Genomic DNA, 72,089 nt, shown 5'->3' with positions numbered 1-72,089 from the left:
AAAAAAAGCGGTGTATTCATATAATCCTGGTGAATTTATTCAATAAGTATGAATACATTGAATACATGATAAATACAAACACTGTAAAAATTATAGATATAAATCAGGCAACAAAGCAGCAGTCCTTTCACAGTGTGATTTCTGCTGTGCCTTTTCATTATTTGGATGCAGAAGACATTACTGTACTTCATCTTTTTGAATCTACAGATTTTTTATTTGTTTATTTTCGACATTTGTTATTTTCGACATTTTACTACAAATAAGTAGTAGCAAAGTGAAACAGAATGACATAATCCAAAAAATGGAGAAAAAAGGTTTAGAAAAATTCAGAGAAAATGTAATTTATAGAATAATAAAATCTAAATATAGTCTTACAAGAAAGTCATCATGTTCTTGAAAGTTTGAATATGATGATTTTGAGAGGTCAGAATATGACACGTGCAAATGGGTACCTTGAGAGAAACAAAAACTGCTGCTTTCAGATACATTTGAATTTTGACTTTATTTTCAAAATGTTTTTAGTTCATCTTTGTAACTTTCCCTCTTTATTCCCCTTGTCATTCTTATCATTCTAGTTTTCTATGTGACAATAGCATTCCTTTTGTAAACCTCTGTGTCCTCAAAGCTTTGAAAACATAATTCGTCTTTATCAAGTAATATCAACACGAATGATCATTACGTCTGTAATGATGTCCGGTAATGATGTCCTGTTTGATAACACATCCTTCTCGTTTTACGTCAGTGGGATTGCAAAATAGAAAAAAAAAAAATATCTAGTTCTACATCGCTGATAAATAGAAATTATTTTCATGGCGTCCTTCATAATTGGACTTTCTTGAAGTATTTATTTATTGTTTAGCATGTTTAAGGTACCTGTAGCCAGATTTCACTGCCTTGTAGATGGAACCTTTATCACGAGTTCAGTTTGTATCAGAGTCTGGCTTGAAAAAGAAAAAAAAAAAAAAGGGGGTCACGGCCCTGAGGCTCTGAAATAACCTACATCAGGGAATAATCGTCAGTTCAGGTTTACGAAAACAAAGTCTTCCGATTTTACCTCATCTTTCCAGTTGGTGTATTTACTTTACTGTTGCTTTTTTTTTTTTTTTTTTTTTTTAAATACATTTACTTTCCTTTTCTATTTGTGTTTAACGGGCCTCTAAAAACAGCTGCATTGGATGTGTCAACGAATCCTCAGTCTGGTCCACTGAGAGTAAAAGCAAGACACAGTTCAGATGGACAACAAAGGAAGCAAGACGCTCTCTTGTTTCTGACGCAATATTTCTTAAGTCTTACATTGCTGAATTAATGATATTTTGATTGTAACAATATCATTCTTAAAAGCACTAAAAACTTTCTGTGCTATCTTGATGCTTACTTATGAGTGAAATGTGCACCAAACCAACCTGCACTGTCTCCTCTCTTCTCAGACTCTGTCCTTCATAAATAATTCTTCAACTCCACCAGTCTCAATGTCACAAAGTGAAAAGATGAGCGTATGAAAGTCAATGAGGTATGTGGTGTGTTGCACTGGGGAAAATGGGCAATGATCCAATATTTAACAAGCTATAAAAAAAAATAGATGATAAATAAAAAAAAAAAAGAAAAAAAAAAAAAGATGAATTGAAAACATATGTGGTCTTACTAGCAATAATAAACAGATGCGCGATTGTGTTTATACGACGCTACGATGATGACACCCAATGATGTAGAATGCCAACACGCAGAGGTTATTTAGATAGATAACGTGCCGGCGTCCCTTGCTAAGAATGTAAAACACTACATTGCAAACATGGCGCCAATGAATAAGATCTGTTGTTTTAACAGATTGTTATTTTATTTCCCACTGAGCTCCAAGTGTCATTGTGCAATCTTCAATCAAAATGTTTTCAGCATGTTAATGAGTTTTTCTTTGCATGGAAATTGACAGAAAACAACACAGCGAACGAATGGATGTGTCTTCTCGCAGACTGTCAAATATGTTCTTAAATATTCTGTGTCGAAGGCTGGTGGTGCAGCAACATTTCAGAAGAAGCAAAATACATACATAGCATTAGTGGTTATTTTTAAATGGCGCAACTTAATCATTTACACAGAACCCCGGACGTGACGTGAATGAAAAAAAATACAAAAAGATACAAAAATAGGTAAATAATCATTTGCATGTATAAAATACGTATAAAGTGCGAACACAAACACAGATCATGACACAAATACGCATTTTGTGCGAAACACTTATGTCCATTTTTTTTTTTTGGTTTTCAATTTTCCTATTTTTGTGTGAATGGTGTTTCCACATTACAGACATCGCATTAACGTGAAAATTACAAATGTTCCCAAAATTGGACATATGTGTTTTTCACGGGACAGCGACGATAGGTTATAAATTAGGGCTGTCAAAAGATTAATCTCGATTAATCGTAAATACAGACTTTTACGTAGTTTTACTTAAAAAGTTACTTGATGGCTCATTGGAGAAATCCAAAATAATTTGCACACTTCGCACAGCCAAATTCAAATTCCATATTTGTTGTACATCTTTGGTGTATCGTTCAACTCTTGTATTTTACAGGAAAAGAATCGTATTCAAGGATCAGAAAGTTATTAGAACAGTCTTTGAATTGAAATATACTTTTTTCCACATTCATTTCTTGATTTTACTCAAGTAAATAACGGTTCAAATCTTTGTAAAAAATGTAGTTAAAAAATGCGATTAATCGCGATTAATCTTTTGACAGCACTAGTTATAATGCACATATATTGCGGCCACAGTTGATTTCTTTCCCATGTTTCATGTCTGGGTCCCTCCGTAGATTGAATTAATACAGAATTTATACGGAATCCTCATCAATGAGCAATTGACGTATATTCTATGCTGTGTCATTGGTGCACTCGCAACTCAATTGTCCCAGTCCGGCTAACAGCACATATCCCAAGAGTTTCCTCTTACCAAGACACACAAAGCGAAGAAGTGTCCGTCACTGAAACGATGACGTCAGAATGACTCAAAGCGAAGCAAAACAAGTCGGTTGTTTCTGTTGGTGGTGAGACGTGTTTCACTTTGAGATTGCTTTGACCTTAAAATGCACCGCGTCTAGTCAAGAGAGGACGGCGCTTGTAGGCTTAAATATTTTTAATCCACTCGGGTTCAGGTTTGCGTCTGGTCTCTGCGCTATGATTTTCACTGCGCGGACCCAGCAGCTAATCAAAGCGTGCCTTTCGGCTTAGCAGTCATGCACACAAATTCCCAACAGCGCATCCTTATTAGCCTCCAGTTCCAAGTCGACTGATGGGACCTCCAGCCAAGAGCTATTCATAAAACGTGTTTGCTTGTGTCTGCCCTTCTGAACATCGGAGGAGTCAGCTCCTCCCACATCAACCTCACTTCACTTGAGATGTGATGATCACATTGGAGGCACACTTGGCAGCAGGAGCAATGACCATCTACTGAGGCTATATTTGAATTTATCCGGAGATTACACTTTCCTCATTGATATTATTTGACACCGATGTGAAAAGACAACGTCAGTGACATGAATTTGCAAAATGGCCTCAACTATCTTCACAAATATCCTCACTTGCTCCTGATTGGACTTGCAAATGCTCCACCTTGGACCTCGCAATTAGCATTCCTTTGTTGCTGCCTTTTTGTTGGTAATTGTGGAAAGAAGAAATATGAATACAAGAATGCCCCTATTAGCCACAAAACATATTGTACTCCTGTCATCCTAGCTTTTTACAGACATATCGTAAGGACATAATTAGATAGAACGTCAAGAATTAAACTGTTTTCTTCTGGTGTGCTCTGCAGTCATGTACGTCATTTTTTGCAGAGGATAAAGAATATATGCTTGTGAGTATTGTCTGTGAAAAGCGAGTTTCTGTGGTGAGGGGTGTTTGATAAGTCTGCCGGGTTTGCGAAGAAGTCCGTCAGTGTAAGTGTCTCTGGGTGGGCGTAGTAAAGCTTCAATCACCCACTCTGCTGGTTTCACCACCTGCTGCAGTACAGCTGCTGATCCAACGTGTACGGCAGTAGGTCAGGAAACTCTCCGTGGTGGATCTGAAGAAGTTAATCAGCGGGTGTTGGGCTAGCTGGGCTTGGTTACCGGAGGAAGTACGGTCTTTGACGTGCCCCCCTCATAGTGTAGTATCTCGCTCAGCTGAATTCCGTGTAGGTAGCCTTTGTTCGGTTCCCACTCAGTGATAGTTGGTACCATTTAATTGATTAAAATAGATGTATGGGTGGATCCCTTTCTGGCGATTTTCTCAACATTTCAATAGACGAAAATTTGGTATGACGTCCCTCAGAGGTCAGTCGTTTAGTTGTATGTGTGTATGTAGATGAGCGTCAGTAGTGTTTTTCTTTGGAACCAAACTGATTCTACTGTGCTCTTGTCTTGACCCCGTAAATCCTCTTTAGCTAAACTTAAACATCCGGGTAGTGGCTCGGAGAATATCATCAAACAAGTACAGCCATTAATGAGTTATGTGCCCGAAATAATGCGCTGTATGATTCGTAATTTTGGTTATTTGTAATTTTAGCAACATATTGATCGTTGTGTGCAGAAATGAGACGATCCTAGAGCCACATTGATACCACATTGTCAGTAAGTGCCGCACTTGTCCCCGCAATCTCAAATCACGTTGGAGTGTTTTTACCGCCACTAATGTTTATAGATTTTTTTCCTCACCCTGGGCATCAGCGAACTGATGTTGCTGTCACAAGATAAACACCAAAAACGAACACGCTTTCTTCAATGCAAAACACTCCAAACTTTTCTGCACGATCTGACTGCCGCGAGCACTGACAGGTGACTCAAATGATGCTCAGACACTGAATATTCCTTTTAAAACTTGAAAGTGCCAGAGGAAAGGGCAACTTTGGTCCTTAACTAAGTTATATTGTTAAATTGTTAAATACGAGAAGCGGCGGCCGACATCATTTGCCCATACAAGGCCATGTCTTTGGCTCATCTGACCTCAGCCGAGGCCAAACTATTCGAATACACACCCAACCTAAATGAGTTCTGTCCAATGTAAAACAAAGCGAAATAAAAGCAAATACAAATAGTCATGATCTGGTTTTTTGGTGGAATTTGTTTTATTTCATGTTTTGTCAAATTTTCCCTTTTTTTCCCATGTCATGTCTTCTCGTTAGGTTTGCCTTTTTTTCCGGGGGGGAAAAAAAATGGTACCCGTCTATAGCCCGGTCCGCCTCTAATTTTAAACGGGCTTCCGTCAGCGATTCCGACTAAACTTTCGCTTGCTCACACTTTTGAATGTTCTGACTATATGTGCCCTGTGAATGGCTGCGCCCCCTGCCACAGAAAAATGAAATTTTCTACACACAACATCTATCTTATTCTATACCAGAATTTACAGTAATTGTTTTGTTTTTTTCTGGCAGCATGCCCCGACCCATCAAAATCAGTCATATAGGTTTTGTGTAATCTTATTAACCGGCAATGGCAATGACAGCATAATCGTCCTTGGTTGAATTAGCTAATCATTTCAAATGTACACCAGGGACACAGAATAACATTGTTAGGACAATTGTGAAAAGCTGAATAAAGAAAATAGATGAAAACATTTTCCTTGATATACACACACATACACACACACACATACATATATATATATATATATATATATATATATATATATATATATTGCTGTCAAAATTAAAGCATTAACTATGGAGATTAATTTAAATTTCAAAACATACCAAAAAGAAAGTTAACTCAGTTAACTCCGTTTTATTTACTTCCTGTAGCAGCTGACCTCTGCTCACCGCAGCCAAACTTAGAGGAGCGTCACTGTTGCAAAGATGGACTTTTACGTAGTTTTACTTTAAAAAGTTGCTTGACGGCTCATTGGAGAAATCCAAAATAATTTGCACACTTTGCAGAGCCAGATTCAAATACCGTATTAGTTGTACGTCTTTGGTGTATCGTTCAGCTGTTGTATTTTACAGGATCAAAAGAAATCTATTAGAACAGACTTTGAATCGAAATCTACTTTTATTTTTTTCCCCACATTAATTCCAAGATTTTGATCAGGTAAATAACGGTTCCAAGCTTCGTAAAAAAATTGTAGTTGAAAAATACGATTAATCGTGACTAATTATGGAAAATTTTGCGATTAATTTGTTAAAAAATTGTAATCGTTTGACAGCACTAATACTTATATTATATCACTTACATATTCATATTTATATTTAGATTTATTTAGTGTATGTGAAAAAGTTACCCAAAAAACAGTGAGAAATCCTGGAGACCTTTCCCCATACCTTTTTATCTGCAGTCCCTCTCCAAATCAGTCATCTGATCAAGTCAGCAAGCAAACAAACAAACGGTGATGAAAACGCCGTCCTCGGTGATGGTAAACATAACGGGTGCGTATGAATTGACCTCCTAAATGAAAACGTGTGATGTGACACTTGACTCTGACACCGCCGAGACTGTGTTTACTTTCAAGCCTCCCTGCGGATCCGTCACTATAGTCTTTGTGTGTTTTGTTTACGCCAAGCAAATGTATAAAGCCCTGTGTGGGTCTTCCTGTAGCGCGCAGCCGCCTGCACACGTATTTGCATCACAGCTTACTGTGTCCCTCTGCTCTTGTGTGGCTGTGACAGATGGATTATTCAATAGTGTAATGAACGAGGTGCCAGAAACATTCAGCTCGGCTTTTGGGCACAATGATTTCTCTCTTTCTACCTCTGCATAGTGCCATGCATTGCTCATATTGATTATGATGAGGCTTTCTCCTCTCCAGTTATTACAATATTGATTTCACTGTGATACAGAAGAGTAGAGAGTATATAGAGCGGCTGAATGAATTTTGGATGCAGGTAAACAAAGACCACAGTAGTTGAATGCCAGGCTGGCTTGGCACTGCTGTGACACGTTTTTTTTTTTTTTTTTTATCAATTGGTGGCTTGGAGATTCGCGTCCCCACACAGGAGGGAATGTGGCTTCGTTTTGTAGTTTGGACTTGTCACTAAACATTCTTATTCAAAACTAAATGGTGAGGTTACACCAAGCGATTGTCGTCAATTTATTCACTCACCGACCACAATATTAGATACTATAATCCTGCACAGCCTAATGAGATTCAATGCAAGAGGTGTATCAAATATTCTCTCTGAAGATTCTACTGTCGCACAACTACAAATATACAGTCTACATTATTTATTATCTTCTAAAGTGGACTTGTGGAACTCCAGCACAAATTGTTCCACTACCATTGTTTTACTCACATTTAAAATGCATTTGTATTTAATTTAAGGATTGAAGTTTTTCATCTTTTTGTGTTGCCACCGCAGACGTGCACAAGTTGTGGCACGATGATAACCATTAAAGCGGAAATAGAGCATCGGGAAGGGTCGCTCAGCACATTACGAGTAATTCAATCCACGAAATAGCAAAGACATTAGAAAGACTAACGAATTTTAGCCATCAGACGCTAACGAGAATGCATCATATTTATTACAAAACAGTCATGGTGATATTGCATTGCTAAAAAAAAAAGGGGGAGTAGTTGAAATTTAGTTATAGTGAATACATGATTTCAATTTGTATTATAAACGTACAGTACAGTATATATAAATGTTACCTAAAGACCCTGTAAAGTGAATTCAGAGATTTGTTTCTAAAGGAAGGCTTGTGTTTAACTTCCAAGGTTTCACTGTAGCACATTTGTATCTAATTCCACCAGACTCAGACATGTTGGGTATTTGCTGAGGTCCTCATCAGTGAGTGCGGTCTGTCTCTCGTTGTCTGGGAGCAACTCACTGTGCAGTCCGAGGGTGCAGCAAGGAACACTCCGGTGTTTGTTTTGCTCATTCTTGCAGCTCCGCAAAGTAGCGCGAGACAGTCCAAACTGCTGCTGCCTCCCCCGGCAGACGACCTCAATTACAGAAACGGAGATTATGGGTCAGCATTAACACTACTCTTAATCTGTATACACTCGGTTCCAACTCTCCTCTATCTGCTCTCCCCCACCTGCCTCGCTGTCTAGATCCATTGCCTGTTTGGTTTCATGCACACGAGATATCCCTGCTATTTATTCTTCCTTTTCTGCTTCCTGTCCTATCACCCCGGCGCACTCCTCCGAGCTCTTCACTCCGCCTCGGCACCGAGAGATTTTCGCCCCCCCCCCCCCCCCCCCCCCAAATGTCATTAATATCTGGATGCTAAATGATTTTTGTCACGTCCCACTGACGTTTTAGAATATGTACCAGAAATCCTTTTTTTGCAGCTGAATTAACAGAAATGCGCACCCATGCACTACTTTTTTATACCCGTTTTGTGCATCATTAAAGTTATTCATTCGTTTGATTAAAGGTGTTTTGTAGAAATATTTCTGCTATGTAACAGAGACAGTTATTCTCTTCTCAGGCTACTCTTGAGCAGAGCACCAAACCGCTCAGGGGTTTGATGCTGTTGAATGATTTAGACCTCAACTGTGTTGATTTAAAACCACTGGAAATTAAAAAATACATGAACTGTACAAGTGATGTTACACACATGTAAAGAGCAGTAAACCCCAGCAATATTAATATGCTCGAACGATAAAACACACTCTGCTAACTTTAATGAAGAATGAGAAGGGCTTAATAAAAGTGGCATTGCAGATGAGACCAGCAGTTAGGCACCAAAGTAGGATTTTTAAACTAGCTACCATACCTAGCATAGCAGCTAGCAAGTCAGCAAGCGTTAATTGTATAAAAAAAAAAACATAAACATTGATAAATGGAGTAGTGTGGAGGGAATAAAAATCCCCTAATGGAAAATAGGATTATATTTCAAAACGAAAACTGAAAATTAAGGGAAAAAACAAGCTGTAATACAAACAATGATATAAGAAGACATTGTAACATACACATGCTAGATAAAACTGCGCACTGTCTAAGAAAATGTACATTTGTGTTTTATGTATATATTTTTGTATGTAACCCTAACCAAAGTAAACAAAGAGCTCTCAGTGTGATGTCATGCCGTTTTACATCAATACAAACCACAACAATAAACGGTTGAGTAAATAACATTTGAAGTGCGTCATTGCTGCGTTTTTAAGCTAGCATAGATTTCAACACAGCGTTTGCGTTAGCTCTCTTTTCAGCCAGTGAGATGACCCGGAAGTATTCAACTTGTTACGTTCTCGATGTTGCATTGTTGAATCCGTTACGATTCCTCTTGAGCTGACCGTCATTCATGAACAGCACCCACAATTAATTCTTGCTTTGAACAAAAAAAGATCTGCCCACTTAGTTGTTACTGTCGCCAACCTGAATGCGCACGCGGAGCCCGGCTGTGTGTTAGTGTGAGAATGGCTCCACTTTGTGAGAGGTGTTGTGTTACAATTCAGTGTGTTTGTGCATTTATGTAAGTGTTATGTGCGTGAATTTGGGGAGGGTGGAAAAAGAGGACTGTAAGAAGATGAGGGGGGGGAAAAGTGATCTTTTAAAGAAAGGAGGATTTACAGCTTTAAAGCCCGTGGCTGCATCTTAACCTTTGAGATATCCCATCTGCACTTCTCCTTCCTCTCTTTGGCGCTCTCCCTCCCATTCTTGCATTGCTTCATCCCGCCGTATTTCTCCACATTCCTGCAGATTTGGCAGTGTACTCTCCATCCTATCTGTGGCGGCAGAAGGGAGCAGAGATGAATCCATTAAGTGGAATAATTTACCCGCAAAGCAAAAGTCCCAAAAAGCGCCTCTGCCATTGTGCGTCTTTCAATAGAGAGGACAGCTTTGTGTAAAGCACATCCTGCTAGGACTGTTTACTCACAAACATTTGGAAACTCTTCCTGTTGGAATCAAAGGGACAAAAAAATCAGCCCGCGGGTGGCCTCGGCTGACCCCTGAAAAGAAAAAGCCAGAATGTGCATAGCGGTTTGCTTTTATAGGTGAGTGTGTAACAAATGGCCGCCGTGTTAATCCAACAGGAAGAAAAACTCGCGGTGACATCATCGTATACTACTCACTCTGACCGGCATTTATGGCATTGTAACATTTACACTGCGCGCGTGTGTAATTCATGTCGCGGGGACGTGTAGTATATCAGCATGCAGGGCCTTTTGGGGCTAACAAGCAAGTCCCCATAACGTAAATCAGCAAACTCTGGGGTATAGAGTCCTTTCCGAAGGTGAAGTTAAGGCCAGGGTAAAGGTCAGGTTAGACGAGATGATGACAAGGGGTTCCCGGCGAACTAATGTGACTCCGGGGAAGCGTGTGTGTATATGTGTGTGCAGTGTGAAATACTAATGTGCAAATAGAGGCACCTTAAAACTCAAGGTGGATTATAAAAAAAAAAAATAAAAAAAAAAACTTCATCCAGGGAACACGCTCGGCTCGGCTCAGCTCAGCCGCCATGTGCTTGACAGGCATGAGAATATATACAAGCCCCGGAAGTGCGCCTTCTATTCTTCTTCTTCCAAGAGCAGATGGATTAGAAAAAGAAAAAAAAAGCACAATGCATGGAACCACGCATGCTATTTTCATCACATCCATTCAGACAGGCTATTAGGCCTTTATTTTTATGTGTTTAATGCAGTGAGAAGATTCTTTTCTGGAACTGTAAACTTCCATTGATGCAGTTTACCTTTAAAAGCTTTCATGTATTATTCATCTTTATTTTGGACGATAACCAATGCAAGGTTCAAGATCCAATCAGGATGTTCGTTTCCAGCATTTGCAAGAGGAGTGATACTCTTCAAACATTCTTGGATCGCTCTAGATAGAATAAGAATGTTACATTTTTGGTCGGTATGGAAATGTACGACATAATGTCTTCTGTGACAGTTGTCCCGTTATGTCCTTTAATTTTTGGTCCATTAAATTGTATTCATTTAATTTGCCAACAGTCCATTCTGCTCATTTTGCCTTATCTCACTTGGCTGCACTGCTTCCATTATGTTGATGTTCGATTTTTTTTTTTTTTTTTTCTTATCCAATCAGATATCAACCTCTCCATGTTGCTATGTCAATCTAATCTTCCCAGAGCCTTCAGAATCAATAGTGCCGGCCGATGTAATATGAACGAGATTAGCAACGAGAGTGTTTCTCGAACAAATCCAAATTTCAAATTCATCTTCCCCAGGGCCCTCGATGACATCAGAATTTTTCCGTCCCCTGATTGGTTGATCAGTGCAAACCAAATCTGACTAGCAAAACACTTCTGTGTAGCAATCTGCACACATGAATACATTTAGTAATCAGCATCTGTGATGGGTATGATGATATTTTATGCACCAACTCGCACTGAATTTTTTTTGTTTTTTTTTGTATAGCTGTTTCTGACGGGAGGCCGTGAAAAGTGAATCGTGAACATTTTGCTCAGGGCCAATCCATTTTGTTTTCAGTTTCCAGGGAAACACCTGCGAATGAACAGCTAGCGGAGCGCGAGCGGATATTTGCTGACTTTGACGAAAAACAATCACAGAGTGCACCTTTAATTACAACTATGTTTTATCTTCTCGACCCTCATCTGTGTCTTTGGAGCTGTTCATCGTGGCGCGTGAAGGTTTAACAGTGCAACGCTCTCACCCATCACAGTTTTATGCTTACGCTGACAGGCTCGCTATGTCCACTGCCAAACTTATTCATTGCTTGTGTTTTATCATTAAGGCCACGCTTGTTCTCAAGACATACATCAAACACTTCATCATCACCTCCTCCGTCGCCTTCCTCGCGCTTTCTATCCGTCCTCCTTTTTGCGCACGTCTACAGCCATTTTGTCTGCACATGGAGGCTGAAATAATAGCCGAGCAGATGACAAGACATTTTGATCGGCACATTTAAATGCAACATTTTTTTTTTTTACACTGAATTAAATGGTTGTTTTCTAGTCGCAGTAAAATCCACCACCTCATTCATAGTCGGCTCATACAGCCGTGGCCAACAGTATTGGCACCTGTGATCTTTGCCAAAGAGTGCCTGGACAAACCAGAGTCCATCTGGGAAAACATTCTGTGCACAGACAAAACCTGCGATTGGCTGGCAACCAGTCCAGGGTGCACCCCTCCCCTCCTCTCGCCCCCAAACGTCAGCTGGGATAGGCTCCAGCTCACCGGAGACCTCAATGAGGACAAGAGCTATAGAAAATGGACAAAATGAAAATAATGATGTTTTTGGGGGCAATGCACACACCAGTGTTTGTTTACATCGACAAAATGAAGCCACATCAAAGGAAATATGAATTTACGAAGTAAGGAGAATCCTGATTTTAACCACATTGAAAATCATACTTGAACTCTAACCGACAAAGAATGGGCAAAACCACCATTGATCAGGTGCACGAACCTTCGAGACTAACCCGTTAAAGCACAGGTGTCAAACTCAAGACCTGCGGGCCACATCCGGCCCGCGACATCATTTGATGTGGCCCGCGAAGACAAATCATGTGTTGACTTGACATGTTTTTTTTAAATTGTCTTCATTGTTAACACAACATATTCGATATTTCAAGCATTTTTTTTTTTTACCAATCCTTCCTTTAAAATGCATTGAAAAATAGTTGAACAAACGATTTACTGGCTTCTGGTTTCAAAACTAGTGATCCATCAATTAGTTGCGTATGAGGCGATCATACGTTTACACGGGTTAACAGTCGTAACGGCCCTCCGAGTGAAATCGGAACTACGATGCGGCCCGCGACAAAAATGACTTGGACACCCCCGCTCTAAAGGGTGATAGCAAAATATTAGTTATGGTGACTTTACGGCTATTTGTTCTTTGAAACGTCAGCTTTTATTAGTTTAGAAATCCTTTTTGATTAGTTTAGAAATCCTATTTATGTATGTATATATATATATATATATATATATATATATATATATATATATATATATATATATAAATAGTACTGTACAGTACAGAGAGTACAGAAAAACATTCTTGGTACTGACAACATGTTGTCTCTGGGCTCATTTTAAAGTCATATGTTGCATCATTGTTGATGTTGTTACACGATCCCTTATGTTCATACTCGAAGTCCCCTGGAATTATTATGATATTGCATTGTCTCCTCTGCGCGATATTCATATCTGCCAAGGCAAACTCAACAAGCGGCTTGACTTTCAGCATTTACTTTGTGGCACGGGGACTGTCTAATACACCTGAAATGAATCGGAGGATAGTAGGAGGCATGACTCAATACCTTTGTCAATAGTAGTGCAGGTGTATGGAGCGTATATTTGACTGAGTCAAAGAGAATTTCATCTGTTTTCCTCAATCGATGTCCTTGCCTTGCTTCGGGTTGCATGTGTCTTTTCTGTGTTGTTCCGACGGATGATGTTTGGCATCGGGAATTTCAAAGCTTTGAGGATCATGTATAAACCTGTTAGAAAACGTATGCCTTTGCACTTAGAAAATTGCGGATTATTTATGTTAATTTTTAACTTCATATAATGCTTTGTTTTAGAACTGGGATATGAAAGTGGACCTTGGTCCTCTTCCTCTCTGAATTGTATAATCCCTTTGATGTGAGACAAGAGGAGGGGGGGTGGGGGGGTGGGGGGGTTGCGCCAGTTCCATGAGGCAGATGATGTTCATGTGTGTATACTGTTGTATGACCTCGCCTCAGGAGAAGTAGGCAGACACTTAACAGAAGCAGCTATCAGGCTGGATCTGAGCCGTCTCCTTCCTTATTAAATTGCATCCCTCATTATACCTTGAGCTTGTCCTGCCTTTTATCTGCTAAAGGGACAATCTGGATAAAGGTGCATTATTTTCACCATTTGGACGATGAAAGTCGTCATTTGTATTCCGCTGCATATTATTACATTAACTCTACGATGTGAATAATGCAGGAACAATCTCAGGTTGCTTTTTTTTTTTTGGGACACCGGTCAAAAATAAAACGGATAAACCGAGTCACTCGAAGCAATCTGCCAACCAACAGACGGAACAACAAACACAAATACGACACCCCGCAAATGTTTTTACGTTTGTTGTTGGTTTGGCCCAAGCATAGGTCGGCGCTCCACTAATGAGCATTTGCGTCACTATACCATAATTTGAACAACAACTCCGACTGTACCTTGATGTTTGCACAGCAAGGTTGACTATTAACAGGTTATTGATCTTAAATGTACAATATATCTATAAATACAGGTAGTTAAGGTCTTGTTTGGGCACACAAACGCTTCATCCGGGAAGCAGTTTCAAAAAAAAAAAAAAAAAAAAAAAACTAAGTTAGGTCAACATGCCGCTCATCTGTAGATGGACATCTGCCTCCCATAATGAGTACAACAACTGGAGGGCATAGTCTAGTCTCATGCAGAATATAAGGACAGATGTGCTGTCATAACACAGCAATGTGCGATAAAAGTTGGTGCTCCCAAACAATTAGGAAAAACGTATGCAGCTGTTTTAGCCAATACTTTTGATAACCTGACATGTTTCTGTGTTGTAAAGTGTAACTTTGGTCAAATGTATGTTTAAGCGTCCAAGCAAAATAAATAGCTTAGGTGTTTCTAGTTGATTGGATTTTGTTACCGCATGATCTCTTTGTGTTGTCTGGGGAAATAAACTTATTCCAAAGTAATTGAAAAGTTCAAAGTTTGACAGTTTGGGCTCATACGGTATATCGAGGCTGTAATTTTCACTGAGTGGGAACACACAGCTGCCTTCCCGCAGAGCTGTAGAAGGAGATTAAGGTGATGCTGTGGCACACAATTTGGGGCACTCTCTTTTTCAGAATAGCAGCTTGGAAGACAGAAAGAACAACAGCGCTTAAGAACGGCGATTGTGAATACAGTGGAGCCTCTGAGCCCAAACACAAATTGATTTGGAATATTTACGGAATATATTTTCAGAGGCGGGGCTGAGGGAACGTCCGTTTAGCTGACGAATGACGGGAAACTTTGAAAAACTGACGGACTGGGTTATCACCTGTCACTGGAATCGTCACTAACCAGGTCTGCTAGCTCCTCTGTTTACATGCTAGCATGAGGGCGGAGGTGGAAATGTTTTACGTTAATGAGACAATTGGCACTTTATTATTATTACTCTCGTCACAAATGTCCACTTTATGTTTCAAGAGATGATTGGAAATACAATGTAGGGTCTCAACGCCGATTGGCTGTTGCCGATATGCCGCCGCCGAAGAAGATGATGCGACGGTCCTAAAATAGTGGTGACAAGCTGTCATTTAGCCATGATGGAAGAAATAACGATAACAGAGTGACGGACCAACATGACAGTTTCAGTTCGGCTCGAATTAATGCCGGACTGACAATGATGAATGACGGACAGGAGAAATTTACTGACGCGCCCACCTCTGTGTGTTATATATATTATATAAAGCCAATGATTTTCGAGGCACATTATTCAGAAAGACCGCCGCCATGCCGAGGTGCAATCTAAGTGAAGTGAAAGGTGCAGAGTTGCATCTAAACTGAAGGCCAGAATGGGAATTTGTTGTCAGCCACATCATGTTTTATGGGTTGTAAATCCCTTCCTGGAAAGGGTCTTTAAATGAAAGTGTTCCACATCATCACTTACTATCTTTTGTTGTCTGTTCCAAATAACAACGCTGCAAGCTACTTTATCATCTTTTTTTTTTTTTTTTTTTTTGCTCTCCAGAGATGAAATTCCAAATTTCTCCTCGAAAAAGAGCCAACTTTGTTCTGAGTGAAAATCTACGCCGCCACTTGCTCAATGACCCATGTCATTGCAGCTCCTGCCTATATGGTCAATAAAATCAGATTGCCTTCAGCTTATAAATGTACTATTGTCAAACTGTCCAATTTATGGCATTATCATATAATACTTTCACGGTGAGATGAGCACAAATGTTCACATAAATCTGTGTCCCCCAAAACAAAATCTGCATTTTACCAAATGTGCAGACGTTGGCAGCAGTGTAATTCAGCCTGGCAGGCGTAGCGCACACTCCTTCAATACCGCATCACTCTTGTGTGAGCGGTGCCTAGGTAGCACTGCAGGGCATTGTTTATATGCACAATTGCTGCAGTGGGGGCTGCTAGTGTCCGTATGGGGGAAATTGTGCAAATTGCCATTTTTGTCAGATGCAGTCTGGCAGGCCTTTTATGACAGCTTTGCAAGACGAGTCAAATTGGAGCAAATAGGAAGCGGCGACTTTGGGCATTATCAGTAATGTTATTCATTGTGACAATTAAGCGAGGTGGGAGGAGGGCAGATAAATGTCAGAACAGGTGGAAGTAAAGCTCAGTGACATTTGAACAGTGAAAACACGAAAACACAGGCGTATTGACTTGCTGTGATATTGTATCGACTTCAAACACAAACGTTTTTTTTTTCAAGAATATGTTCTATGCAGGCCCACTAGTTGAAACAAGGCGTTATGATTAGTATAAAATATGAGTTAAGCAGCAAAATCCACCCGTTTTTCGCCATCTCAGGGGGCGGCCATTTTGTCACTTCTGTCCACTGAAAATGACATCACAGACCCTCAGCTCAGATGACGACCAATCACGACTCACCTGTTTTCTGAGACCTGAGGGTGTGTGTGATGTCATTTTCAGTGGACAGAAGTGACAAAATGGCCGCCCCCTGAGACGGCTAAAAACGGGTGGATTAACGCAATATTTATCAGAATGCCCTGTTTCAACTAGTGGGCCTGCATAGAACATAATCTTAAAAATACATACGTTTTGGTTGACTTCCACTTTAAGATTAATTCCCTTTTTTTTTTTTTTTTACACCCACAACCTTTTTGTCAAGGCAAATTTAACCATTTGTCAATTCGAAAAAAGAAGGCCAGCAGCCGATTCTAGCCGAGTAATAACAATCACGTCGAATTAAAGCAGTTTGTGCGCGGCCTGTCAACCAAGACAAACTCGTGTTGCTTCTCTTCGTCTCCTTCTATAGCTTCAAGACAACAGAACGCAAGTAGCAATTTGTCAGTGCCAAACAACAAATAGTATTAAACTGTACTCATCAGCTGGAAAACCAAACTCTCTTCGAGGTCAAGATTGATGACTTTGAATTGATAAAACTATCATAAAGGTCTGTACCACTAAGGCCTGGGGGGGGGGCTTTATTCAAAGTGACGCATGTGTGGGAGTTGCGTGCACATAATGAAAGCAGAGATGAAAAGAGCGCATTTGAATGGAACTAGTGGAACATATAGACCACATCATTCAGGTTGAAATGAGATGTTAAGAAAATGTCTTGAATAGTTAAACATTCACATTTCAAATAGTGAATACTGTAGGAAAAAAAAATATGGCAAAGACATTTGTAAAAATGAATCCAAATACAGTAGTTGATTCTTGATGAGGGTAAAAAAGGCACAAAAAAAAAAAAACAAATAGCGACTGTAGGCTATTTCTCAATTTTACTAAAGTGCAGAAAGTTCCTGGCATTTATTTGAACGAGGTGTCTTTGAGAGGAAGACTTTATCGGTACAATTTCTATTGGAGGTGAAGCTAAACACTGTTGTCTGTGTGAGAATTGGGTTTTAATGTGTTAATGATCATTTGACAGGCTCGACTGCGACATTGGGGACACACCATCAATTATTTCATCAATACCTTCGATATCCATTGATACGTATTTATATCAAGATAGACTTTAATTGAGTCCAACAAATAATTAAGTTGCATTTCCCTTTGTTTACATTTGCAAATATGACTCTTAAGAACTGGAAATTTGCCTTGGGGACATACAGTAGTTAGTTTCAAAGTATGGTTTTAAAATAGGGTGAAGGTTTCAAAGGGATGGTTTGGCTTTCCAAGTAAGTGTCAAAATTTAGTGGGTGGACGCAAAGAGCACTGACGAGGCAAATTACCGAAATAATGAGTCATGAGGAAGCCGTGATGGGCAAATGATGCCTACCTTTGCTTACATTTGCATTCCTGCAATGTAATTACCCTTGAGAGTATTTTCCAAAGAAATTTAGGGGAAGTGAAAGTACACCTTCAGAATGTAATGAGATCCATTATCGCTAAGAGTCTTTGACTGACACGGTCAACAATATGTTTATTATTGCTGCGCTAGCATTGTTTGCCTCCAGCTTTGACCCCCTGAAGCCAAACAAACTTGTTAAAGGAAATATCGGAAAAACAAAACAGTGCTTTAGTATCCTTTAAAAGGCAGCGATACACATTTCATGAGCTGGATTTCATTCGACGGTGCAAGTGAAGGCAATGAAGTCGACATCGATCAAAAGCGAGTCGCGTATTGGTCAATGTCTTGGACGTGAACCCGCTGCATTTGGGTTTGGTGTTTGCGTTCAGTCGCAATTTTCTGTCACTCATACCAAAGCCATTAAGAAAACCCAAAAGCTGGCGCATAAAAAGAAAAGAAATTAAAACACAAATGAAAGACACACAATCACGCGTAACAAGCTCGGCAAAAAGAAAGAGTAGTTCAATAGGTGGACAAAAGAAATTGCAACCACGAGTGCTGTGTTTTCTCCCGAATAGGGGGGGGGGGGGTGACATTCATGTATATAAAGTAAACACCATTAAAAGTGTTCCCCGTCGAGCGCTTCGGTGTCCCGCGACAAGAGTGACAGTCAACTCGTGTACTGCGGCAGCTAAATGAGATCCAAGCATCGTTGGTATGACGACTTACACCTCGCTTCGCGGAACGTGACACCTGTGGAGTTCTCGCACAACTCGACTTGTTAGGGAGTCAAACAAGATAAAAGGACAGGTGGGATTTGTAACAGGCCAAGATCAATTCTGGGCCAAAACCCGTCGGCGCTTACGTGCCTCGATTCAAATTGCAAATTGCAGTTTTATTCCTGACGGTGAGTGGCATGTGCTGATACCAAAACTGAAGGAGAAAGGTCAGGCTTCGCTCAAGGACACAGATGGCCTTATTGTTCAAGTAGTAGTCACAATTAATTGTTTTTTTTTTTGTTTTTTTTTTGTTTTCTTTTGCCTCCCGTGGGCCCATTGTGAGCGCCGTTACACACTGTGGATGAAAAGTCGACAACCTTGTTCAAATGACAGCTTTTTCTCATTTTTCATACGGTAATAAGTATGTCAGGTGAAGATAAATCATTCATGACTTTTTCCACCATCAATGCAACCTATAACCAATACAAATCTAAGGTTATTTTTTTGTTTTTTTGGGGGGGTGAATCTTTTCAATATAAACATCTGCGATGGGGTGTTTGCGCAAGTGTGCACACTCTCTCATAACTGGAGTGTGGCTGTGTTCAGAATTAACCACATCACATTCAAACTCATATGAAATGGGAGTCACACTCTAAATTTTGGGTAAAAAAACATTTTGGGTAAAAAATATTAAAAAAGGGGCCGATCCACTACTTGGGTCAATTTGACCCAACTTGCCAAAAATGGGTAGTTTTGCACAAAACAACCCCAAAAATTGGTCTGAAGGTGGGTCAGATTGACCCAATTTGTGGAATGGTCCATTTTTGACCCAAAATTGCATTATTTTTAACCCAACTTTTTTTAGAGTGCAGCATTCACTTGCCATCATTTGAAGTGCCACTGATTAACCCCCCCACAAAAATTCAGATGTTCTAGTAGGCTCTCCCTTCCACATGCTTGGTGGAAATGTTTTGGAAATCATCACAAAACGTGGTCCTGAATTGGGGTGTGTAGACTTTTTTTTAATCCACTGTATGTGTCACAATGTTAAAGTATGAAGTAAAATGACTGTAGGAATTTAATACACACAAGAAGTTGAAACACACCAGATCCAATAGACAGAACTAGCTTCTTACTCTTTCCTTTAGTTGTCCATTTTACATTTAATACAGAGTAGTGCCTCTTTCATATGTATAAATTCACTTTATGCATAGTGGGGTTTTTAAAAATTCTTTTTAGTATGTGTCTGACTTCCTGTTATCGCTGATTCTCCCCGTGCTTTCTTTGTGCTCCGTCCCAAGATGGCAATGAAATTAGGTTGTGTGCGTGCGTGTGTGCCTCCGTGTGTGTTTTTCCCCTTTTCCTGCGGGGCACAAATTTTGCCTAGCAACAAGTGGCCACACAACCATGTGACTTCACTCCGAAAACAGATTAGAAGCAACTCATTTGATCCAGGCTGTATCTTGCTTTAATCTCTTGTGTTAATCTAGGTGTAATCCAGTATATTGCTTTTATTTTGTTATTATATGATATCCAAAAAATAGGTGCTCAATGCCGTTCTTATTACAAGCCAGTGAACCATCCAGTATGCTGTTTTCAGGTGCATGTCAATAAATTAAAGTATCGCGTAAAACACAATTTGTTTCTGTAGCTCAGTTAAAAAAAAAAAAAAAAAAGGTTAAACTCATATATATTACAGATTAACTCCACAGAGACATGTTTTATGATTTTATTTTTACAGTTTTAATGATTGTAGCTAACAGCTAACAAAAACACACAATCTTGACAAATGAGAATGTCGCTTAAACTCATCATGATTTTTAATATCGAAATTAAGAAGGAACAAACCTTTTGAAAATGATCTTCAAATTGTCCTTAAACTTAAGGCTATTTTGTGTAAACTCTTGCCCAGCACAGCCCATTTATGCCATTAAAGTGGAAGTAAGCTTGTTAGTGGCACTTCCGTTCGTATTTGCTGTTGTTAAACCATCATAAAAGAGACTTTGGCAAAACACAGCAGTCATTTCATTTCCATCCAATAATGTCCTATTGGATATGGAAGCTGCCAATGTGGCTTTTATTTGTCTTTTAACAAACTGGCACTGGTCACAAAAATTACACTTGCTTTTTCTTTTACGCATCATAGTCACTTTTTTTTCTTTTTTTTGCCATGATTGATATGTTGTTGTTTTTAAACACGGGAAACATATTTCTGTACATCATTTTGCAGAAGGATCGTAAAGATACAATTCCAAAAAAAAGTGTGGATGATTATGCAATTAAAGTCGTGAATACATCAAAAATGCAAGCTACTGTATGGTAAGATGATATATACTATTTTTTTTTTTTTTTTTTTACATAGTTTACAAATATAAACACAGAACAAAAACACATGTTCAGTCATTAAGGCCAGCGCCACAAAATGGCAAATTAGCAGCGTAATTGCTACAACCCCAAATTTTTTTCTTTTTTTTTCTTTTTTAGCATACGTTTTAATCATTCATATCTCCCGGTTACATACTGTATTATAGACCAATTTGTAATACCACAATTTCATGTTATTATTACATTTTGCCTGTTAGCTTCTCCCCCCCCCCCTAAATTTGAACAAAAGGATGGTCAAACTGACGAATGGCCTCAGCCAATGTAACCCTTCATTAACTCTCCCGATGCAAACAAGTGAAATAAGTGTTGGGCCATGCTGCCTCCTCAAGTGATTACATACAATCATATTTACAATAAATGAGAATGTATAGCAGTGCTCCTCCTGCGCCATTTACAGCAAGCAATCTCGTTTTTTTTTATGTACCTATTTTTATGATACATCTTTGGAAAAGGTCCAGCCTGTTTTAAGTGCTCAGTGAAATCTCGTCATGAGGATGATAATAACGCTTAATGCTTTGTAATAGTGCATCTACATTTCCCTTCCAAAGCCAATTATAGCTCTTATTTTGCTGAAAACCGATTGTTAAATTTGCTCAAAATAATGGTTTAAAAAAAAAAAAAAAAAAAAAAAAAATCCCAGATGCTTGTCTTTACCTACAACCCTGCAACATTGTAATTTCCCAAGAAAATGAGCCATAGGAAAAAAAAATCATTAACATCAGCAAAAGTTATTCCAGGCAAGCGAGAATGGCTCAATGTGCTGCTCAATGAGCGGAGCAGCCGGCAGCCTTTTGCAGCCTCCAGTGTCCGTTCCCATCTCCATATCTTCATCTCGCAACATCTGCCTGACATGACAGCGAAGTGCCACTAAAACACATTTCCTCAGGATAAAAAAAGGTGAGAGGCTATGACAGCTTTAAATTGCCTATTTCCTCCCCTAAGCCGTCCTCCACATTTCCCCTACATGTTGACTTCTTTGAAATTGTCCCGTAATTGCTTTAAGTCCCCCACCCCCACCCCACACCGAACCCACCCACCCCTCCCTCCTCATTGCTGCCGTGGAGGTTTATCTCACTTGCCGTTGCCCCCTCTCATTACTCATCCCGCTCGGAATAATTCTAAGTGACTGGAGCCGCGCGCCGTGAGAGGAGCCAAAGGTTGTAAAGACGCGATATCGTTTGTGCATGAAACCCGACGCATGGTACCCACTTGACTCCACTCTCCTAGCTTTTGTCGGCGCCATTTCATTTTCCCGCGCTCGCGGGCAGCGCGTAACGCGTTGTTGTTTTCAACACGGGGGAATAAGAGTCCATTTATGACCCTTCATCTACTCTAATGTACCCCCGCAGGGCTAATCATTGGACTCCGAGGTAACTTTGCCCGGGCCATAAAAGGTAAACGCTTGTTCCCAAGACGCAAGAGTCAACTGTCAGCGGTACAAAAGCAGAGGCTTTAAAAGTACAAAGACATGCAGTAAAGTGGACTCTCTCCATACGTGCCCTGCAACCAGCTCAAGGCGTACCCCACTTCTCAAAGTTAAGTTCTACAATGTTATATTCTGAAGCGTGTGAGGGAAGGAGGATGGCGCTGTGCCAGTGGGATTGTGGCCAAACTTTGAACAATTGATGACTTATTTTTGTTTTCACAAGGCCATAATGAAGATCATTTTACTGTAGCATGGGGTATGTGCGGAATGTCAATGTTTTATGATGATGAAAATGACGCCCGAAACAGTTTATGTGTAACATTGTTCAAGGGGGAAGTTAATTTAGAGTCGTCGAGGTCACGCAGCCAGCTGGAATGGATGTTTTCAAAAACGCAAAGTTGTAAAAGCCAAATGCTCGGATCCTTCAAAAACCACCACGGCGTTTACACTTCATCAAATGGCAGTGAAAAAAAAAAGCAAGGTTACTTTTTTAAGTCCCAGTTGAGCCACCGGCGTTTTGTTTTCCAGTCAAGTCGGTACCATGTTTGGCTTTGGCCAGAGCTCCGATTAACCGATACGAGTGACCTAACTCAATGAGAGCATCGTGCGGCGGGGGCAGACGAAGAGCCGACGGGCCGAGCGAGCAACAAATGCGTCATGAGTCATGAAAAAAAGAAATCAGAAGGCGCGCTCCGTCTCGGAAGCGCTCGAGCGCGCTGCTTCTGCGGTTTTTGTTTTGGAGAGCACGTACAGTGAGCGTGGCCTTTGGCAATGTGCTTCTTGTTAAAAGAGGGGATGTACTTTTGAGTGTGAAGCAGGCTCTGGATGGACTGTTTGCCCAGACAGCACTTCTCAGTTCAGCCATGCACTCTCTGCTCTGGAGCTAAGACACAGATACTGCAGCACTACTGATTTCCTAAGAAGGAGAGGAGTTTTCTTTTTCAATGAAAGCCTTTGCAGTTCTTTCTGGCAACTTCTCTCGGGGAGTTGGCATGGGTTTGAATGTGGGAATGACAGACAAAAAAAAAAAAAAAAGAAAAGAAAAAGAACAGAAGACGGACGTTTAGTTGATCCCACAGTCCCAGTCCAGGATGAGTATAGACAGCAGCAAAAGCGGAAGGACGGGCGCCACTGAGCTGGCTGCTCCTCGCTGCCTCTCGGTGGCCCTTGACTCAGTGTTGGAGTCTTTCTCGGAATATGGCGGGATGATGTTAAATTCCTCGCTCTTGACCTCCTCTTGCACCACTTCCTCGCTGGTCTCAATCTGGAAATGGACATAATTCAGATTTGAAGAGGAGTGACATGGGAAGGACATCAGAGCAGTTGAAGTGCTCTCTGTTGGCTCAGGTTCACATCAGGGTTGGGATCGTTTGGGATTTTTCATTTGAGCTTGTTTTGTTTTGGCTATTTTTTTTAATTCAGTCAATTTTAATTATTTTTGGAGAGCAGATTTGTCAGTTTCTATCAGTTTTACTTTTTTTTGAAAAAGTTTTAGTTTAGTTTTTATTCATTTTAGATTTATTTTTATTTCATTTTTTTATCTTTAGATAGATTGATAGATAGATGTATACAGACCTTCCTTCTTTTGCTCAAATGAACCCCAAAAGCTCCTGAAATTAATTCACAAAAACGAAAATGATAGCTAATTTTAGTTTTTTTTATAAACTTAAAATGTATTTTCAATTAGTTTTCGTTACAAAAAAAAGCAGTCTTATTTTAATTTTAGGGTTAGTTATTTTGTTAGATTTCCTGAACTATAATAAACCCGGTTCATGTATTGTTGCTGTTACAGTATTGTGTTACAGTATGCAATTTTTATTTGGAAAATAAGAAAAATATAATTTCTTGAATAGAGCAAATTTTACAGCCAAAACAAACAAAAAAACATTCCTTCATTTTTCAGCTAAAATAAAATCTCAACTTTTCGCTGGACAGCGTATTGACGCATATCGGCGATATGGGTTTCAATGAGTGAATGACCCTTTTCATCGCTAAAATAATATCCTCCCATTAGTCAGCTAACATGCAATTTCAAGGAACTCCCTGGAGTAAAAGGAATCTACAGGTAATGGTAAAAAGGCACATTGTGCAGACACATCAACCTTGACGGCAGAAAACAATCAGCTCATCCTTGAGCCCAAATGAACATTTGTATCAAAAGTGAAGAAATTGGCCCTCGGCAATACTGAGACTGCAATCATAAAATTGGAATGGATGAGTGAACAACCTCGAAACACAATTTTTTTTTTTTCCATCTCTGGATGTTGCTGAGGTGGAACAACAACAGGTTGATTCCTCACTTAAATTGTTAGACGTTAGATAACAGCTTGTTGGCTGATCAGAAGAACGTAAAAAAAAATGATGCACACTGTAGCTTGAAATGATTGTTTGTGTTGTCTGTCTCGGCGTGTCGTTGTATGTTTCATGAAAAAAAAAGCTTTGATTGTTTTTGATTGTTGAACAAAAGAGATGATTTGCTCAATAGACTGCTCTGTGCGTGCGCGTTAGAGACCTTATCGCTCTTTCTTGGCAAAAGTGGTACAGTGAGTTACTTTGATAGCATTCATAAATAAAGCAACTTTTTTCCATCACAAATGATTTGTCACCATCATTTTCGAAAGACGTTATTCTTATAATTCAGAATATGTCCCAAATAGCAAAAGATGTTCAATCAAGGTTGATTTTTGGTTACGGTTGAAGATTGATGGTCAATCAACGTTGATTCAACAACATTTTATCAATGTTGAATTTCTGATGCAGTTGAATCAACGTATTTTGGTTGAATTAAAACGTTTGAAAGGTCAATGTTCAATTAATGTTAAATTGATGTTAATGTCTGCCCTTATGGAAGTAAATCTGTAACATCGGAGTTTGAATTCGAATTTCGAACCAAAAAAATTCCTAACATTACATTTTTTTATGATCAAAATTCCTAGCATTGAAATTCAACTTTTAAAGGAATTCGCCTGCAAAAAAATGCATTTTTTTTTTTTTTTTTTTTTTTTTTTTTTAAACGACCATGTAAAGTCAGGGTATAGTAAGGCGTTTTTTTGTGAAAAAAAAAACGACCATGTATAGTAAGCCGTTTTTTTTTTTTTAAAAAACAACACTATATAGTAAGGGTAGTAAGGCGTTTTTTGTCAAAAAAAAAACGACAATGTATAGTAAGGGTATAGTAAGGCATTTCTCGTGAAAAAAAACGACCATGTATAATAAGGGTATAGTAAGGCGTTTTATGTGAAAAAAAACAAAAACGACCATTTAATATAAGGCGTTTTTTGTGAAAAAAAAAAACGACCATGTATAGTAAGGTGTTTTTTTGTGAAACAAAAATGACCATGTATAGTACGGTGTTTTTTGGGGAAAAAAACTACCATGTATAGTAAGGGTAGAGTAAGGCATTTTTTGTGAAAAAAAATGACCACGTATAGTACGGTGTTTTTTGGGAAAAAAACAAAACAAAAAACGACCAAACAAATGTCCACAATGTGTGATCATAATTAATTGTATCAAACAATGTTGTGAAAATGTGAGATGAACAAGAAGTTTAGCTGAGGGCTGGGATTGAACCGTGGTCAGCCATGTCACAGTCCTCAGCTCTAACCACTCAACTAAGGTCATCTTGCAGTTGAACGAGAGTTTAACAGAGACAAGGTATTGGCATCATAAATGCCATCAAGGCCATTTGATAGGAAATGTGACTGAATTAAATTTTGTCATAGTGGTAAAACTTTCAACATTTACATCCTTGATGTAACAACAATAACATGCAGATGGAGGTGGGATTTGAACCACCAACTCACTGGTCAATAGGCAAGTGACTCTACCAGGTGAGCTAAAGACATTATGATTCTGAGAATAACCAAGTTGCCAAATAACCAAGGAGTCTTTTAAAAATAATAAAAAAAACGACCATGTTTAGTAAGGCGTTTTTTGTGAGAGAAAAAAACACCGTAGTAAGGGTATAGTAAGGCGTTTTTGTGAAGAAACCCCCACCATGTATAGTAAGGCGTTTTTTAAGAAAAATAACGACCATGTATCGTAAGGGTATAGTAACGTTTTTTTTTGTGAAAAAACGACCATATAGAGTAAGGCATTTCTTGTGAAAAAAAAATAACCATGTATAGTAAGGGTATAGTAAGGCGTTTTTTTGTGAAAAAAAAAACAACAAAAAAAACATGTATAATATTAGGGTGTAGTAAGGCGTTTTTTGTGAAAAAAAAAAAGTATAGCAAGGCGTTTTTTAAGAAAAATAACCATGTATCGTAAGGGTATAGTAAGGTGTTTTTTGTGAAAAAAAAAAAACGACCATGTATAGTAACCTGTTTTTGGGGAGAAAAAAAATCACTGCTCCTCACTAAAAACATATAGATATATAGATACAGGGGATAAATTACTAGCATGGATGGATGGACGGATGTATGGATGGATGGATGATGGATAGATGTCATTATTTCCTTTCATAAGTCTTATTGGCCACTCCACTTAAAAGGTTCTATTTGCAGCTGTAGCGGATGAACCCCATAGTGTGTACTCTGTAAACACATTTGCTGCTCTGTGATGTGAGCAGGAAACAGCTGTCACCATGGAGAGTCACTCACCCAGCTGTCGACCTATGTCAAGATGCTTTCTTGAGCCCGAAAACGGAGGATGTGCACTTTTCCCCGCTAATGATTAATTAAGTGAATTGATGCATGCATACATTCATATGGTTAGCACATATGGCTGTCATTGCGCTGTACTGACCACAACAAACGATCATCTGCGATGCTGGACATGCTCCCAATCATTCCCTTCCTTGCATATAAAGCTCACCTAAACATATCCCACAATGTCAAATAAAAATCAAAAGAACTCAAAAGGGGTTTATTATTAAATAAACTGTGTGTATGAATGTTGAATGCAGCCCACCAGTGGCAGGTTTTGCAGCAGTGGGGTGTTGTGGGAGGATTATGAGAAAAGAAAGCGAATATATAGAGCGAAGGGGTGTGCATACATGAATATTAAAAGTTGAGGGCTGAGCCTAATGTTGCAAACACCTTCAGCTAATCCGTGACCACAAAGGGCAGGAGGGGTTTGGGGTGTCAATGGCGTTCCACTAATGTGTTGTTGCAAAAGCAGATGCTGGCTCCAAATCACTGCTGCGGTCCCTGCAGGTGCCGTTTTAGTTTTGGTCCGTTTTCCATGGAGGTTGTAGTATGCGTTGAACTCTCATGAGGCAGTGATCATGCACCGACAGGGCTTACTTACGGTGGTAAATTCCGGGAGAGAGTTGAAGGCGTGAACCTTCTCCTCGCGGACTCTCGGGGAAGGATGGGGAGCTGGAACGGGGCTGGTCTCAGTGGGGGGCGTCGCGGAAACTCCCATGGAGCTGATAGCAGCACCTGAGGCAGAGTCAGCAGGGGGTGTCTTTGCATGGTTCATTATACATCATCACCGAGTCATTCGGACTTCTCTAGTCTGTCCTATATTGGAATACATGTGATGACTGCACTGTGAGGGTTATGAGACTAGGATTTGACTGAGGCGTCGAACTGTCGCTTCTTTTCGTATTCATGACAAACCTTACCCTTTTGATGAACAATTTTCAACGCACTAATTATTTCAACTACGTAATAACAATGTCTGTGATTGGCTGGCGATCAGTCCAGGGTGTGGCCCACCTCTTGCCAGGTGTCAGCTGGGATAGCTAACACTAACCCTAGCCCAACCCTAAACCTAACTCCAATCATAACTCTAACTTTCTCAAAAGGGATATCGGATCACCTTTCCGACACATGGTCAGCCGTGATTGGTTGAGCCTGAGCCCTGAGTAGTAGGTCATTTTCAGTTGACAGAAGCGACAAAATGGCCGCCGCTAGAGATTGCTAAAAACGAGTGGATTAACTCTTACTCCACAAACGCATTCATCACAATGCCTTGTTTCAACTATCTTCAAATATCTTTGGGTTGACTTTCGCTTTAAGGTCCTCTTATGCCTACCTGTGAAGTCAAAACATCACGTTAATAGATTGTTCTATTGGGCATATGGTTAATATTATGGTCAGGCTAACGTGCGCTAGCTAACGTTGCTCGGTAGCCATGATGCAAAACTTTAACTGCACAACTGAAGTACACGAAATACATACACATAAAATTAGATTAAAGACTTCATCCAAACTCTAAGTACTCAAATTTTCAAATATTTTTACTTTAAAGCAGATTTCATGCGGGAAAATTACTTTTGATACTTAAGTACATGTAATGTCTGCTACTTGAAGACTTTGACCCAAGCAATATTCCACAAGGTGACTTTGACATCTCCCAGTTAGTTTCTGTTAAAATACTTAATACAAAACTGGCCATAGCCATCCAACCCGAACCCTCTTATTAGATTGCCATACAAACGTTTTGAAATTTTAAAATCTTAGCATAGTAACATTGTTCCTCAAAAGTGTCACAGCAAATTGACTCTATAGCGCAAAAAAAAAACAAAAAAAAAAAACACACCAATAAAACATCTTTTGTTATGTTCTGTGTAAGATTTATATTGAAATGAAGGTGACTGTAGTATAACCAAAGGGCACATTGTTCTGGCCACCAAATGACACTTACGTAGACAAATGTTGTTTTTGAACATGTGAAGGATGCGCTGACAGCCCTGCCATTCGTTGCCGCTGCCATCACACGTGCACCACTGGGATACTTCTGTGCTGCTGTTGCTCACATAGTTGGGAGTCATAATGGTGCCTGCAAAAGAAAGGAAACATCAGTTCTACGTTAGCTAAGATATTATTAATGCTCCGTGCCTCCAAGAATGTTTTTGAAAGATACAGTGAGAGGAAAATGGAGAAACAAAGTAAGACATTTTGATGAGCTGCCAGTAGAAATACAAATGTGAGAAGCTTTTTGGGGGTATTTTTGACATGAATCCCAAAAGCAGTAGCAACAAAAAGGGCTGGAAATGGCAACTTTTTGTGAAGAATTGTGCATAAAGTAGCGGGAGAAAACATCATTTTTTGTGTTTGTGTCTTCCTATGAGGACATTTTAGCAAAAAGTTACAGAATTCCAAGCACTTATCCAGGCCTTTGATGTGATGTTTGAGTCAATGTGATTACAAATTTAATCTGACCTTAGTTGCAAATGTTCACCTTCATGTTTGCCACCATAAGATTAATGTCAAACATTTTGGTTTGTTTGACCCTGACATGTTGACCTGTAAAACGTTCTAAAATACCAGATAAATTATATGGTAAATCTGAAGAATTTTTTTGCTGTTTGAGGTGTATGAAAACCATCACTCAGCTATATATGAGGGTACAGTCAACAAAACAATGGCATACTGATGAGTCGAATCTTGTCAGATGGAACAATTCCGGATTCAACCAAGTCAGTCAAAACAATTTTCATAATCCTGCGAAAATGTACAAATGCAAAAAAATATCGACAGTATCTGGAAAGTCCTCAAGAAGAATTTTAATAGGATTAAAAAGTCAATGTGGTTTGTTTAAAATTGATTGAGAGTGAAAGACTATTATTGCAGACAAACAAACCCACCAACAGAATAAGCAACATATTGCCCGAAGCTAAAAGCGATGACTATTTGTGAAGCTAGTAAAGGCTCACTTTCTGGTGGGAAAAAGGATTATAAAAGCCAAATATCACTGCAAGACACCTGCTGATGAATTCTAATAATCCTTCACAACGATTCCATCTCTCAACATTTTCTCCACTTTCATTTACTCACCTATGAGTCCGGCGTAGGCCTTGAGGCACATGGCTCTGCTTTCTCGCATGCAGCCGGAAGCAGACAGAGGAGCTGGCTGACAGTTGTGTTGGAAATCAGCAAAGCGGGATCTGACACACATGCAAAAAAAAAAAAAAAAAAAAAAACAGTTTCAGAATTTTAAAGATGCCTTAAGGATGAAATGCACTGATTCTGCTTTGGGAAAGTATCCCACCGGATGTCTTCTGTGGAGTGAGATGTGTGAGCCAACTTTGCTATGATTGGGTAATATAACAGATTTTTTTTTTTTTCATCACTCCCACTCCCATTGCTCTCCATTGAAAATGAAAAGCATGTGAGGGTCAGGGACCGACTACTGTTGCTAATATCAGAATAGTTTAAATCAAAAAGACACCAGAAACTACAATTCCAAAACACTTTGATACCATTTTCCACCTGCAGCCACATTATCCCGAACATGCCTGCCTGTCATTTTCTTTCTAATGTCTTGAGACAACTCCTTCCTTCGCTTCCTCTGGTCCATGTTCGGTGTGGTACACATCATGTCACTAAACGTCACAGTGACTTACTGATTCCAAGTTGGATGATACCTGTGATGCAAATAATACGACACACTTGGGTTGGGCATGTCCCTATGGCCACATTATTTTAATATTTTCTTCGGGTACCGTCATTTTTTTTGTCCAGTCCTGTTTCATGAGTTTCTTTTTTAAAAAAATAACAATTCAGTTGAACCACAATTGTAAAGCAACGTTCATTTTCACAATTTTTTAAAAACGTATTATTGCCCGATTCAAGTTATTCCTGTGACCCCTGTCGGTTTTTCTTCCAAAGGGGTACAAACAATTTTATCCACGTGTGTAAGTGTGTCAGGTGAGCATGTCCGAAAACGAGGACCCAGTTCTCCCCCTTTCTTCGCGCACATTCTGCCAAATGACTGACAGTAATATTCACCTCCGAAAATACCGCACGTCCTCAGCTCTGTAATGAACGTGCAACCTTTCTCACCTACACAGCTCGTCCCTGGAGCAATAGTTCTGCAGGCTGAGGCAGTTGGGCTTGCCCGCTCGATCCTCCCCCTTGGTGTTCTCCTCGTAGGAACACGACGGAACGATGGTTTTCCTGCGGCGCTCGCCGCACAGAGTATCAGAGCAAGGGCAGAAGAGCAGGGCGAAGCTGTACTCCTCCGGGACACGCTCCAGGAAGCGCCGCAGGGCTCGGTGGCATTTCTGACGGTTGCAACTGTTGTCAGAGGCCGCCGCTCGCTTGGTGCACGCCACGACGTACTCGGAGCGCAGGGAGCCGCACTTCTCATACAAGCCGCAGTCCTGCGCCGCTTTGAGACACTGATTGTGACCGTCCACGGACACAGAGGAAGCTGGTGGGAAAGGAAGAGCATCCTGATTACTTATTATTCAACTTTAAAACGGAAGTCAACCCAAACATCTTTTTTTCAAGAATATGTTCCCAGCAGGCCCACTGGTTGAAACACGGCATTCTGATTCATTTTGCGTTTGTGGAATATAAGTTTAGCAGCAAAATGCACTCGTTTTTAGCCATCTCTGCAGGCGGCCATTTTGTCTTCTGTCGACTGAGAATGACATCGCAACTGCTCACAACGACCAATCACGGCTGACCTGTTTGCTGAATCTGAGCCGTGATTGGTCGTTGTGAGCAGTTGTGATGTCATTTTCAGTCGACAGAAGTGACAAAATGGCCGCCCCCGGAGATGGCTGAAAATGAGTGGATTAACACTTATTCCACAAATGCAATATTTATCAGAATGCCCTGCTTCAACTAGTGGGCTTGCATAGAACATATTCTTGAAGAAAAAAAAAATGTTTACGTTGACTTTCTATCTAATAAAACATTGAATCATTCATATCAGCGGCTGTACCTGCCATGATGGAGGCCATGTGTGACATCTCAATGTTTCTCACCAAGCTGAACTCCAGTTCTTCATATGGAGAAACTTCATACTCATCATATGCTAAAAAAAACAACAACAAAAAACACAAGTGAAGAACATTAGACTGCACAAGCGCTACAAAATTCTAGTTTTTGAATTATCCTCCCAAGTGCAATCAAACTACTACTTTTTGCACTTGAGAGTGATTCTTTTTTGGTGTGATTCTCCAACCAACCAACTAATAAACCGTTTACAGTGCACTGCATCATATTGAGAAGTATGTCTACCCTCTAATGTGCAAAATAAGGCAAGCAAAATATTAGAAAGACCTCTTAGTATGATAAAGTCCAATATAAAAAAAATAAAACTCTGGAGTAATGGGGCACAGGCCAAAGAAGAGCTTATCCAATTTTGTCATTGGATCCAGGTAAAAGTTGCAGATCCAGGATTTTCTTTTTGCCACACGGCAATATCTTTTCACATTTTCCTCAATTTCTCAGTAAACGATGCGTGACAAGCGGCGGGCTGTGCATTTGTCAACTGGGCCTTCAGTGGGGACTTACCTGACTTAAACTGCTAATAGCACCACTACACGTCACAATTATAGAGATCATCAATACTATACAAAAACACAATATGCAACTGTGCCAAGTAGATCACCTGGAACAGTTCCAAATCAATATTTATCTAATAACATGACGAAAGCATCCATACTTCCGTCTATTTTCTATCCTGCTTTTCCTCATAGACTTGTGAGTGAGCTTGCGTCTAACTAAGTCTTTCACTTTTGTTTGGTGATGTACAGCCAGATTTTTTTTGAGCGATTGGCTCAAACATTGGGAAACACTTAAAGTGGAAGTCAACGCAAACATTTTTTTTTTTTCAAAAATAGGTTCTACGCAAGCCCACTAGTTGAAACAGGGCATTCTGATAAATATTGCCTTTGTGGAATAAGTGTTAATCCGCTCGTTTTTAGCCATCCCCGGGGGCGGCCATTTTTTCTTCTGTCGACTGAAAATGACATCACAACTGCTCGCAGCGACCAATCAGATCAGATTCTGAAAACAGGTCAGCCGTGATTGGTCGTTGTGAGCAGTTGTGATGTCATTTTCAGTCGACAGAAGTGACAAAATGGCCGCCGCCGGAGATGGCTAAAAATGGCTAAATTAATCAGAATGCCGTGTTTCAACTAGTGGTCCCTGCTGGGCACATATTGTTGAAAAAAATATATATTCGGGTTGACTTCCGCTTTAACCGAGCTATCTATGAAAGGGAACCGCTAATCTTTGCTCACTCGAGTTTGTAAAGGCAGCATTTTAGATCCAGGTCTCACGCTGGATCTTGTTACATTATGCAGGCGCCATGGTTAGTGAGAGTATATAAGCATTAAACACACAAACACACACACACACGCGCGCGCAGATGGCAAAGCTTAAATCCCACCTCCAAACCTCACAGTCCAGTAGACCCTGAGGCAGTGTTCCTCCCTTCGAGATCCGCGCTGACATTTGCACACTTGAAGGGGGCGATGGCGCTGCAAGGAATTCTGAGCCTCCAGGCACTCGGTGCGGGCGTCCGGGCCGAGCGGCGAAACCGCCTCCTCGGCTGAGCAGTACTCCAATATGTGGTACAGGCCCATGCAGGAATGCTCCTGGATGCAACCCTGCTCGGCCAGCAGACAGTCTAAGGTGGCCGACACCGGCGCGCTACCTGACGGAGACAAAAGGAGACGTCGTCTTTGCAAGGTGCTTAGCTAGCGGGGTTAATTGTCCCACAGTTTGCTGTTGGGATAAACAGGTTGTAATTAAGACAACAGATCAAATGAATTGTGCCCTGTGGACACATCGGAGAACTACTCGTTCTAATAAGCGCAAGGAAGATTGAATTGAAAGCCCACAAGTGTTCTTCTCTCACAATATGGCCATAAAACACTGCAACGGGTGGGCTGATTGGATTGATTGACATTCGGGGGGGGCGGGACGGCGATCGGGGCGTCCGAATTTTTGGACCAAATCCAAATAAGCAGTCAGCTAATATCGAGGCGCACAGAAGCTTTCCGCCAAACTCTTATGACAGCAATGCAACGTGAGCACATTCTTATCAGGTTTGGAAACGCACATCTCGCGCTCCACAACATGCTCCAATCTAAAGCTCGTTTGGCTTCCACCTCCGCTTGCTTTTTTGAAATCCTCCCCGTGTCACTCCCTAGAGTGCATATTAGGTGCCTATTTGTGTGTCAGTTGCGGAACGGTGTCGCGTTCGCACGGCGGAACGTTGGCCCGCGTCAAAACGGATGTTGTTACACACAGCCAACGCTCAGATGCCGCATGCCCAATCTTTCGAGTTGCACTCCCGACAACCTTAAAAATCATTTCCAAAATATAGTTCATTTGCCAAAGTGCATGTGAAAATGAACACGGAATTAAGCGAATGCACACCAACGACTGTAGAAGGAGGCAACCCAAAAATGATCTTTGTAATATTATGTTTTATGTATCCAGTCTAAGCACAGCATTCTGATTAATATTACCATGTGTGGAATATGAGTTAAGCAGTATAATCCGCCCGTTTTTATCCATCTCAGGGGGCGGCCATTTTGCCACTTTGTGTCGACGGAAAATGACATCACAGTTGCTCAAGGCTCAGATAACGACCAATCATGGCTCAGCTTCCGAAAACAGGTGATTGTTGTGGTTACAGTTTGTAGTTATAATACAGAGATGTGTTTCCATCAATTCTGCCTATTTCAGATATATCCTTTTCCTTTCTCCATCAAAAGTCACCAAGGGGTCCCAAACACAAAAACATAATTATATTGGCGAGTTTCCATCAAAATGCATGCACTGACATCAAATTAACATGCTGTACCCAAACTCGTGCTAATTACCAGTCATGCGTTTATGTAAACAAGCATGAATCAAAAAGCTATTTCCAAGAATTCATGTGTCGGCTTGATGATCAATAAATCACTAACAGCATTGTATTCTGACAATCGTCAAACCAATAATAATTGCCCTACCCCATAATGGGCCCCGACCCCAAGATTGGAAAAAAAAAAAAAAAAACTGCATTAAGGTTTACCAGGTGGAAAGTGAATGAAACCAAAGGGTTTTTTTTTTGTTTTTTTGTTTTTTTTTTTCAAACAAACCGCAAAGAAAGCTCCATTAACACAGATCCGTAGCCGGGAGTGTTTGTCCGCAAGCTCCCATACATTAACATATAGATTACACACGCACACACTCAAAGACACTGTATTGTGTTCGGATTGGTCACACACTTTGATTAAGCTGCTGGCGACCGGCGGGGGCAAAGCGCAGCTGCCGTCCCGTACCGCCGCCGCCGCCTATTTGGTAATCTCAGACGCCACATGAGGTCCGCGCCGCACTCACGCATGAAATATATCATAAACAGAGGCTACGCTTTATTGCCGCTGCAGGAAACCTGCCACGGCTCCTGCCGTGACTCGGCGGGCCGGGTGGGAAAACCATCATAAGATGATCAAAACCGATCCTTAGCTTATCCCAACGGTCGGATTCCGAAGTCGATCTGTGTTAGATCCATACAAACGCGGAGTATATCTGATCGGATATAAATAAAAGCATCACATACTACTGAGTTGTGCTCATTGATTAACTAAAGATCCCTCAAGTCTGGAGGCAACGGCGGCGCGTGCGTTTGAAGAAGAACCGGGGATGAATTATGGCGATACGTGCGCCATAACACACTCTATTGATTTCTCACCGGGGTGATTAATACGGCGCGAGCAGGAAAAGATGATGAAGGTTCACGCCGTTCGCGGCAGAGCACGCGCCAGCGTTCACGGGGGAAGTGATTGGCTGTGGCCGGTTTATCTTCCCGCCATTCGAAGGCGTGCGATGGATGACCGACCATCGGCGCTGCCGGCCGGCGCCGGTAATTGGAGATGAGAGGGGAGTGTGGCGAAGGGAGCGGGAAGTCTGCTGGGAAAACGGGGAGTGTGACGGAAAGGAATTCCTGCGTGGACGTCACACCGATGAGGAGGCGGTGGAAAGGACGGAAGGCACACGCTCGGACTCGACCTGCATGAGGTGCCTTTGAAATGTCCCGCCTTCCCCCATCCAAAAAAATCAAGCTAAAAAGTCAATAACAAATCATATTCAATAATGAATGAATCCATACAAAAGTGAGCCCAACCATGATGCATGTAAAAAGGTCCAGCTGTTTGAGCGAATGGAGACGAAGCGCGGAAGTCATGGACTATCGTACAAATTCAAACTAAGCACTCCCATTACTGTACAGATAATGGAATGTTAATGTGAGGATTACCCCGCAAAGCAAAGAGGCTTGAGTACAATGTGCTCGGACCATTTTCTTGCCAAAAGTCTGACTTTTTGGATGTCATTCAACACAGTAAATTAAAAGGCATATCCCGAAAAGAAGAAGAAGAAGAAAAAAAAACTGGGCTGAGCAGATGGCAAATGACAGAAAGGTCTAGTAGGTGTCCGAGCTCCCTCCAATGACTGACCCCCCCATGTCGTTCCAACAATTAAAATGCATTTATTCCCTACTGTATTAAGTATTCTAACATGGCACCATCACTTTTGGAGTGTGTGAAGGCTTTTCACTTTGTGTTAAGAGCCGCGAGTGATTTAATGAATGAATTAATTGTGCATTCTGGCTTGTGTGCTGCACTCGCCCCTGGACAGAGTTGTTTCCTTAAGAAGGACACAGTTGGCTAATCAGCCATAATTAAGGCTGGTGTTAGTCCTTGCTGATGCAGCCTTTTCTTCCCGCGTTCTCCGCCAATCAGCTCATTGTCCTCCGACATCTTTTAAAAATTAAACATATGCTTAGCCAGGAAGTCTGCAGTGACTGCCGTGGGCATCCTCGCACGAGCTGAATCTAATGTTGTGTTTTTTTACAATCTTAAAAGCTCATCTTATTTTTCCCCACGTGTCATTTTGGAAGTGAGTCTACGTTTTCAGAATAATTACAAATGGCTCTCATTATGATGCAGTGTGGTCCCACACCGCTCGCAAATTCATTGTTAATCATGAGAGTGACTGTGTCAATCAGTCGCCAGTATTATAATTGGCTAATTGGATCTTGTTAGATTGAGTGGTTGTACCTAATGACACCTGGTGCGAAAGGCTTCTTTACTCAACGCATCATCATCAGCTCTATTTGACTTTCATGCTCTAATTTTTTTTTTTTTTTAATCCAACATTACATTGTTAACTGAATACTTCAATTAGTCTTAATCAAGTAACTATTTGGAGGATTCTTTTTTATTTGCACTTGAGTCACGTTATACTTTGTTGCATACATACTAGGGATGTAACGATTCACTCAAGCTCCGATTCGATTTGATTTTCAATTCCCGATTTTCGATTGGATTTAAAAATGGCTTTCATGCTTGTCTATGTGCACTAGTGTGGTTCTGCAGCCATCCACAAACGCAATATGCGATGATTTTGGGTGCAGGCGCATAATTTGATCAACACATTCAAAATGTGCGATGCATCTGGAATGAAAAAACGTTTGAAGTCATTTTCTTGCAACGCAATCATATTTTCGAACCGATTAATCCAGTTCTCGGATCGATTCCTCGATTTGTCCCGATTAATTGATTTTAAATCGATTTTCGACTGCTCGTTACATCCATAATACATACTTTACCTCACAATGAGGCTATTGAGCCAACGTTTAGTTAGTTAAAAGTGAGGTGAAAAATGGCTTTTCTTAGTACCTAACTGAATGCGTCTGAGTATTTGCCAGCTCTATACACTGAAAACGAAAATGTATTATTCTATAATTTTCTGTTATTATTGTTATAATTGGCCTTATTGCAAAAAAAAAAAAAAAAAAAAAAGAAAAAGAAAAACGTCGGCTATCAGCCAGGCTGCTTAAGAGTCTGCTTTTGTGTGCTTTCGCTTGATGTTTTGAACCATCAGCCTTGACGGAACAAAGGGCCCAGCATGGGCCCAGTGTACAGAGGAGGCTGTAATGAGCTTCTTAATGCCGCGGATTGCCTGACTGCCCTCTAACATAACACCTGAGAAAAGGACATCGTGGCCAAATTGATTTTGGAGACAATTAGGTCAAAGCCATAGATACTGAAATTGACCCATCTGCCAGGAACAAGCAATCTCATCTTGGGGGGGGGGGGGGGGGTCCAATCTTGTGATCACCATCCGTCAGTGTCTGTGTCCACTTTTGTCTTTCAGCCACTGACCCCACACGATGGGCCACCGTTGCTCCTCCCCCTATTCCCAGCCCTCAACCAGTGTGACGCCATGGACTATAAATCCTGCCAGCTCCGCCTCTTATTCTCATCTTCATGTTAATTAGCACGAGCGCCTCCACATTTTACAGCCGATATTTCCTTTAGGTGGAAGGCTTTTCCTGTATGAAGCATCAAAAATGAATCACTGCTTTCAGTCTATTCCAAGGCATTCTAAGGGTACGTCAACACAACACTGACCAAGTAAGAGTTTTTTTTTCTTTGCATATTTCAAAAGTCCATATAGAGAGATATTAATGTTGTAACATCCAGGTGTACGTGGACCTATAAAAAACGCATTCCAGACAATTAGTTGGGGGAAGGGGGGGGATACTTTTTGCTTGTCATCCCAGGTCGATTTTTTTGAATCCCCTCCATTGGCGTATATGTGGGTATAAAATTTTAATGATTAATGCATCTCCGCTGTAGGGAAGGGAAGTGCTAAAATCATAACCAGCTAAAAGCGCTGGCTTTGATTTACCGTACTCGTGCATGCCTTCAAATAATTACGAAGCCATATGGATATGGATTTTGCTTGGGATCGGCGTGCAACAATAACAGTATTGTTGCTGAAATGAAATATTTTTCAGGCTTCAAAATGATGTCACGAAAAGAACAACAACAAAAAAGGCACTATTATGTTGTCCGTTTTCACGGGATGATATGACCTGTTGTGGGTTTTATCACTATACGTATATGACTTTGCACAATTAAGTTTGCACTATGCTACCACTTTCCACAGAGACAGAAAGGATTGGATTTGGATTCAAAAGATTTCTTATTAGCAGCACATATTTGCAAAGATTAAAAATATATATATATATATATGTTCCAATCACACATTTTAGTAATACACATTTATAAAATGCCCTCACTCACACTTAAATGATAGCACAACAATGATGTCGAGAGGACTCCGCAGTCTGCAGACGTCCTTCACTTTTTTTTTTTTTTTTTGAAAGTCCTTATCTCTGATGGAGAAATTATTTGCTATTTAGTTCTCAATTTGTGCGAGCAAAGAAAATTGTCCGTGTGAGCGAGTGGGCCTTTCAGAGGTAGAGCACAGTCGCACTTGGCTCTAATCAGTTTTCATGCACGTAGCCCACAGAGACAGCTCCGGCGCAGGCTCGACGAGCAGAGTGGGGCAGAGTGCGGCAGCCTGGCGAGCGGCAGCGGCAGACCACTCTCGGAATCAACAATTGCCACACAAGAGCGCTACGTGGAGCGATGTCGTGTTTTGATGAACTGTAACCCTGGAATGCGGAGCCGCATCGTCACTCCTCCTGGCCTACGCCTGCCTCTGGTGTCACGTCGAGCACTCGGCGTTTTCTCCCGCAGCTTTGTCAATATTTCAGGCCTCCGTCACAGCGCCAAATTGCCATGTGCCGTATGCTTTCTTGGCAGTGATGGAAATATTCCGTTTGGCAAATTGTGTGAAACTTGCAGTCAACATGCAAAGCACTTTGGGCAACTTTCTCTTTCCTTTGTATCTGATCGAGTAGGAACATCTCGGATCGACTTGTGAGCTGTTCAATCTGTGGAATTGATTGAAAAATATAGTGAACCCCAAAAAGTCTTGTCTGCATAATCTACCCTCAGTTATTTACTGCAAAACTCAGCAATTCGTGTTTTGTTCTAATACGCCCCTAGAATCCACACGATTGCCATGACTATCAGGAAAGTAGTACGTAATTGGTGCCCAAGAAGTATGGAGGTTGTGTGGCGGGGAGGAGCTAAGATTAACCTGGGTTGTTAATGGAAGTTACGGAGTCTTTTCCTCGTGCACCGCTAATGAAGCTCCTCAACTCACTCCAATATAGTTCCTTGGCATCGATTTACTGTAACCCATTCCAGGGTCAAGCTGTTCTCCTCATCCTAAACTTTTTTTTGTCTTTTTCTTCTTTTTATTACATTTTAATGTGCTTAACTCAACATCAAACTCAATAGAACGCTAAATTAATGGCTGCTATCTGTTTCAAGCATCTCTTTTTTTTTAGACCTGATATTGGTCTTTTTTTTTTTTTGTTGATCCGCGGGAGGGAGGGCTATACCGCTGTGGGAGAGCTCACAGTCAACCTCAATCACGGCATTTAAAGGGGCTCGTCCCAATTCTCTTTGAAGCGTACTCGAGTCTTGACATGGCGTAAGCACATCTGCGCTGTGAAGTGGCCACTTAGAGAACTTAAAGATAAGGACTTGTGAAGGAAAGTGTTGGCCAGGTTTATTATTTACAATTGTTGGCACCGATTGATTTCCGTGCAGATCGGGAAGGGCAGATCACTCTTAGCATACCGCATGGAGTAATTGCTCAGGATATTAAAAATCTTTTGCTGACTTTGTGGCCAGTGAGGTAAAATTCTCAAATTTGGCCCGACGCGCTTTAGCAGTGACGATTCAATTAAATCCCCCTGTCATCCGCAAAGCCGCGTTTGGCAATTTAGTTTTTTTATTGATACAAGCATTATAATCCAAATGATCTTTTTACGACATCAGTTGCTTGAAATGATGAGCCGTCCTTTTATTTTCGCTCATCTCGCCGATGTCCAGTGGGCGCGTCGCCAGTTCAATCTTTGTGTGCAGTCGGCCAAAACGCAAGCGAGTCGCGGGGACCGACCGGCGCTTTGGGAAGAGACAAGACGAGCGCAACGAGAACAGCGGGCGGCCTTGCCCGAAAGGTAAAGAAACGCCGCGTTCAAAACTCACAAATAAAAAAACGACTTGAGCGGTGTAGCTAACTTTACGCAGACCGAAATGAGCACCGGCAAATTCATGACAGACGGTGCTGGACCGCAATCAACATCTGCTAAACGAAAAACCAAAATAGTCACACTCCGTCTCACACCTCAGGTCATGCGAATAATCCACGAGGGCTTCGCGGCGCATGGGTCAAAGTCATCTTTAATGTCATTTAACAATGACCGGCTTCCAATTGATTCGCCTGACACTCGCACCCCCTGCGTAACGACTACAAGAAAACAATTTGTGCAAACGACACACGGCGGCGGAGCATTTTGGAGTGCATTAAAACGTGTTTTCCTTGCCGTGCGCAATACAGGCTTGCCGCAATTGTCAAATTGGAACGGCGTTTCTATAGGGCAGAAAGCAAAGGCTGCATCTGCTGTGTACAGACAGGTGCGATCCTCCTCCTCCTCCTCCTCCTCCTCCTCTTCCCTCGATCTCAAACAGACACTTTAATGACGACTTTGGCGATGCTTTCGCCCCGCGGCTCTGTGGCTTGTCAGCAGTGACAGACATTTTGGGGAAGGCTTCCTCTAAAGCGCCACGCCGCCATTCTTAAGGTGACAGAGTTGTGCGCGGCCAAATGTATTCAAATCTAAAAATAACATTGCATGAAATGTGATTTCGCCGCTCCATCCCCTTCGACTGTCCCCCCACCCCCCCCCCCCCACACACACACACACCCACCCCCCCTGTGAACGAAATTTCGAATCAGATGATTTCGTTTTCAAGAAGGCGTAAAAGTCGATTGCTGACAATTTGCATTCACGTCGAAAGAGATCACATGTTAACTACTGCTCGAAAGAGCCTCTTTAGCGCAATAATTACATGGCGTTTTGCATTTGAACTAATGCTTTGAAAAAAAATAATAATAATAATTTTGGCAAATGAAGTGGCAGATCTTGGAATTTGAGACTACCGTGCGTCTTGGCAAACGATACTCATATTGCCGGAAAATTGTCAATTTGAAACTATGATTTAATTTCATTTCCTATTTGCTCATACCTTGATAACACACAGGGTGAAGGTTCTAGAAAAACACTGCATACGTTATAAAGCACGCACAAGCGTTCTGTATAATCTTATTGTCAGCCACATTATAATGTGGACTTATAAATCCACATTATTCAAAAAGCGCCTCAATTGTCCCTCACGTCCATCAAGTTGCACCTGATCACCTGCTCAATAGTCTCGTTCTGAGATCGATACGTGGACTTTCAGAGTGTGGATGCACAGCCTGAGGACAACACACACACACACAACCTCATCAAATTAATGAGTCTGCTCGCCTTGAGCAATCAAGAAGACCCATGAAGCAAAATAACATCATTTTTTTGTGTGTGTATAAATATTGCAGATCAACAAGCATTCATGCTCCACTGGTGGGCTGCTTTTCAGCTGCGACAATTTGATCGACTTGATGGTTCGATTTTTTTTTTTTTTTTTTTTTTTTCAGCAATGGTGCGACAGGGGAGAATCATCCGAATTTACTTCATATCGCAACTACAAAATTGAAATCACTTCTTTATTTTTTTTATTATTATTTTTTTATTCCATTTCATCCCAGACTATTTGCCCAATTTAATCAAGGCGAGTGCCCCGATTGATGACGCGTCATAAAGCGCTCTCTCCTATTTTACTGCCATTAAAGTGGCGAATCCGGCAAATTCTGACATCATATGAAATCCTCTCCGCAATCACCATCTAATGCACATGCTACGTACCGTGTCACTGATTTACACGTGCGCTAATGGGAAGAAAAGCCTCCTCCTAAAGGGTAACACCAGATAAGTGAGATGTCTCCATGATGTGGGACAGTCTAATCAATATGTGCTGGGTGGCCACCACCCCTTTCCACCCCGTCACTCCCTTTTGGAACATGTCCAAAGAAAGAAGAAAGAGTGGACCAATGATGTCATCCGCATGTAAACTAGGTTGCCTTGGAAATTAATTGCAAATAGACTTAATGGGACCATTTTGTCAGCCGAAAGGCTCCGCTCCAACCTGGGCTACTGTTGAAGTGCATTTATTAGGTGTAATACAGATAAATAGCTATAGAGGCGACATTTTTCTTGACCAATTGCGTTTGCATGTGTGAGACAGTCAATTTCTACTCCTGACAACTGCTTCTGTTTCCCTTTTACCCCACCCCCTCAACAGCTCACCCCATTAAAAGCATTTTCGCCAACCACATTCGCATGATGCATTTACAAGAATGCAGATAGCAGCAATTCTTAATTACTCTCTTGTCATAAAAGCACTTAACAGTGTACGGTATTGCAATTTTAGTATCAACTGTACGGTAGCCAAAGGTCCTAATTCCCTTCAAAATGATTTTTAACACGTTGCCAGAGCCAAAACAGATATTGCGTAATGTGCTTGGTGAACAAAAACATTAATTTCAACATAGATAGATGGATGGATGGATGGATGGATGGATGGATGGATGGATGGATGGATGGATGGATGGATGGATGGATGGATGGATGGATAGATAGATAGATAGATAGATAGATAGATAGATAGATAGATAGATAGATAGATAGATAGATAGATAGATAGATAGATAGATTGATTGATTGATTGATTGATTGATTGATTGATTGATTGATTGATAGATGGATAGATAGATAGATAGATGGATAGATAGATAGATAGATTTCACTTTCGCAACCATAAACTTTATGAATGGCTTTAAACAATGAACGGGGCAGCGATCTTGTCTCTGTTTTTAATTTACATATTCATTCCTCTACTTATAGTTGCAATTACATGCATATATCGTGTTGTTTTACTCATTTCGGTAGACTAACATCACACACCGCTTACGAGGCAAACATGACGAGAAATGTGCTTGATTTCAAACGTATCCCCAAAAGCGAAAGGTGCTTACCGTGGGAGAAGATCTGAAGCAGGAGTCCGACGAACATCATCCTGTGCGCGGACATCGGACACTTTTGAAGAGGAGCACCGCCAACCGTCTGCTGCTTCCACATGCAAGCCTCTCGTCCTGTGAGGAAGATGACGATGAGGATGCGACCAGCGCGCGCACTCGCGCCGATCGGACGGCCAGGTAAGAGATGCACAAAAGTTGGCCAACAGCAAACACCGCCGACGCGACCGAGCGAGTAGCGACAGTGCGCGCTACTGGTGGCGGCGCGCAAGTTCTCGCGATCTTTGCTGCTCCATCTCCGTCTCTTACGTCCACGCTTTGATTGATCGAAATGTCCGAAAGAGGTCCCTCTGCTCCACTCACAAGTGCTCATATGTGTGGCTCCGCAGTTGTCAGCTCGGAGAAGTGGGACTGGGCAAAGCTCGAGTCTCCTCGTTATTATAGGGGTCACGTGATTGGCCCCTGGAAAAGGAGGAATAATCCCAGGAGCTGCTGCAAGTGTTTCCTGGGGGGGAACAGCTGTGCGCTCGGACATGACATGATGGACAGCTGTGGATGCTCAATGACAGCCAAGGGGAGAGTCGATCTGAAAGACATATTTACCTTTTTACAACTACTACAACTTGAAATAGTTGAAGGCAAATGGGGGGGATTTCGGGAACGTTTTTTGGGTGAATGGGGATGTCGGCTGGTAAATTTGGGAAATACAGTGTCCTGCATATTCCGGAGTCACAATACATTATAATACATGATCACCGATTCGCTGTAAAACAAACCTGCTCGCTGATTTTGCGCTCAGGCTAAAGCTGTCTAATACAAATATTGCTTTGGGGTCATCTCGCGTCAACGAACTATGGTGAAGTTGGTTAAGGAGCTTCATCAATAGAGCAAGGCTGCCATCAGAGCCTTCGCCGTAGCCACCCCTTACTCTCTAATATTCGTGACTGCACCAAACTGTCCCAGTTCAAAACCCTCACCAAAACTCATCTTTTTAAAGTGGCTTTTAATGTTTAAATTCGATTTTTATTATTACGTTTATTGAGTCACTAGCCGTTGCTTGGCTTGGATATGGATGCACTTTCAGACCCCCACAGCTAGATGGCAGCAGCAAACTTGGCAGTGAATGTACAAAAGCAGTGAATTAGTGAGTTCCACAAGTAAAGGCAATTGTGAATTTGAGATTTTGGCAAATTTGAGGGGCGGGGGGTCGGGGCGGTCAGGTTCTCTGGGAATCCCGATCTTGGAGCTGCCACCCTGCAAACCCTGCCACCGTTTTGCTTTAGCCACAGGTGCTTCTAGAACAACCGGCAGGTAAACAAGCTCGCCGGCTTGTATTACAAAAAAATTTACATAAAAAATAAAAAAAAAAGTCAATTGAACAAAGAGCCTTCCTGCTTGTATTTATTTCTCTTCTTAGTCATGACGTGTTTTTTAAAAATATCTAACAAGCAGGCTGTTAAGAATGAAAACGTGTAGTAAATGCTTTCGGGGGGAGGGGAGGGGGGGTTATAATTATAAATATATTATAAATAATTATAATTAAAAATATAATTCACTGCCACTCATGGCTGTAGAAGTCAGATTGATTATTTTAATTGGGCTGGCAGTGAATGCGTTAATTTTATACAATCTTGTTCGTTCCAGTACGCGATTTATGAAAGTGTAATGCGTGTGTGGTAGTACTGCCTAGTGGTGAAGCTACTTAATTGATCTCTTCATCTTTTCAACCCACTCTAAAGAATGTCACCTGCTTTCTGCACAAAATAAAACAAGTCATTGAATTCTGTGCAACCTCATTATTTGGTACTAAGTAAACTGTTGTTAGAAATACGGTCTTGTCATGGTCTCTGCATTTCACAACTCTGGTGGGTGATGTTAATGGCTGAACGTTAATGAAACCTGTTCCTGGTCCTGCCTGCCTCATCGTGAGACCACTGTGCACCCTGCAGACGGCGTTTTTTCATATCAGCTTGCAGCAGGATTGAGACTGTGAAATCTTCGCTTTTTCCACTGCTGCAGCCATGTGGGTTGGTGTGCTTTTTGTCATCGCGGAATGACAAAGAGAATTGCCCTGCGATGTCAATATTGACTTGTTTTTCATTTTGCTCACCGAAGAAGACGATGATTGTGCAGCCTGTTGGAATTAGTTTATCAACGGTTGAGCGCATCAAATAAACACTACTAGCAGATTTGAATGGTTGATTCCATTGCGGCAGAAAATGCACTTTAACATGGGTCATGTGTAGTGAAAAGAAAAGAAAAGCCTACATATGTTTCTTCAGTGTGCGGTCGTATCTGAAGTATTTCTCTTGTCTGGAATGGCTTGTTATTGTAAAACAAGAGGAATTCGACAGCAGTATGTGACTTCACTGTGATTAAGAATGGGGAGACATTTATGCCCCACGCATATCTTGTTGAACTGGATACTTAAGTGGCAGCAGGTAGAAATCAAAGATGGCAATAAAAACAGTACGTCGCCTCAACGAAGGTTTATGTCACGCCGTCATGACACCTCGCGTCCACTTCTGTTTGCACAAACCAGACTAATTATCACCCTGGATTCAAGTTGCTCATAAACCCTCTCCTTTCGACTAGTGTGAGTCTATGATATCACAGCACTGCCCTCATGTGGCCAACATTGTGCATTACACCATGGGTCGACTCACAACGCCTGCTGTTTTGCCTCAATGAGAGCGTGGAGTTCGTTCTATCAGTGCACTAATTTGTCTTGCTAGTGAGGAAAGAGAGCGTAGGCCACGAGCAAATGGACTGTTAGCTGGGTATCAAGGACACTGAATAAATGCTCAAACGCCTTTCCATATGCAACCTGAACATAATGACTTTAGGCACAAATGTGGCCACAGTGTGGATGTAAAATACTAACAAAATGTTATTTTGTGGTAATCAAATACTCAATTGTGGATAATATCCTAAATTCTATCCAGTAGATTTGTAACTAAAATTAGAATAACAGTAGCCCATAGTAGGGTGACGAACCATATTTGGTCCTTAGAAATTGACACCACAGGCACGCCAGCAGTAGGTCAGACTGAGGTGTTTTTGAACATGAGTAGAATGATAGATAGATAGATAGATAGATAGATAGATAGATAGATAGATAGATAGATAGATAGATAGATAGATAGATAGATAGATAGATAGATAGATAGATAGATAGATAGATAGATAGATAGATAGATAGATAGATAGATAGATAGATAGATAGATAGATAGATAGATAGATAGATAGATAGATAGATCTATCAGACTGTACTCTGGCCTACCTTTGCCGAGGTAGGAATGACACCTAACCTCATTCAAATTCTTCTTCAGGCTCCAGTATTTTTGTGGTGAATAGTTGTAGCCCTGATACATTAGTACAATTGGCTGCTTCATAAAAACACATGCATGAACGTTGACTGAATGATCCCTGACTACGTTCTAGCATGTGTGCAGACATGACAGTAGCGTGGTACTCAAGAACACTTTGAAGGTGACACCTCTCTGACATTCAGTAACCTAAGGCTGTCAAGAGTCACGTGTAAACACATAACGACACATTGAGAACAACTTTACTGATAATTGGTTCGTTGAACTTAATTGGCTCTAAAATTGATATCAAATAAAACTAGTAACAAAAAATTATCTATAAAAAAAAACATGCCAAATATGCATGTATGTGATGATAAATGAGAACGTATTGTACAGCGGAGGAGGACAGTATCTGGTCCATACGCAAACAGTAGAAACGTAGATGCAAACATAGACGCACACTTGAGCACTGATTTGTACATCGACAACACCACCATGTTGGATGTGGAAAACTGGAGCGATTCATCTGTTTGCTGCTTGTAGATGTACCACTGTTTTACACTTAAAACCAGATTTAGTAGGAATAAGACAACTACAGTAATTCCTTTGCGTTTGATCATATCTAGCAATGATAACATTATTTTGAGAAGAGAATTAACTGGCTTTGTGGCTACTAGTATGAATGAATAAAGAATAACACATTTTCTCTTGTGACTGCCAATTAGTTGTTAGACTGATATAAAGGACAGAATATTAATATAAAATCAGTTTCAGTTTCAAAAGAGAACAGCCAATTTCAAGAAAAACTGGAGGTGGAATATTGTTAGTTTTTTTGTTGTTGTTTTTTTGCGCACAGGGGCACCCCAACATGTCTTGAATGCACAGAGAAAGTTGGGGTGCTGAAGATATCATCAGACATCATTACTCAGGTAGACATGATGAGGAGTATGCAAAGTAACAGGGAGATGTGAGAAAGGTCAACTCTTGTTCTGAAGAACGTTAATGTTCAGGAACTGTTATTAATAAAGATTTGAGTTTGAAACCCCTGATGTACAAAACAGCAAACAGCTAAATTAATGTATAACGAGCACTTTGTTACCACTGCAGTTGTTGTTAAATGTCACTATAAATTGAGTTCAGTCCAGAATGCCACATCCAATATGGCAAAAACGCGCTGACGTATTGCACCAACGATTATCCACTCAATGAGGCGTCTGATCTACTTACGTCTATGAGACATCCGTAGTAGGAGGACGTACGCCTGAAGTATCGTGTGTGGCGTCACACGTACTTCTCGCGTCGTATCGCGAGTCATCGCCCAGATAAATCCGCAACGCGGCTTTCCAATCGGCCATTTCGTCGGTGCAGGCCACAGCCGTAAAGGGCAACGGGGGAAATCCGCATTATACTGGTTATCTGAAAGGAACATCAAGAACATCGCACCATGAGTGAGACAGCAATCTCTTTCGCCAAGGATTTCTTGGCCGGTGGCATCTCCGCCGCCATCTCCAAAACAGCCGTCGCACCCATCGAGAGAGTGAAGCTTCTCCTTCAGGTAAAAAACGTCTTCCGGAAAAACTCTGCTTTTTTTGTGTCGCTAGCTCGTTAGCTGCCTAGCTTGTGCTACTTGCTTAATGCGGCAGAGAGTCTATATCGCCGATACACGGTTGACAACCCGGACTTTGTCTCGAGTAAAACACTCTCCTGCTGATGTGGTGTGTTTTAAGTGCTGGCCTGGTCAGAGTTGTGGTTAAAGGATGTAAGGTCATGACGGGATTGGGAATGACCTACACGAGCCGGCTGCTAATGCTAGCTTCTCTCCACGTTAACCTTAGCCGGCGTTGCTAACAAAGGACAAACACTCTCAAGCGGTATCGGAACACAATGTACGAATGGACATACAACCAAACGACTCATTAAACTTACCACGTTTTGCTTACCATTGTGTTGGTACGACATTTTTACATTTATAGACTATTGTATTTCGACCGACAGCCTGCTGCATGCTAATGTAGAAGGCGGCTTGTGAAATGGCTGCTAGTTGTTACTCTTACGATCGAGTCGACAAGTTTATATTTTATTTAGCCCATTTTTTTTTCTTTTCACAGGCCTCTAGCAGTCATTCTCGCTCACCTATGTAAATCTAGACTCGTACAGTTTATCCTTATCAGCACTTTAAATTCCAACTGCATGCCGCCTTAGTTTGCCATTGAGCAGATAGCGGCCAGTAATTATTTGAAGAGTGTTAAAAGTTGAGATTTCATAGGTAGTAGCAAGGTCATAACCTTGTCATGTCACGTGCTCCTCACTTAATTGGCTTTACTCTTACATAACTGATTTCTTTCCCTTTCCATCTTCATTGCAGGTGCAACATGCCAGCAAGCAGATCACAGCAGATAAGCAGTATAAGGGAATTGTGGACTGTGTCGTCCGTATCCCCAAGGAGCAGGGCTTCCTTTCCTTCTGGAGAGGTAACCTTGCCAATGTCATCAGGTATTTCCCCACCCAGGCCCTCAATTTCGCCTTCAAGGACAAGTACAAGAAGATCTTCCTGGACGGCGTGGACAAGCGCGCTCAGTTCTGGAGGTACTTTGCCGGCAACCTGGCGTCGGGCGGAGCCGCCGGTGCCACCTCCCTGTGCTTCGTGTACCCCCTCGACTTCGCCCGTACCCGCCTGGCAGCAGATGTCGGAAAGGCCGGCGCTGGGAGGGAGTTCAACGGTCTGGGCGACTGCCTGGTCAAGATCTTCAGGTCCGACGGTCTGCGGGGCTTGTATCAGGGATTCAACGTGTCTGTGCAGGGGATCATCATCTACAGGGCTGCCTACTTTGGCATCTACGACACCGCCAAGGGTAGGCACTACCTTGTCTTTTTTTTTGTTTTTTGAGTAGATTTCTATTAAACCGAAGGCTCCGTGACTTACACGTGTTATCGTTCACAGGTATGTTGCCTGACCCCAAGAACACTCACATCCTGGTGAGCTGGATGATTGCCCAGAGTGTGACAGCCGTCGCCGGCCTGACCTCCTACCCCTTCGACACTGTCCGTAGACGTATGATGATGCAGTCTGGACGCAAAGGAGGTGAGTTAATTAACAACGTTCGGCAGCTTTAAAAGTTGATCAACTGTGGCCCGACTTCACGTGTCCCTCTCTCTTCCCGCCCAGCCGACATCATGTACAGCGGCACCATTGATTGCTGGCGTAAGATCGCCCGCGACGAGGGCGGCAAGGCCTTCTTCAAGGGCGCGTGGTCCAACGTGCTGCGAGGCATGGGCGGCGCTTTTGTGCTGGTGTTGTACGATGAGCTGAAGAAGGTCATCTAAAAAAAATGTCACCTTGTCACCTCACTGTCCAATTTGGCTAAATGTAATAACTTTCCATTTCTTATGGACTCAGCATTCTGCCTTATTTATGGGAACAAAACTATAGTGTCCTCTCCACTTAGCTGTGGGTAATGGCTGTACGTTGTGCATCTTGATTTTAAACGTTCCACACCACCATCTTTACCAGTGTCATTCCTTCAACAAGTATAATACCTCCTGTTATTCACTAGGTTTGTATGGTCCCAAATCGAATAAATCCATTCTGGGGAACAACCTATTAATATGGATGTCCACTCTCTTCCTCCACTGTTGTAGCATGAGTACACTGGATCATGAAAAAGTGGATTACTCCCAACTGCTATATTTACTCGTGCTTATCTTCTCCTGAGCCTCCCCGTATGTGGTCACTGCTAGGCTTACTGCTAGGTACCGTACAGTAGAACCTTGTAACTTTGTTTCTCCAATTTTAAAACGGTTCAACAAAACTAAGTTGGTTGTTAGCAGACGGGATTTATGCTTGCTTTTTTGTTTAGGCAGAAACTTAAGATATATGTTCGGCGATACAGTTTTGGTCAACCGTTGGTACCACCAGTAAATAATTCACCTTATTTGACATTTCAATGGTTTATTGGAACATTAAAGTCATGTTTCTCATACAAATCTGTGTGTTTTATTTGTGATAGCATGGATAGCTTCAACTAGTTATAGAAACACTTCGTGAGATTGATGTAAAGATTTATATTTCTGTGGAAGGTAAGCTTGTTTTTTTTCGTGGGCGGCGGGGACGCGAAATGAATCAGTAGACAACATTCGTGAAATATTTCTGAACCGAGAATGCGGTAGTTAAAACGTTTTCAGATGGTGCTGTATTCCCGGCGTGTGACTGTAGAGGGCGTCAAAGGATAACGAGCGTTTGATTTTCCGTGCTTGCTTTCGAATTCGTTTCATGGGACTAAGAACATATTTTATATATTATTTTACATATGTTTTTCAATAAAGACTACTCATAACGTTCATGTATAGGTAAAGTGCCTCTTAGGTATTTAGCAATTTAATGCGTGTAACACTTTCAACAACAAAATGTACATAAACCACACGGACAGTTGCATTTGTTAAGTTATAGTTTAAGGCGACAATACTTTGATAATTTAATTGAGTACATAATTTGACGCCGATGTGTGGCGTGGTGTTGTTCGTATTTCACGTGACGGACAACGTCACTGGTTGGCTTCGTGTGCGGAACTATTCTTTCCTTACGTGTGTTGCTACTACAACAAAGTTAGAGGGACGTCAGAAGCAACTCGTGTGCGCGCATTCACGTACCTGTGTCTAGTTTATCTTTCGTGCACTAACGTCTGAAGAAAAGTGATAATAAATGGGCTTTACGTAAACATTTTTCGCGAATCACCGCTTGCGGCCAACGCGATATCTGGTGTGAATTCATGTTGCTCGTGTACGTCACAGTTCGATTTTTTTTTTTCGTATTTTCGTTCTTATATCTAGTTCTCATGGCGTGAGCAAGATGTGCGTGGATGAAGACTATTAATAGGCGATCATTACAAAGAACTGTGTTGTTGTGAGGAAAGCTACACTAGTGAAAAGAATTTTGCTTGATGTAGCCTAACATTATTGTGAATACAGCATATGTCATAAACACTTGGTTGTTGTTTTTTGCCTGCACTGTCATTAAAGACTAGTAATCCATTTTAAATACATTAAAAAGTACAATTCAAAGTGTATTATAAAAATTCCAGGACTGGTTTCACAACACACATTTCTGTCCCCCAAATCCCTTCAACGTGGGCCATACCTTCAAAGAAATCCCGAGTTCATTCAGTGCACGAGAAGAGGTGAGAGTTGTCGACACGTCACCATGACAGCACGCTTACAATGCCCCGAGCATCTGACAGTTCCTGGCTGAGAAGAACACGGCCATGTTCGAACAACTTTTACTCACCCGACTTGGCACCGCGTGATTTTGAAGACTCGCTTCGAAGCCGTGGACGCCACCGAGGTGGCTGTGGAGGATCCGTCGAGTGCATGAACATGAAGCGGGAAAAGTCCGGGAAAGTCCATTAGATGCCAAGGGGATAACTTTGAAGGAAACAGCTTGTTGTTAGTTTAGACTTGAAAGAAATTGTGATATCAGTTCAACTTTTCCGACACACCTCGCATTTGTTATATTTTCTTTGACTATGAAAATGAATGAATGAATGAATGCTGCCACAGCAATTTTCATTCATGCCCGCAGCGTTAAAGTGTAACTTGCAGTGAATGAACAAACCCATCCCAAATGTGCACGTGTGAGGCATAGAAGGACTATATGCTTATTGATGAGTGTGTGATAAAACACTGGCAATCAGTCCAAGGATGTTTGCTGCCAAATGCATTCTGGGATACCACCCAACTGTATGAGGCATATTATTTATGGCTATTCCTTTGTTTAATATAATGAGTTACAGGCTCGCTGTTAAGCAGCTATGTGAGAGGTCATGCGCTGAGGCTTTAGAAGAAAAAAAAAAACCCTCGGAACACCTCAAAAGTACAATTACAATACAGTGATTTATTGATGATGATGTTAGTGCCAAAGTACTTTTATACTTACGTGACAGTTGATGTTTGGAAAAGAAAAAAGGTGTTATTACGGGTACTACACTCTCATTTGTCATTGAAGTTAAGAGTGTTAAAAGTGTTTTGTTTGATCACCTAATTTCTATTTCCATTATATCCTATGGGAAACGAGTCCGAATGGATTGCGTTTGACCTTCCTGGTTCTGTCGTATTTGTAGTTTGTGAGAAGTGCTGGGAAATAAAAGGCCGACAAAACATTGTGTGAAGTACAGGAAAGTACTAGTTTTTATTCCTTCATAATCAAACTTCACAAACAGCTTGAACTTGTACAATACCTCAGAGAGTGAAAATTACAAAAAAAGTGCTGGTAACATTTACAAAAATCATCCTTACTTAGCAACAATCAGTTTATTCTTCCACACTTTTTTTAGTCTTTTGTATTAAGGCTTAATACTTCTGTATAAAGTATATGCAAGATAAGTCTTCACAGTTTTTCGAAAAAAGTCACAATATTGTGTAACATAATGAAGCTTTTACGGCTATTTTTCTTTATAATAACGAATACACATCACTGGTAAATATATGTGAAATACAGGGCTTATTGTAAAATGGCAAGTTATGATACTGTTTGCTGAGATAAATTGATTCCACACACTTGTTACAGGAAAGTTTGCGATAACTGAAGCAGGAGGAGGAAAAAAGAAAACTGATAAGTGTCAACAGTTGGGGAGATCGCCTCCAAACTTTGGCACATCCCACGAATGAACAAGTCGCACAAATATGAGATTCCAAATGAAAGAAGAGCTAAACTGGCATAAAGTGAAAACATGCTGTGTAGTAAGGTGCTAAATTAGAGATATTACATTGCCAGCCTTTTTTTTTTTTCAAAAAAAAAAAAAAAAAAAAAAAAAAAAAAAAAAAAAAGTCATTATTTTGTTTTCTCCACATGGACTGACATTGAATAAGGTGCATTTTAAGACTCAAAACTTTTTTTTTTTATTAGATGTTGAGAAAATATGTAATAAATACAAGTAAAATAAAATTAAATTGACCAAGAGTCTTGAGGCGACCTCATGCTTTCCCGTGGATTGAAAAAAATGAATGTGTAACTCTCTTATCGTGGCATGTGAACATAAAAGCTGGATTGAAGTTATGGTGTTGCCTGTTTGTTTTTTGTTTTTTTAATATCACAACTTTTTTTAAAATTTTTTTTTCATTATTGTTATTATTATTTTTTTTTTTTACAATTGAAACTGTGACAAACTGGATGACTAAAGGAGATGGAATTGAAAGCTGAGATATATTCACAAGATCCTCAAGAAGCTGCACTGGTTTTGTTTACAGGTCGACAGATGGGCCAATCTACCCTCATGCATACTGTACGGTTTAAAGTGACGCAACAAGCTCGCTTTAAATAGTCTACATCACAAAACAAAAAAAAAAACAAAAAAAAAAAAAAGCAATTTGGTTTTTAGTGCAAACACAATTGGCTGGCTTCAGCTTCTCAATAATAACGAGATTACAAGAAGGCACGTACTTATGCTTCCTCGAACATATTCAGACAAACCGCAACACCAGACAAAGCGGTGGGAACAGGAAGAAAAGCTACTATGCCGCATAGGATGGTGACTTTTTTTTTTTTTGTTTGTTTGTTTTTTTTTACACACACTAAACAATAATTTATGTCAAGGTCAGACCTTGATGGTGGGACAGAAAAAGGAGATTTGGTAGATGCAGCCAATGAAGTTTATATCACAAAAAAAGGTGCAATTCATTTTTGGAACATTCTAGATTAAAAAAAAAACACTCAAAATGACCAAATAAGCAACGCTTTTAGTTTGTTTACACAACAATAGTTGATGAAGACTCAGAATGGATCCCTTCCCTCATTACATCCCATCTCAATTACCTCACATCTGCTTTGATTTGTCCCAAAAAAGAAAAAAAAAACAAGCCAGGAGGAGACGACACTTTAATGCCCCTCAAAAGTGGAAAACGTGTGCTATGACGGACGCCAACAAACAAACTATGGTTCCCACAAGGTGTTCAGTGAATTATATTGCTTTTTTGATAGAAGAAGACCAAAATGAGTCTATAGTGCAAATTTCTTTTCTGGTTTGAGAAAGTGGAACGATGAGAGAATTTGTTATTATCGGCTTGACCATAGCAAGAAGGCGTCCAATCTGTCTTGTCACATGGAATATCCCTTTATGATGTCTTGTCGACGCAATCTGTCACCAGCAGGGATGGGCAGTGGACTAAGGGGGGGGGGGGGGGGGGATTATGAATCGTATTCATAAAAAAATATACATTTGACAAGCAAGCATTTAAAAAAAAAAAAAAAAAAAAATACCTGTTCTGAACTCCTGCTCCCAAGCCTACCGGTGCACTTCATTTGGACTCAATAGCTAACCAAGAAGCAATTCCGCACAATCGTCAGAATTCTTACCAATTAATGGACAAATTGATTATCATGCCCATCCCCCAGTTAGCAGTCAACAATTGGAAAGAGCGGGTCACCTACGTGGGTATACACCCCCTCACCACAGCAACTTGAACAACAAAGCCCCGCCCCCTTCTCTCGCCCCCTCCCCTCCCATGTCATGTGCAGTCGTGTCTGTCAAATACATTGCTCAGCTTGGAAATGTTGGAAAACTCACTCCAGTCCAGTGTTTGACAAATCATATTTAAAAAAAAAAAAAAAAAAAAAAAGTCCATGCACATACTGAAAATTGTTTTCCACTATTTCAGAACAGCAGTCAAAACATTTCAAACAAGCTCGTTTCATAACAATAATAATAATAAAATATCAACTTGGAGGATAAATTACCAAAAACAAAGTCAAAAACACATTACTGCAGCATATATCTCAGGGTTGTTTCGTTTGATGTTCGTCTTTAACTACCATTTACTACAACAGCTCCACTTCTGACTACTTTTCTTTTTTCAAGGGGGTGGCCGGGGCGGATTTCTAATAAGATAGCAAGCAAAATCAACATCTGAGTTTACAAAAAAAAAAAAAAAAAAAAAGCAAGATATTGCAGTAACAAAAAAAGCCAGACAACCAAAAGAAACAAGACGAGAAAGTGTCCGCCTTGTAAATTGAAGCAATTCGTCTTTTCAGCATTGCAGAATTACCGCAATTCAGTTTCCTATTTTGAGAGCAAAGAATGAAATCATACATACCAAGAATTTGCATGAAAAACTGTTAAGGATGATGTTTTGTTGTTACAAAAATATACTGTCTCATAATGATCACAGTTTTTTTTTGGAGCACATTTAAATTGAATTTTCCTTTGCTGCTGCAGTGAGCGTGAAGATATTTTCCACGTGTCGTTATTCTCTCCGTTTTTTGGCTTCATAACCTACAAATATGTGCAAACTTAACATCTTGGTCCATCTCAAGTATAAATGACGAAACGTATTTCCAAAAAAAAAAAAAAAAAAAAAAAAAAAAAGTTGTGATGTTAGTTTTGTTGTTGTAGGGATAGCCTTTAAAATGAGTAGATCCAATATTGAGGAAAAACGCAAGTACAAAGAGTATATCGAGAAAATTGCAATCTATGAAGTGTAATATCATGTGAAGGTGAAGGTGAAGGGTCTACATTGAGTTATAAGTGGCGCGCATGTCCGATGAAAACTGTTTGTCTGAAGAAGAATGAACGTGTTTTTATAAGTTCCAATCTCAATGGGGTGTGCATTTTTTAAATAGATTTGTAGCATTTCTGAATAAAAATCTAATTTGGTCTACAAATGACAAGCACAAAACAAAACAGAAACATGATGCTTTTTGCCATTAAAACAAAAAGCAAAAACAACAGTTAAAGAAATGTTCTTTTCTCCAAAATACTCCACAATCTCAAATCTTCTTTGGTTTTGTGTGAACCAACCATGCCTAGTATTTGGGTATTTGTTTTTTTTTTGTGTTTTTTGTTGTTGTTGTTGTTGAAGGGGAACACTGGCTGGAATGTTCTGGATTGAACGGGAATGCAATTAAGATGAGCCAAAATGACCACAAGCAGTGATTCTCAAACTGCAGTACTAGCTCCACTAGTGTCATGTGGGCTCCCTCTAGTGGTATGTGAATGAATCACTGAATGACATTTTTTAAATTGCATAATGTTAGCGTGGCTTCAACTTTTTTTTTTTTTTTTTTTCTCCAATCGGGTAAAGTACACTTTTCAAGTCAGCTGTATTAAAGTTTTAAGTACCATGCATTTTTTGTCACGTTTTCAAACAGTACATTTTAAAACACTTGAATTGAACCATTATTTAAATACAGCTTTTATGTTCCTATATTTAGGCATAGTGTTCATGTTCAAACTGCAAACTGCGCATAATGTTATGGTCAATGTCGTTTCATTTGTCAGAATATTATTTTTGCTTCACGACAAACATATTTTTGTCCATCTCTCTACGCCGACCACATAAAGTCACGGGCAAAACAAGTTCCACTCAATAAGTCAATTTTGTGACTAAATTCAGACGGGATCATCTTTGTTTCGGTATCGTTGCTTTTTGTGATCTTTTTGGGGTAAAATGTTTGAGAACCACTGCTGTAGAGTTTGAACAGGACTACATGCTGGAGTTGGACTGAGGTGGCAGATGCTATTAAAAAAAAAAAAAAGAATAGGGTTGTGTAATAATGGAGAAAAACGGTCATCAAGAATATGACTGACATTAAATGTGGGTGGATGCAGACTGTGTGTGTGTGTGTGTGATTGATGGGTGGACGACAGGGACGAGTTATCACGTTGCCTATGTACATATCACCGATGCGCTGATTTTGAATGTCAATGAAACTATGCCTTCCCCCCAAAAAAGTCTCTTGTTTATAGTCATAGCTGTTTTCTCCTATTAAAAAACTATGAATGATGGAGGACTTAAAGGAACAAAGTCAAAGCAATCACTTGATTCGGTTTGACCTTCAGGATGTTTAATGTGATTCGTCTTGATTTTCAGAATTAATTTGCTAAGTAGTATGGTACTGTATTAGGGCCCCAGTGAAAAGAAAAAAAAAAAAAATACATTTTACGACAAGAATTAAGTTGTAGTCCTCCTGCAATAAAGTCAGGAAAGACAATAAAGTCACTATAGTGTGCGTGGCTCTAACAAATATTTTAATGATAGGACCTCATGAGTACGTGGCAGCGCTCTGAAGACACAGAGCGGCTGCCGGTCTCTTTTGGGAATTTTTTTCCCCCCTCATCGAAACGACTCCTTTTTTTTTTTTTTTCCCCTCCTCGTAACATTACGAATTTTATTCTTAAAAAAAAAATGAAGCACTTTGTTCTAGCAGTACAATACATTTTGTTCTTTTCCATGTGGCCCTAATAGTCCTTTGTACTAATTAACAATAGTAGTTTTAATGCGAAGTGTTCCCACCCCCCTAAAATTTTCAATTTGGCACGTTGACCAGGCTGGAGAATGAAAGTGTGTTAATTAGTCCACAGGGGACACAATAATGAGCCGGTCCAAAACCCTTTAATCTCGCAGCCACACCGTCATCCGCCATCCGAAAACTTCATGTCTGACACAAAGCGCTTTTAGAGACCTTTGTGCAATAATCCTGTGTTGTGTTCACTCAATTTTCTAATCTGATTACAAGACTTTTTCCTCCAAAGAGGGGTTCTAAAAAAAAAAAAAAAAAAAAAAAAAAAAAAAAAAAAAAAAAAATGTCTTTGCTAGTTTCTTTTTGCACGTCGCTCCATTTTGCGGCTTTGTATGGAGGCAGGAAGACCGTCTGATAAGATAAAGCGTTCATCAATATTAGATGAGGGGAAACCGGCATCGGATGGTATATAGCGTGGCACCCTATCGTCAAGTTCAAAGGGCGCCCGGTGTACTTTGACACCGGCAACCGACGGGTCTCGCTAATCTACGTGGGAGTCCGACTGATGCCGCGTGAAACGGGCATGAACAAACATCTGGCGTTTTGCTGGTATTTACAAAACAACGACTCCCCGGTCAGGGTGAAACACGGCCGCGCGTTTTGCCTTTCCCTCGAGCGCGGCGCAGCAACGAGCAAGAAGAAAACAGTCAGGAAACATTTGTCGAGTGATGCATCTTTGATATCTTTGAATCCTCCACATGGCGCGCATGTCAAAAGAACAGAACAGCTGCTTTGACCGTACGTATATGAATAGACCGTTTCGGGTATTTTAAAGGGTTCGGGTGCACTCACAACCACCTGGTTTTACTCGTATAAATACTGTACTGTAGTATATATATATTTTTTTTAACTAAATAGACCATTGTGTGTATATATTGTATCTGTGCAATGTAGGAGAGAAAAACTATGAAAATTCTGTATAGTTGCTGAATGTACGGATAGGCACTTGATATTCCCGATATCCCGCGAGGGAAAATGCATTCAACTGTGTGGAGATGGTGATTCTTTTATATACATTTATATTTATATATTTATATATAAATATCCTTTGTCAGAAGGTATCTGTATCACACTGATGTGCGCTGTAGAGGAGCAAATGAAAAGCGGTTACGTATAATCTGTGTGGTTTTATTTACCGAACTGTCGACTTATTTCAAGATTGAAACAAAAGAAAAAAACTGATGGAGACAACCAGGGAAGACGGACACTGCAATGAACCCTCGCCATTGCCGTCCTGTGTTTTCACCTCGACGCAAAGCCGACACCGTATGCGTATATGTATAATACACCGTGAACAATATGACGCAACGACTTGACTACCCTCGACCCAGCTAGGCGAAAAGCTATAATCGTGTATAAACAACACCACCGTACTGTGCGATCACCGGAACTAACAAGCGGGACGAACTCAAGAAGTATCGTGATTAAATGAAGACTCAAACGTAACTGCTAGAAAGACCAACGACGTACTGTAGACCCCTCTACGCTAAGATAAATAAAACATGTCATATGATTGGTGAACACAATAAAAACAGCTGCGAGATTGGCATCTAGCATTCAATAGGGTTTGTTCTGGAAAATAAGCCAACACTTAAAAAAAAAACAAATAAAAAAACAACAACAAATAAACGGAAAAATCTCCCTTAGCTAAAACTACAAGAAATGAGCAAAGGACCTTCTTTTCGGAAAGGGGCTGCAACTTTTTAAACCATTTTTTTTTTTTTTTTCACAATTTTTTTTTTTTTTTTTTGCAACACCAAGAAAAGCTCGTGTAGCACCACCACAAGAATCTGAAGCAGAATAGAGAATATGCTGCACTGTATAACTATGGACAGTGAAAGGAAGCTAATGCACACTGGGGGGGAGAAGAAGAAGAAGAAGAAGAAGAAGACGAAGAAGAAGAAGAAGAAGAAGAATCGTTCCTTCCAATCGTATCATACAACAAGTCAACTGATGATGGGATGAGTTATTAGCCCTCATCCGGAGAGATCGGCTACGTGTCATTCCAGAAAACCACCAGCACCACCACCACAACGACGACAACAACAACATAAAAAAAAAAAAAAAAAAATGTAAAAACAAAATGATAGCGAGACACTCTTATAGTGTAATTCTGAAATGAAATATTGTCCAAAGCCAACGACAAGCTACTTAACCTACTATTTAGACCATTGATACCACAAAGCTGGTTGTACTCATCTAGCTACAGTCTATAGTGCATTCGATATATGTGTTTACACAAAACTATGCAAAAAGCGGGTGCCATGGAGGAATGCTAAAATCACTCGATACGTACATTACACGGAAACATGTCTGCCTCTGCGCTGAAAGATGACGTTAGTTTGGCAGTGTTGGTGCTCCGCTGACGGAAAAACACCGTGAGCTGTGTGCCCAAAAATGTGGCAATACTGTTGGAAAAGAGAACTCGGCAGTTTGCTTACATAGACTATTTAGTGCATTGTCTGTTAAGGCAAGAGATGACCCTCCACGTGCTGTGTCAAGACAAATAGAGCACTAGCATGCAGCACATTTGCCATCCTGGCAGCGACAGCTACAAAACCGGAACCGCACCACTAATATATATATATATATATATATATATATATATATATATATATATATATATGTACATATATTTTTTTTTTTGGGCTAATAACGCGCAGTCGCGGTTTGGACCAAATTTTGGAAAGCGTTTTTCACCTCCCACTCGCGTTTTCAAGGTGTCTTGTGAGCCCAAAAGGCGTGGCGAGGAGCCGCTCCTCGTCTTGTACCTGCGCCGCATATTGCAAAGGAAGCCCTACAAGGTCAAGATACTTCGCTCGTCAACAGTTTGATTCGGCTAAAAGAGCACACAGACAGACGACACCCACTAAAGGAAGGAAAGGACACAACGGTGCACAACCCACAGACACATACAGTATTATCAAAGAAGCTGCATTCCATCACCTTTCCACGCCCACCCAAAAGTTGTACTAGGACACGTATATCATCTATGTTACGCGCACGCACGCACGCACACACACACACACACACACACACACAATAATAAATGTATTATTATTATTATTATTCATAGCGTGATAATGGCTGTTATTATCACTACCTCCAAAGTCAGACAGAAGTTGCCGTGATTATTACTGTCGCCGTGTCGCTGTTTGGCTCTCAGGAAAAATTCTGTCTCCTAAAGAAATGCATTTGAATTATTGAGTTACAGGGAAGTGACTCCGTAAAACATTAACTTAATAAAAAAAAAAAAAAAAAAAAAAAAAAAAGGTAAAACATAGATGAGCACATTGTCATGTTACACATTTAAATAAATGCTTGCATCAAAACGGCACAAGTACTGTACAAACAGTATATGTATTGATATACTGTCGGTAACCGCAAGCAATAACGAAAGCCAAGAACCGCTGAATTACTTTAAAATTGAAACAAAGCTATGCTAACACGTGAACTCTATAACCAAATGTTAGATTTTTTGTTTTTGTTTTAAAAAAATCCTCTTTTCTAAAACTATACCTCTGTTAACAGTAGTGCACTTATTGGTTTAAGCAGTGCAACATATATGCAAGAAAATAACGCAGTCCACTTATCAAGATTTTTTTGAAAAGATTGGGTTTTTGTTTTTTTTTTTCCCCGACTTGAAGATTGAATAAAAGAAAATCATATTTTATTTAACGAATATGATTCGATATTAAGCGCAGGCATTTTAAGAAAATGTGCAAAATAGCACGTTTTTTTGTGTGTCTAGTTTATATCTGCTGCACTGTGAGCAACACAACTACAAAAGTGGCTTGCTCACACAGAAGGAGTAAATCCTTCAGAATGCAGTTGCACACAGCGAGTGTGTGTATACACACACACACAGGATATATATGTATATATATATATATATATATATATATATATATATATATATATATATATATATATAGACACATAATGTATATATATATATATATATATATATATAGACACATAATGTATATATATAATATATATATATATATATATATATATATATATATATAAATAAGTGTGTATGTCTGTGTCCTATTTTGTTGAAACCGTTAAAATCCAAACATGTGCTGTCATGATGCATTGATGACATCTTACGCACACAAGCTTCCAAATCTAATCTGTACATGTGTCCAAGCTTTCAGAAAAATTGGAATGTATAGTATTATGTAGAAAGTCCTTCCACCAGTGTGTGTGTGTATATGTGTGTATATATATGTGTGTATATATATATATGCATATATGTATATATGTATACATATATATATATATATATAAATATATATATATATATATATAAATATATATATATATATATATATATAAATATATATACATACATATATATATATACATATATATATATACATATATGTATATATATATATATATATATATATACATATATACATATATGTATATATATACATATATACATATATATACATATATACATATATATACATATATATATATGCATATATATACATATATACATATACATATATATTCATATATATATATACATATATATAAAAACATAATCATGTGGGAGAGCTACTTGTTTTTCTCCAATTTTTTCCTTTGAAAATGTTGCCTGCTGTTTGAGGAGTGACACAATGAGAGTGTCGCATGAAGCTCCCATCGCTAAAACAGCTTTGCAAAAGTCATGGGCAGGTTCTTTCCTACAATCAGGTGGCAATTATTTCAAAACCAAATTGTAATTGTAATTGAATGTCTCCTTAACGCCGTTGAAATCCACAGCCAAACTAAATCCCCCACATACATAATAGAGTGAACGGAAAATGAAAAACCACGTAGGATAATCAATAACAACAATAGTTTGAGAGACAAATCTTGTTTTTAAATCTACAGCCTAACAGTCGGATGTTAGTGGAGGAGCAGCAAATACGAAGGAGCGGATCGAGTCTCTTATTCCAAGCGGCTGCTCCAACTGTAAATGGAAAACGGCTGAGAAAGAAAATAGTATTAAAAAAGAAAGGGGGGGAAAAAAACAAAAATCGCTCTCATTTTTTTTTTGATTGGCGCAGCCTTGACTAACAGTCTTTTAGGAGATTAGTGGCAGTGTATGCAAATGAGTTCAGAAAAACGTTAATTTTTTTTTTTTTGTTTGGTTTTTTTTTTTTTTTCACTTTGTCTCATCAACACAATCTAATTTAGTAAACTAAACCACCAAAAATGCATGGACAGTTACAAAACATACGAAATATTATTCCCGCAATCTTTGACGGGAAGTGATTGAAATTTGTACCTTAACAACAGCTGCATTATAATCTCTCAATACCATAGGAATAAATAAAACCCAGTGTCAAATTTACTACTTTCCTTTTTTTTAAATTGACTTTAGAAGGCAATCTTGTGACTGTCAGTATTTTAGAGGGAATATGCAGCCCCACCCAGACGATTTTTTGTTGTTGTTGTTGTTGTTGTTGTTATTGTTGTTGTAAATTATACCACAGTAAGTTTGGACATCTATCGTTTCCAAACCGGTCAGTATGGGTTCACAACTGCCATTTTAAATGGCATTTCGCACACACACACACACACCCACACACACACACGCACGCACGCACGCACGCACGCACTGGGACACATGCAGATCCACACACAACGCACACTTATATTCGCTCCGATAGATCTACACTAAAAGTGTGTTTGTGTGTATGTTTCTTTCGTAGGCCTTTCGGTAGTGTTCAACACATAAATCAGTATTTTAGGAAATCATACATTTAGAGGCCTGTAGTTCGGATCCATCCAGTAGATCAATATCAAACTACTAAGCCTTAAGGCCACCATCTTTTTGTTTATTTAGAATAACAAAAAAAAGGAAAATCTGTTGTTTTTTTTTTGTTTTGTTTTTTGGGAAACTTAATGTGCCAGTGTCTATACTCATTACTCTCCATACCTCAAAAGAAGAAAAGGAAAAATCTAGTGCCATTTTGTTTGTCATTCTTTTGGAGAAGTTTATCTAGTTGTACTTATCCGTCAGAGACATGCATTCGCATGTGGTCGTTGAAGTGCTCCATTTGGTCGAACTTGACGGGGCAGACAGAACACATGTAGGTGGTCCCTTCTTGGCAGCTGGCCTCGGCGGCCACGCTCACTCCCGTCGGGACGCCGGGCCCTTCTCCCGCTCCTCCGCCCACCGGCATGGCGAGGGCCACCACCCCGGCGCCGGGCTCGGGGACGGCCATGGGGAGGGGGATGGGGATGCTGACGGGGATGGAGACGGGGCCGGGCGTGCCGGCCGGGCCCGTCAGCCCCGCGATGGCGCTGCCGGTGCTGTGCAAGGCCATGTGGCGCTCCAGCAGGGTTTTGTGGGAGAACTTCTTCTTGCAGATGACGCACTCGTAGGACTTCTCGCCACGGTGCAGCCGCATGTGGACGTTGAGAGAGCTCTTCTGGGTGAAGCGTTTGTTGCAGATGCTGCACTGGTAGGCCCGCACCCCTGTGTGGGTCACCATGTGCTTGATTAAGTAATCCTTCAGGGAGAACGAGCGCCAGCAGATGCTGCACTGGTGAGGCTTCTCTCCTGCGTGGGCATGAAAGACAAACAGAAGATACAATCATATACCGAACGGTCACACGGAAAGCTTGGAAAAACAAAAAACAAAAAAAAACAACAACCCCAAAAACGCTTTCCCCTATTTAACCGTATTCTCATCAGCAGAGAGAGAGAGAGAGAGAGAGAGAGAAAAAAACTCGTGAATGTAAAAACGTTTTCCCTTTCCTTATCTGAGGCTGAAGCTGCTCCATCTGTTAATGGCATCAACAAACACATGTAGAAGCCAACAGTGGTCATTTACACAAATCTGCAACACTGTGCATGTAGTCGGCACTAGAAGGCAAACAGAAGGTGTCCAGTCCCCATTTCATTAAAGGATATGAGCTCGTCAGCAAGCTGACAATTCAAAGTTAATGCTCCTGCTGACTTCATCTAGTGGACGCCTCAAGGCCACCGGTGGGGAAGCATTAAAACTCGCTTTGTGTCTGGCTAGAGAGACATTTGTGTCTAGACTTACTTTACCTAAATTGAAATTATGGGCATTCAAAATTCCACTTTATTGGCGCCACTTATCAGATGAAATTCACATTTGACACAAGGAGACATGTTTGCTCTGGTTAAACGGAATGCGATTTTTCAATTTTTTTTTTTTTTTTTTTTTACAGTCTTTGTGACTTGGCAATAGCACATATGTAAATCACCACATAAAAGAACCCAAAATGTTATCAGTTTGAAGTTTTTTTTTTTTTTTGCGAGGACGCGGGAGTGCGGCCACGAAAGTGAGCCAAATTATTGACAACTTCTAAGTCATGCCTTCTGTCTCTGATTGGTTGTTTTTTCCTCAGGCACGGTGGTTTCTTTTATATTAAATTAGAGGCACGAGATGGGGTCAGAGAAAGCTGTTATTTTCACAGTTTTATCCTGTGTTGTCTAGTTTTATCAAATCAAATATGACAAAAAGTGATGAATGATTTTTAATTGTAAACTCACGTTTTAAATGGAGAATCATAAATGGACCCTGCAATAAAAATTAGAGCAGCATATGGTTTTTTTTTTGGGGTTGGGTGAGTAAAATATTGTAATGTACCCTAATAACAGTCTAGGGTTGAATTTCCAGGAGTTATAAAGTGCCATGTGCTCTATTGTTGTGTACTTTTTTTTTTTAAAACTAACAAAAATAAAGACAGAAAGAGACTAATTTAACATTTGGACAATTTATAGTAATAATATTGGCATCATTGTAATTTCTGGAGTCCCTTTTCATCTGCAACTCCTAAATTCTGCAGCAGCCATGCGATATTTGATTGCAAGTGTTATCCCTGCTGGATTCAAACTGTAAATGATGAAATAGTACTCACGCGTTTGCATGTGTTTATCACTTTAACAAGTAAGCACATGTTTGGCTTGTGGAATTTGTCAATTTTTTTTTTTTTTTCGGTAAAATAAAGCTCACATATTGTTCATGCAATAAATGCACTGTCATTTTAGATGAATAAAATTCAATACAAGTGATCGCCTTCATCCAAACTTTTTTTTTTTTTGGTCCTATTTCTGAGATTCGGTGGAAACGACTGTCAAGATCCGCGGAGCGATTACTCCCTCAGTTAATGTGATGTCACTCTGCCCTACAAAGCACTATTTTGTTTTTTTTTACATAACCTCCGTAAACGATTTTTTGGCCAAGTCCCGGATTCTAAAGCTGGAAATAAAATTACAAGGCGAGCGTTTCTGCTTTTTTCGACTCGAATGGTGTTTGGCAAAATGTGAGCGGTGCTCATTTATTGAAAGACGGAATGAGGCAATGGGACTTACCAGTATGCACAAACATGTGTTTGACGTAGTTCTGTTTTGCAGTAAAGGTTTTACAGCAGAGAGTGCATGCATAGGGTTTCTTCTCCCCCTGGCCCATCGCCTGCTGCTGCTGGGATGGCGCTGGCGGCACGGCCATGGCGTTGGGGAACGATGGCATGGCAGGGGGCGGCACCGTCAAAAACTGGGCCTGCTGCTGGCCGGAAACGTAAATGAAAGACTTGCTGTCTCTGGTCGGCTGCGGGGGGAAGAGCGTGGGCAAGAAGGTGCTCCCGGCGCCCAACACTTGGGAATTGCTGGTCACGGCGTGCGGCATTCGGAGATTGCTGGTGTGTGACTCGACCTGCCGCAGGTAGTGCTGAGTGCTGGCCAGGGATTGGGACATGATGGCGTTGGACAGGGGATGATGCATCATGGTGCTGTCGCTAGCGCCGTGGCTCTGGTTGCCCTCGTCGGGCTCCTGCGCCTGCTCCGGTGACGAGTCGCTGACCTCGATCTGCACGGCGCCGCCTTCCCCGTGCGGGCCCGCGGCGCCGCCCTCCCGGCTGTAGCTCAGGTAGGGCTGCTGCTCCATGGCGTCCGGCTCGGTACTGATGGAGGAGCTGACGCCCGAGTCGAAGCTTTCCACCTTGGACTCGCCGACCACGCCCTCGGCGTGGTCGTTCTCCACCTGGCAGTCGTCCACGTTGTCGAAGCAGCCGTACTCGTCTTCGGCTTCCTGCTTGATGTGCAGCCCGCCCGTTTGCAGGCGTACCGGCCGGGGCTGCTTGCGGCAGTGCGTGGACTCGGCCGTGGAGATGAAGCGGTCCACCTGCTGGGATCGCTCCTGGATGCGGTTCATCCACGGGGGATCCTGCGACCGCTGGTCTTTCTGAGCGCCGGCACTCGGGTCGTAATTGGTCGCCATGGGGTTGACGTAAAGGGAGCGCTCGCGGGTGCCGTTGGAGAGGCCCGAGTAGGCGGAGTAGAGCGACGTGTACGCTCGGTCCATGTTCTGCTGGGATGACGTTTGCATACAGCCCGATTCGGCGTCGCTGCTCGGCCCCGACGTGGCCGACTCGGGCGTGCCGCGGGGGGTGTCCTGACCCGAGTCGCCCGGTATGACGGGGAAGCCTCCCGGGCCCGCCAGGCCCACATTCTGGGACACGATGCGAGTGCACTCATCGATGACGGTCTTGATCTGCAAGATGCTGGCGGCGGTGAGGATCTGCAGGGCCTCCGACTGAGACACTCGCAGAATCCCGCTGTACATAAAGTCAATCAACTTTTGGATGGATTGCACCGAGACCACGGAGGGGATCTCAATGTCGCTGTAGCCCAAAAGCAGCTTGTCCTGAAAGAAGGGGCTTCCAGCGGCCAGCACGCAGCGGTGAGCTCGCAGCATACTTCCATGGATCCGAACAGTCACATCACAAAAGTGCCCACGGTTGCGCTGCTCATTGAGGGTCTCAAGTACAGAATTGCTGAAGTTGTGGAGATTGATGTTATGAATGCGCTCGGTCATCCCCTTGCAACTGATGTGACCTGAAAACGGGGCAGCAACACACCTCGTTTAGAGAGACGCTGCATTATTTAGCCGCGTTAGTTACACTGCACTTGTCCCGCTTGTGTTGTTACGATATTGGAATTGCTAATTGCAATAAGAAGCGGTCTGCGGTGCCATTCTCACGCGCGTGATAGAAAAACTGACACGAAGAAAAAAAAAAAGCACCGGGGGCACCAGAACTAAACCTTTATTGTAACACGAGGGAGAGAGCTATTCAAGCGGGGTTTTTTTGTACCTTAAAATTATTATGGCTTAAAAATATGAAAAATGCCATTCATTGCGTGGCCTCCATTATACATGAAATTGTGTTATTTAGACAAAAATCCTTGCACATTGCGCCAGAGTTTTACAAAGGGTATCATTTAATTACATTGGTATTGTGCGTGTCACTCAAAATGTTAGTTTGTATATAACAGCTGTAACTCTTAATTTTCCCTTCTTTTGTCTAATACTGCCTATCTAATTGTTGAACATCAAGATGTGCGCAAAACTCAAAAGTGTAACCACAACATTAAACTAATCCGACGGTGTCAAAGCAAAACTAAATATTTTTTATCTTTGTAAAAAAAACTGATGTTTCAATACATTTCAGACCTCACTACACTGAAAAAGTATAATAATAATAATGATAATAATGATAATAATGATAATAATGATAATAATAATGATAATGACAATACTGTACATTCGTTTTAACCTTAATCTTCATTCTCCAGCGTAATGAAGATTCTTTTTTTTTGTGCGTGTGTTAAGAGGCTCCTTTAATCGCCAGTGGGTGGCGCACAGGGCTCAGAGGACAAGCGGACTCTTTTGTTGGTCATGTGCTCAACATGATGGTGCTTCCAAACTCAAGGCACACTGGATGTGCCGCCATAGATTGGCGTGCTTAGATTAATCTTGATGCGTGCTCCCCCCACACGCCCCCCCCCCCCCAACACCCCACCAAAGTTTAGCTACAAAATAAAAGGGAGTCTGACTTTTAAATTACAAGTGAATTACTTCCTCATTCACACGACTTCATACATAGTATTTGTTTAATTCATTATCATGAGGGAGCTGGAGGATATTTCAAAAAAAAAAAATTTAAAAAAGAGAAAAAATAAAGAAATGCATAATTTAAACCACAAATATAGGCCCCGTTTATATGAGTGCAAATGTGTGTGTGTCTTTTTTTTTTTTTTTTTTTTCTAAATAGTTAGCTTACACTGTGAACAAAGGGTAAAGATGATTATGAAACACATTTCTAGTAAAACATTAGACCGAAAAACAAAGCATACCCACAGTGAGCCGAGGGAAATAGCTTTTGAGAAATGCTTCAAATTTTAACTCGCGCATCGGGGCATGATATTTGTTAAATTAAAAGTAAGTGTAAAGCATATCATCATCATGTAAATAGCACTAATATTCCCAAATCCTGAAGCAAATGCGATGATATTTCCAAGATAGTACCCTGCGTAATTTTGTAGTATTTTACCGTCGAATATGGAAAAAACTAAAAATGGAACTCACAGTTAGATGACGTGCGGCTGGTGATGAAGTGCGGGTCAAGCTTCAGTTTGCTGGTGGAGATGGCTGAACAGAGGCCGGGCGCTAGGCAAGGCTGTCAGTCCTCTCTTCCCAAATCATGTGTTGCTCTGCCAAAGTGTTTGCAGGGGAGAGAAGAAGGGAGAGAAAAAAAAAAAGACAAAGACAAATCTTTAGATCACATCGATATTGCCACTCCCTGGATGGACCCGAAGCAACACGAATGTCTACCTCCGACATGCTGCAACAGATGTGCGAAGAGTTTTCAATGCCAAATTAAAACAAAAAACAAAAAAATGGACCGTCCTGTGCACAATTCAGCAACAAGGGTGAAAATTATATTGGCGATAGCTAGTCTCTCAGCAGTTATCTGAGTCACTGGGCAACAAAACCACACCCTTTAAAAAAACGATCTTGATTCCACATTAATTAATGCACTCTGTGTGTGTGTGTGTGTGTGTTTGTGTGTGTGCGTGTGCGAGTGAGTGAGTGAGTGCGTGCGTGCGTGCGTGCGTGCGTGCGTGCATGCGCGCTATTTTCTCATCTCCAACAGCTCAAACAAGACAAAGACGTCCCGCAGTTCTTACAAGTTGTAATAATAAAAAATGAATCCCAATATTAAACACACAAGACATTCATTGCAAAACACAAGCAGGCCATTCAACATCATGAAGCATGTGACAAGCTGCTTTTGGTGATGGTAAGGCAAGCTCTTAAACAGCAGCTTTAATACGGTATATAGAGGGCAGCCTGCAAAGTTAAACTCAACTAAAAAAAATTAAAAAAAAAAAAAAAAAAAAAAAAAAAACTGAAGCAATATGGTGTCATTTCAGGTCACTCACACTGGGGGAAAAAAAAAATCATTTGAAGCAGTGTGAAATTTCCTTTTGGTGTCTCAATCGCATTTCCCACACTGAATGGCGGCATCACATAGTTCCAGTCTTCTGGTAAATGGCAGCAAAAGCAGCACTTTAATGCGTTTGTCGGCCAAAACCTGCAGATTAAAAGTCTATCTGACTTCAATCAAGTGACCTCTGTATCCTCGCCTGCCCTCCAACTGAGCTAGGCCCGAGCGTGTCAAATCTCTTTGTGATTTGTGTCAAAAACCGGGAATAAAAACCCCAAAAGAGTAACGTATTCATTTGTTATTAGAATTTCATGTTTATCTTTCTAATTTTTTGGCAAATAATGGCCTTTTAAACAGAAACGGGTGATCAAGAGTAGAAGCGCACACACACACACATACACACTCTGATGGTACATGAGGAGTTAAAAAGGTCAGCAATAGAAGTCGGGGCAGCACATTTCGCCGATTTTGAAATAATCAAGTCAAAATTGGAAATAATTGCAAAATGAATGGGCAGTCGGTGTGGCGTTGAAAGCAAAGGTGTCATTTGCTCTAGTTTTCAAGTAGCCATTACATTCCTGGCGGCTTCGTTTTGGGTTAATTGTACTGACAATACAATCTTTTTGTCGAGGACTTGGGGAAGGGAGTTGGAAGTTATAGTCATCATGTAAAATGTGATTTTTTTTGGGGGGGGGAGCGTTGGGTGAAAGTAATGGCTTTGAATTTTAAGTATTAAGTACGGCAGATGATACAACAGTAAGCGGAAGTCAAGCCGAGATGTCTGAGTCCTTTTTTAAGTTGAACTGTAACAAAATTTAGGCCAACAATGTATGAATGTCCTTAGGGCAGTTTGGAAGCCAAAATGAGTAATTTGGGTATCATCTGCATTAAATGGAAACAGATAACTTTGAAGAGATTTCCCATGGCAGCATGCAAATGTTCAACAGAACTGGGCCAAGCACAAAACCCTGAGGAGCCCCACGCCGCGAAAGACACGGACGACGGAGATCCAACATACAAAAGTCCTGTCTGAGAGGTTACATTATGAAGCGTTCAAAGGTCACGCCGTCTATTGCCCTGAGTAGGACCCGGGGAGCGCCGGGGTCAAACCAAGCAGGTCAATGTCAGCAAAGGAGACATGCTAAATAAGCAGAATGGTATTATTCAAGAAATCAGCCAGCTAAGGCCAAAGGTTCATTTCCAAAAACCATACTTGGAGGAAGTCTTTCTTCTTTGGCCATATTGCTACTGACCTCACGAGAGAGAGAGAGAAAAAAAAAAAATCTCCTATAGGTGCCTAGCTACTGAACTAGATAACCCGCCT

General features: G+C 40.8%; 3 protein-coding genes across 7 annotated transcripts in view; 1 reads left to right on the top strand and 2 right to left on the bottom strand.

Moving 5' to 3' along the window:
• Positions 1 to 21,992: 21,992 nt before the first annotated feature.
• Positions 21,993 to 44,287, bottom strand: gfra3 (GDNF family receptor alpha 3). Its single transcript, XM_086013462.1, has 8 exons — positions 43,897 to 44,287; positions 33,446 to 33,712; positions 31,991 to 32,083; positions 31,102 to 31,471; positions 30,094 to 30,203; positions 28,961 to 29,095; positions 27,617 to 27,750; positions 21,993 to 23,630 (listed from the first exon to the last, which is right to left on the bottom strand). Exons 1-8 carry the CDS (start codon positions 44,267 to 44,269, stop codon positions 23,430 to 23,432), a joined length of 1,683 nt encoding a protein of 560 aa, XP_085869588.1. The 5' UTR covers positions 44,270 to 44,287; the 3' UTR covers positions 21,993 to 23,429.
• A 4,250-nt stretch (positions 44,288 to 48,537) lies between these two features.
• Positions 48,538 to 51,192, top strand: LOC147133471 (ADP/ATP translocase 2). The gene is made up of 4 exons (XM_086012712.1): positions 48,538 to 48,763; positions 49,574 to 50,060; positions 50,150 to 50,290; positions 50,375 to 51,192. The coding sequence occupies exons 1-4, from the start codon at positions 48,653 to 48,655 to the stop codon at positions 50,530 to 50,532; spliced, it is 897 nt and encodes a 298-aa protein (XP_085868838.1). The 5' UTR covers positions 48,538 to 48,652; the 3' UTR covers positions 50,533 to 51,192.
• An 11,848-nt stretch (positions 51,193 to 63,040) lies between these two features.
• zbtb20 (zinc finger and BTB domain containing 20) overlaps positions 63,041 to 72,089 on the bottom strand; it is a 74,680-nt gene continuing 65,631 nt past the window's right edge. For 4 of the 5 annotated variants that reach the window (XM_086013026.1, XM_086013027.1, XM_086013025.1 and 1 more), the window contains 3 exons: positions 69,904 to 70,028; positions 66,852 to 68,372; positions 63,041 to 65,066 (listed from right to left, as the gene is read on the bottom strand). In XM_086013026.1, the coding sequence (XP_085869152.1) occupies positions 64,513 to 65,066; positions 66,852 to 68,352 (2,055 nt within the window). In that variant the 5' untranslated portion in view covers positions 68,353 to 68,372; positions 69,904 to 70,028 and the 3' untranslated portion in view covers positions 63,041 to 64,512. Of the gene's footprint in view, positions 65,067 to 66,851; positions 68,373 to 69,903; positions 70,029 to 70,149; positions 71,011 to 72,089 lie in introns of those variants that run through there. The other variant, XM_086013029.1, reaches the window with a different exon arrangement.

Source organism: Filicampus tigris, chromosome 17, assembly GCF_054856515.1.
Source record: "Filicampus tigris isolate MCC_2025a chromosome 17, RoL_Ftig_1.0, whole genome shotgun sequence".
In the NCBI taxonomy this organism is placed as follows: Eukaryota; Metazoa; Chordata; class Actinopteri; order Syngnathiformes; family Syngnathidae; genus Filicampus; species Filicampus tigris.
Note: the sequence above shows the minus strand (reverse complement) of the source record. Positions and strands in the feature narration are given on the sequence as shown.

Excerpts from the sequence above, each read along its gene's own strand:
- gfra3 (XM_086013462.1), bottom strand. The coding sequence starts at position 44,269 with ATGAGCACTTGTGAGTGGAGCAGAGGGACCTCTTTCGGACATTTCGAT. Across the intron at positions 32,084-33,445 it reads CTGGACTGTGAGGTTTGGAG|CATATGATGAGTATGAAGTT; the intron begins GTGGGATTTAAG and ends TGTTTTTTTTAG. Across the intron at positions 27,751-28,960 it reads CAAAAACAACATTTGTCTAC|GTGCTGCTATCAGCTCCATG; the intron begins GTAAGTGTCATT and ends ACTCTGCCTCAG.
- LOC147133471 (XM_086012712.1), top strand. The coding sequence starts at position 48,653 with ATGAGTGAGACAGCAATCTCTTTCGCCAAGGATTTCTTGGCCGGTGGC. Across the intron at positions 50,061-50,149 it reads CATCTACGACACCGCCAAGG|GTATGTTGCCTGACCCCAAG; the intron begins GTAGGCACTACC and ends TATCGTTCACAG. Across the intron at positions 50,291-50,374 it reads GCAGTCTGGACGCAAAGGAG|CCGACATCATGTACAGCGGC; the intron begins GTGAGTTAATTA and ends CTTCCCGCCCAG.